General features: G+C 36.8%; 3 protein-coding genes across 3 annotated transcripts; 2 read left to right on the forward strand and 1 right to left on the reverse strand.

Moving 5' to 3' along the window:
• Positions 1-12,094: 12,094 nt before the first annotated feature.
• On the reverse strand, positions 12,095-15,268 carry LOC143549301 (uncharacterized). The gene is made up of 11 exons (XM_077040228.1): positions 15,226-15,268; positions 14,944-15,005; positions 14,160-14,204; positions 13,950-14,081; positions 13,745-13,846; positions 13,560-13,649; positions 13,393-13,467; positions 13,218-13,301; positions 13,026-13,094; positions 12,839-12,948; positions 12,095-12,738 (listed from the first exon to the last, which is right to left on the reverse strand). The coding sequence occupies exons 1-11, from the start codon at positions 15,266-15,268 to the stop codon at positions 12,705-12,707; spliced, it is 846 nt and encodes a 281-aa protein (XP_076896343.1). The 3' UTR covers positions 12,095-12,704.
• Positions 15,269-18,813: 3,545 nt separating this feature from the next.
• On the forward strand, positions 18,814-22,653 carry LOC143549302 (plastid lipid-associated protein 3, chloroplastic-like; the record flags this gene model as incomplete). The annotated part of the gene is made up of 3 exons (XM_077040229.1): positions 18,814-19,361; positions 22,076-22,271; positions 22,338-22,653. Coding segments are annotated over 3 exons (1,056 nt in total), but the record flags the coding sequence as incomplete, so codon positions are not given.
• Positions 22,654-27,006: 4,353 nt separating this feature from the next.
• Positions 27,007-28,093, forward strand: LOC143549290 (uncharacterized). Its single transcript, XM_077040221.1, has 3 exons — positions 27,007-27,486; positions 27,571-27,624; positions 27,948-28,093. Exons 1-3 carry the CDS (start codon positions 27,213-27,215, stop codon positions 28,088-28,090), a joined length of 471 nt encoding a protein of 156 aa, XP_076896336.1. The 5' UTR covers positions 27,007-27,212; the 3' UTR covers positions 28,091-28,093.
• Positions 28,094-72,089: the final 43,996 nt, after the last annotated feature.

Raw genomic sequence — 72,089 nt, forward strand, 5'->3', positions numbered from 1 at the left:
AAATTTTGGGATGTTACAAAAACGTTAAAAAATTACTATATTTCATACAATGTAAACGTTTTTTTTTATTTTTTTTACATTATTTCATACAATAATCGATTTTTTTACTTTATTTCATATAATAATTTTTTTTACTTGGTGTTGGACCAATATCATCATAATCTTGGAATTTTCATTTAAAAAATTGCTAATAAGACTTATCGTTTCATCTACCAAGTTTCCTAATTTTAGAAGAAACAAAATATATCAATTTCAATTTATATTTTTTAAATATCTAGTGAAATTGCACTAATTTTAACGTTATTTTACTAATCTCGTGAAAATAACGTTAAAAGTGACGGAAGGTTAGTTAGGCATCATACAGTGGTATTGATAGCCGAAAGACAAGGGTACACGCACCAATCGGTGGTGTCTTGATGGTTGAGTGTTATGTGCCTTATGTCCAAGGCTTGATGCAAAACTACTATCGAGCTGGGGGGTCGCACCGGAAGCAGCCTCTCTATTCCTAAAGGGTAGAGGTAAGGTTCTCTGCATCTTACCATCCTCAGACCCTACCATAGCTTTGCTATTTGTGGGATATACTGAGTACGATGATGATGATAAAATATTTAATAAAAGATAATCAATCATTCAAATATTCAATTGCCCATAAACAAATCCAAATTAACAATTTATATAAACAAATTAACAATTACATTTTTATATAAAAGTAGAAGAATACCTAACCTGAATAAGCAGAGGTCGAACCGTGGAAGAGAGACTGAGGGAACCCCGACCGTCAACAACCCGGCTGCGACATGGAGGTCCGGTGGCCGGAGGAGGGCAACAGGGGGTCGGGACAGCAGGGGGTGGACAATGGCTAAATGAAACTTTGTTTTGTTAAATGTTGATGTCTGGCCTAAACCAAGTGTCCATGCATCAAGGGACAACGAACAATAGTTTTATTTCGTTTGGGCTTTAATTTGGTTGGGCTTTAAACTTTGGTTGGACTTTAATTGATTTTAACTTTTAATTTGGTTAGGCTTTAAACAAATAGGGGTAATATTATATTTTTTTCAAGGGTAGTGAAAATGCGAAAACCAACTGAAAAAAAAATTGTACTAATGAAAAGTTGAGGGCAAGGTTACATGCTAAGTCAACCCATGCTTCTACTTGGTGTTATCACATCTATCTCAAAAAGAATTTGCCATCTCTGGTCATGGTAGACTCCATTATCTTTGGGGCATCGCTGTCAAACATCCAAATGGAGGTTTATTTCTTTTCCAAGAGACATATGCAGGGGACATCTTAGCCCGGGCGAACATGACCACTGGTAAATCATATGCCACGTCATTTGACACTTCCTCCAAACTAAGCTTAAAATCCGGCCCTCCATTTGGCGACCCTACACTATACCGATGTTTAGCCGGTGTGCTTCAATACCTCAATTTCACCCGACTAGATATATCTTGCGCGGTACAACAAATGTGTCTCTTCGTGCATGACCACAGTGAACCTCATTTTCACTTCCTCAAATGTGTGTTACGATACTTATGGGGGGGGGGGGGTTACCACATCTCACAGGTTACATATTGGTCATTGCCATTCCACGTCTCTTACAACATACTCTGATTCAGGGCCGATTGTCCCGATTCACATTAGAAGGTGGTAATGGTTGTGATGTTGTGACGATTTGGACGGCATGATGATGGTGTCAATTGTGTTTTTTGTGACTATCGACATCTTCCGATCAATATTTGTGCATACATTAAACGTGCTTACATTACATAACTTCCTAATTTATTTATTTTTCATTGTTTTAGTCATGAAAGAAAGCCATGCATATTCCAACATTATGCATCTAGTTATTTATATAAATTACCAGTCCATTTACACTATGAACTCGACTAATACAAAAACTGGTGACTAAACGGATTAAACTATCCACCAGTGGCGGAACTTCAATACTTAGAGTGGGGGGTGCCTTCCGACAATCCAATAATTAATACATGCCGATAAATACGTTGCGATAAATTAATAAAGTCGAAAATTATAATGACAAATAAGTTAACACTTTTATCCGATTCAAAAAATAATACTACTTTTTATATTTCACTATAATAAACCTCACTCTTTTGTCATGCTCTAATTAGAAAGTAAGTAGAAATTATTTGTCAATATTAAAAATGTACTTATAACCTTAAATAATTCAAAAGATAAAACACAAAACAATAATATATTTATTTTCTAACTTTTGTTACTCCCGATGCATCATCTTCTTCACTTGGCATCTACTCCCCCACACATATTAGGAAGTTGCAGTCTTGCAGCTCCAATTATCGACCGGAAAATAATTAGATAAATACCTTTTGAGCTCCTTTCTCTGACCCAACATAAGCTTATCAGCCAAAACACGGGGGGGGGGGGGGGGGGGGTCCGGAACCCCCCTCTCGCCCCTATTAAGTTCCGCCGATAGCACATTAAATCAATCCATCCAATTATGGTCTATATGTCACAACAATACATAAACAACATGAAATACATTCAACAAGAAACCGAACCTAACCATCATATAACTCGGACAAACACACACACCCGTAATGAATGTTTATATGTATCACAATACATATTACATGTGTTACAAAGAATGCAACAACTTAACTTGTAAAAAGAAATAAATTTAAACACATTAATCAAGTACTAATAAGTCAACATCTCTCTCTCTCTCTATATATATATAAATATCTTCTCTCTCTCCATTAATCCAAAAAACTCATCAAACTTGATCTTAAGCCTTCATTTAAACCTCTACAACCCTAGCCTTTGATTTACTTGTATTGGAGAGGTTTTAAGAGAAACCATGGGCTTAAACCATATCTTATAACTAACACCAAGTATTTACAAAACACACACTAGGCTCTCTCTTCTTCTCTTGTTCGGCCAAAGAACAACTCAAACTGAAAGCCATTTGGTTTTGATGCAAGCCAAAGATCAAGCACTCATCCATCATCCACACTCTAGTTGTTGGTTCAAGGTGTTACTAAATGTGAATTTTAAGGAGCTTTCTAGTGTTGGTGCAAGAAAAGGAACAAGCTTCAAGCAACCTTCCAACCCTCCTACTTGTTTGCTTCCAGTGATATTTCATACAATTCTATCATTTCATTCGTTTCAACTTCATACAAGAAGCATCTCGTATAAACTCCACTCTAAAAGATGCATAAAATCAAGACATAATAATGTTTTACACATACAAGGCTTCTCTTTAAAATATGCATATTCATATCTTATGATTATCTTATGGGTTTAGAAACAAGAAATAAACTTGAATATACATGCTTTATAAGAGACTTTTGTTAAAAAAAGACGGTTTGAAGTTGGTGATTTTCTTTCACCCATGAAAAGAAACCAAATTAAAGTATACTAAAGCAAAGGAGTTAATGAAAGAACTTTGATAAACTTGTGAAATGAACGAAAGTCCTGGATATTCTGGAAATTGTAAGTATAAATTGTTGGTGTAATCTTGCGTAAGTGTGGGGACCTAGTTGTCGTACTTACAAACCTAGGGGTTTTTGAGTTAGTTTTTCTCCTATTCTTGTCTAACAAGTAATTGTATGGTTATAAATAGGGTTATTTGTAATAAAGTAATCACAACTTATCAATCAATACAATAAAGGTTTAGACTTGAATCTTATTGTCTTCAATTGGTATCAAGAGCTACGGTTAGGGTTCTGTACCGGCGGCGAGGATTACCGATCAAGAAAGTCCGGCAAGCTTGCAACAGGTATTAATTGGTGATCGGAAATCAAGAAGTGGGCAGTGAAGAACAGATTCCGGCGACTTACCTGAATGCGTTTGTAATCTCATCGACTGCTAAGGTGTTCTTGGTCAGGTCTTGGTCGTCAAATTTGCGTGACGATTTTAGGTGCATCAAGAACCAAGAAGCAGCATAAGTGGTTTAAGAGCAAAGTTTGGGTTCTACAATCACATGCAAAGTTTTATGCAGCGGTAAGCATACCAAAACTTTAATTTATTCAATTAATCTTCAAGGTTTTGTGGGTGGCTTTGTGTGCACTGACAAACAAGGAAGAAAAGTTGAAAAGGAGTATTGGGATATTTTATTTGGCTTTGGACTTTTGGGTTAGAGAACAAAAAGAAACTCAAAAGTTTTCTTGGGTCTAGTGATTGAATCCAAGGTTCACAAAAGTCAAAAGCAATTGAATATATTTGTGGACACGAATTTTGGAAGGAAACGTCAAGAAAATTGTTAGGGTTCTTTTAATTATTTTAAGAGTTCAAGTCTTCAAGGAAAAGATGGGTGACCAACAAAATAATCAAGTCGTAGGGTCAAGTAATCAAGTCGGTTTTCCTAAAGAACTGAGGTCCCTCTCGATTCAGTTTCAGATTCTTTCGTCTACCAATTATACGATTTGGACGGTAAAAATCAAGGCCATCTTTAAGGTTCAAGGGTTGTTGGAGGCTATCAAACCAAGAACGGGAACGGTGGTTGACTCGAAGATATACGGGTCGGCGATTGTGTGTCTTTATCAAGCCATGCCGAAGGATTTGGTGATGCAAGTGGCTCACCTTTCCACCGCTAAAGAGATTTGGTATGCACTAAAGACTCGTTTTGTTGGGGTTGATAGGTTTCGGGAAACACATATTGAGTCTCTTCAACATGAGTTCGATGTACTCAAGATGAAAGAAACGGATACGATTGATGACTTCTCGACCAAGATTAGTCAAATAGCTTCCAAAGCAAGCAATCTTGGAGAACCGTTTGAAGAGAAGACCCTTTGAGAAAGTTTTTGAAGTCCGTTCCGAGAAAGAGGTATATAGCGATTGTTGCTACTATTGAACAGTTTTCCGATATAAAGACCATGAAGTTCCATGAAGCCGTTGGACGCCTAAAAGCGTTTGAGGAACGATCTGGAGATGAAGACAAACCCGTGTCCGGTAAGCAAGAAAAACTCCTATATACATATGAAGAATGGAAAGTTAAAAGCAATTAAGAAAGGCGTTATGGGAAAGGCAAGATGGGAACTGAATCAAGTCAAAAGAACAAGGGAAAGAGTAAGGTTATGGATCGGGAAAAGAAAGAACCCCGAGTGAAGAAGGATTGGTCAAAGATTAAATGTTATCAGTGTGATGAACTAGGACACTTTGTCACGTCATGTCCTAACTGAAACAAGGAGATTAACGATCAAAGTAACCTCGCTCAAGATGGAGGACCGGTTCTAAACATGATGACGGTAGCTCGGAGTAAGGATGTAACATCCGGCTAAAACGGAATACGCCTGAGTGTGACGTACAGATTGCTCAAGACACATGTGACACTATTAAGTGGCAAAAATATCATTAATTAATTTAAACATCAAGTATACAAGTTTGTAACAAGAAATACAAGAAAAATTAACAACTTGTCCATTTATTAATATAAACTAAGTTCTAGTGTCCTCGTCACGGCAGCATTCGCTAGATAAGGTACCTGTGGCATATATATAAAATAAAGGTCAACTATATGAATAGTTGGTGAGTTCAAACAAGTTTTGATATACGTACATAAAAATCATACAATTCCATGAACAAGTATAAATGAGCAAGTAAGGTCATTTCCAACTGGGACTGTGCACCAGCGAGTAAGGTCCTTTCCAGTTGGGATTGTGCACCAACGTACTCGGATAATGAGGCCATTTTTCACTAATAACAACAAATGTCTTGAGCGCAAAGGGGGGTGTAAGATCATACTATATTGAAGTAATCCATGTGCAAGTAATTTTGAGCAAGTAACAAGTAAGCACACAAGTCCATGTAGCGAGTTGTAGTTTGTAAATAATGAATAAACGAAACTGTAATTTGGATAGCATATATATGCTACCCCCAAAAGTAATAAAAAGGTAAAAGGGGGAGGGTGGGTGAGAAACTCACCTTGAAGTTGAAGACAAACTTGAAATAAAACCGAAAGTGCGTAAATGAAACCGAAGCAATTGAACTTCACGAACTAGAATTAAAAGTACAAAATCAATATTAACTAACGACATATAAAAATTAAATAACTCGGGTTGTCGGTATTTAAAAGTGTTGAATGTATATTTTATTATGGAGTTGGATATTATAATATGATGTTATACATTAATGAATTTTAACGAATTTATTAATTATTAATTTAATATTAGTTTACATTACAAGGTTAATATCAAGTTAGGACGGTACGGAATTTTTGAGTATTATTAGTATATTTTATTTTGAAAGTGAAAACTTTGACGAATTTTAATGTCTAAGGAACGGGAAAAAATGTATACATATATATAAGTTAATCTAGTTTTAAACAAACTTGACGGGTTTGAGATTTATAACGTTTATGCATTATGGATCTTCACATAATTTAGCTTTGAAAAATAATTATATTAGCGTGATATAAAGTTTAACGAAATAATATTTATTAATTTAATATTAATCGGGTTTCTAATGAAAACTCAACAAAAACGAAAGACGGTGTTATAGGTGAAAAGAGATCATAACTATTTTTATTTAGCTTAACATAATTGTTATTGATTTAATATATTTTTTTTATAAATTTTATGTGGTTTAATATATAAAAGAAAATGCTTATTAAAAAGAAAATAAAAAAGAAGAAAACGGGCTGACCTGGGTCCTTCTGTCCACACTCACATGAACTAACCATCAGGACTAGCTTGATATTTGATTAATATACGAAAATAGTTAATTATATATTATATCTCATGCTCATCACCTTCTTCAAAATAAGCCCTTAGATTGCAATCCGTTAATTGGTTCCATCTTTGGTCGAATTATGTTAGGGGTTTTGTTAATCGGCTAAAAACAATCATAATACATATAATAATTACCTGTAGATGTTAATGTTTGACGATGAACGACGGTGGTCGGAGCAAGGAAACTTGGACGAGCGGATTACGATTACAGAGAGTAAGTTAAAGTGTTTTGATGATTTTCGCATGTTTAGTCGAGGTCTAAGGTCCTATTTATACTATCAATTGGAGTGTTTAAGCGTTAATGATTGTTATTGCGATTTAAAAATATTCTGATCGTTACGGCTCTAATTAAACCCGTCTTAATCGTTAAAACACGTTATTATTTGATGATTACGGCTTGTCGTTAAAGATTTAGATGTTACAAGATTTCAAATGGGTTAATACGCGTTTTTTAACGGCTTTTAAGGTTGGCCGGAGATGGCCTGGGGTTGCCGGCGGTGTGCTGGCCGGAAAAACGGGAACAGGGTGGTTGGGTTGGGGTTAACTGATTAAAATATTATAATTTAAACATATTTACACATTGGCCCCTGAACTTTCATTTTATATTAAAACATAGTGAAACTTTAATTACCATTTGAATCTTATAAATGTGACAAAAGATACCAAATTGAATTATTCTCGTATAATGCTCGGCTAGTTCGGAACTCGTTTAAGTAAACTTTAAATGTCGGAGTCTTGTAAATTCAACTAAACAAATAAAAAAATGATTGAATTATAACTTGAATTATCGAGAATATATAGATAATAAACAAAAGATACGAATATATCGAGACATCAAAACGTGTCGGTTAACGAAACATAATAGAAATACATAAGATGAACCTTGAAATGTATATTTATAAATAAAACCTAAAAATTAAAACGGGTCGGATTTTCGGGTTTGAAAAGTGACGAATGTTACAAAGGAAGATGTCATATTTTCTAAAAGAAGACTGGGTTGATCCGAAGCAATATGCTTCAACCCCATGTGATAAAAACACGTGGATTCTTGATAACGGGGTGAGTAACCACATGACGGGAAATCCGGAATGGTTTTCCAACATCGATCGTAACAAGACCGGTAAAGTAAGTTTCGGTGATGGTTCGTGTGTTAAAATCGAAGGTCGTGGCACGATAGTAGTAGATGGTCAAAGGGAGAACAACGAGCGCTGAGTGACGTTTATTTTATTCCATCTCTCAAAAATAATATTATAAGTCTCGGGCAATTAGACGTTGGAGGATGCAAGATCGGGATCCAAGATGGTATCTTATGGATATTCGAACAGGATGGGAAGACTTCTACTCAAGGTACCACGTTTCTTTAACCGAGTTTATAAAATTAATTTAAAGGTTGTTTCTCCGGTTTGCTTACAAGTCAATTTGCATAATGTTGCATGGATATGGCATGCTCTATTGGGACATTTGAATTTCGATGCCCTTCGGGGTCTCTCAAAACTCGCTGATGGAAAATTTGTGATGCATATATGCTAGGCAAACAAACAAGATCGGATATCCCGGAAGAATCTAATTATCGTGCAAAGGTACCGCTCGAGCTCCTTTATGCCAACATTGTGGCGCAATTACTCCTGAGACACACCATGGCAACCGATACTCTTTACTTGTTGATAATTACACCCGCTATATGTGGGTTTTCACGGTAAAGAGGAAAGACCAAGTTGCGGGTTTACTCATAGATTTCGTGAAAAGGGTGGAAAACGAAACGGGCAAGAAACTCAAAACCATACGAACCGACAAGGGGGTGAGTTTACATCCCATTTGTTAGAATATTACTTATCAAGTAGAGGTGTAGCACATCAGTTTATGGCCCCGTACACCCCATATCAAAACGGAGTGGTTGAAAGAAGAAACCGAACCATACTTGGTACGACTCGAAGTTTGTTAAAGGCGATGTCACTACCACAAGACCTATGGGGAGAAGCGGTTCATCACTCGATTTATTTACTAAAGCAGTCACCAACAAAATCTTAGAAGAATTCGACTCTGTATGAGCGTTTTAAAGGAAGAAAACCGAACCTTTCACACGTTAAATTGTTCGGATGCACTGGCTATGTAAAAGTCCTTTGTACCGGTTAAAGAAATTAGACGACCGAAGCATTGTGATGATTCACTTAGGTACTCAACCTAGAACAAAAGCCTACCATATGTTTGATCTGATCAAAAGGCGAGTACACGTTACGCGGGATGTCAAGCTTGACGAGTCTAAAAGGTACGTGTGGGATGATCTTGACAAACAAGAGGGAGAAAAGGGTCCGGAATGGACCGAATTTATTGTCAAGTGCGATATTGAACCCGAACCGTAGCAGGTGACAACCGGTTTTGACACCGGGTCCGTAGACCGACATGATACCGGTGATTTGGTTCGTATCAGAAACGGAAGTGAGTCGTCAAATTCAGAAGGTGGCAGCCCACCTATAAGCCCAACTATGGCCTAAACGAAGAACCATTACAAGTAATCCAACCGCGTTGAACTACTCGAAAGACGGTTTTGCCCAAGAAATTTAGCAACTTTCTGGTTGAAGGTATACCGACACCCGTCGAGCAAGACCCGACAACCGAAGAGGTAAATCTCCTTTTATTATTCGATGATGAACCGGTAAATTTTCGAGAAGCGAATAATGAAAAACATTGGAGAAAAGCAATGGAAGCGGAGATGAGATCGAGTCGGTTGAAAGAAACAAGACATGGCGGTTAGTCAAAGCACCACCCAAAGTAAAACTGATAGGTTTAAAGTGGGTCTATAAAATCAAAAGAGATGAAGCCGGAAAAATAACCATACAATGCCCGACTTGTAGCTAAGGGGTATATTCAGAATATGGGATCGATTTCGAAGAGGTGTTCACGCAGTGGCGAGAATCAAAACCGTTCGACTTTTACTCGCTTTAGCAGCAAACCGAGGTTGGGAAGTGCATCACTTGGATGTAAAATCCGTGTTTCTTCATGGTGATCTGAAAGAAGAGGTGTACGTATTTCAACCGGATGGGTTCATTAAGAAAGGTGAAGAAAGAAAAGTGTACAAGTTGGCTAAAGAGTTATACGGCCCACGCCAAGCTCCGAGGGCGTGGAATACTAAACTACACGGGTCGTTAAAGGAACTCGGTTTCACTCGATGTAAACAAGAACAAGCGGTTTACAAACGGTGTTTTGGTCAAAGGCTACTACTCGTTGGAGTTTACGTTGATGATTTTATAGTCACGGGTACAAGTGTGCAAGAAATTGCAAATTTCAAAAGACAAATGGAGTCAAGGTTCGAGATGAGTGACCTCGGGTTGTTGCATTACTATCTCAGGATCGAAGTGAAGCAAAGCGAGCGTGGGATAACGTTAAAGCAAAGCGGTTATGCAACGAAGATACTAAAAGAAGCAAGTATTTGGGTGTGCAACTCGACTCAATTTTCTATGAAACCGGGCTTAAAGTTGTCAAAGGAAGATAAAAATCCGAAGGTAGATCCGACCGGTTATTGAAAGATAATAGGAGGCTTGCGGTATTTAACTCATACGAGACCTAATTTGAGCTACCCGGTTGGTTATGCAAGTCGGTTCATGCAATCACCAACTCAAGCTCATGCTCAAGCGGTTAAATATATTCTCTGATATCTAAGAGGTACACTAGACTTTGATGTTACTTACTCGAGAGGCGGAAACAGTATGTTGCACGGGTATAGTGATAGTAGTTATGCGGTGGATATGGATGATGGTCGGAGCACCTCGGGTCTAATTTTCTACTATGGTACATCACCGATATAATGGGTTTCTCATAAACAAGGAACGGTGGCGTTATCATCATGTGAGGTTGAATTTATGGTAGCTACATCGACTGCATGTCAAGCCTTATGGCTTCGGGGTTTGTTGTCAGATATGACCGGAGAAAATGAGGAAATCGTGACGTTGAAGGTGGATAATTTATCGGCTATTGCCTTGATGAAGAACCCGGTTTTTCACGGGAGAAGCAAGCACATCAACACACGTTTCCATTTCATTTGGGAGTGCATCGAGAGAGAACAAATCAAGTGGAGCATGTCAGTGGAGATTTACAAAGAGCAGACATCCTTACAAAAGCGTTGCCACGGTTGAGGTTTAACGAGATGAGAAGCTTCATTGGTGTCACAAGATTAGCGGGTGATTGTTAGTGTAATCTTGCGTAAGTGCGGGGACCTAGTTGTCGTACTTACAAACCTATGGGGTTTTTGAGTTAGTTTTTCTCCTATTCTTGTCTAATAAGTAATTGTATGGTTATAAATAGGGTTATTTGTAATCAAGTAATCACAACTTACCAATCAATACAATAAAGGTTTAGACTTGAATCTTTTCATAAATAACCTCGTAGTAGAGACATCGATACAACACCAAACATTATGAGAAACAAAGATCTACGAAAACCTCTACCCAAAAGGTAACCAAGAACTTGGGTTGTTACTAGGTGTGTATATATTCATCAAATCTGCCAAGAATCTGTTATAGATCATGAATAAACTCTGGATTTATACATATAAAATACCTAATATAATTCTAAATACAAGTTACTAGGTTAAGTTCAAGTCAAATACACATCAGCGTTTCATATATCATATAATTCAAGAACGAGTCACCAATGGTTCATTGGATCATATTTCGAAACATAGCTCATGCATCATCGGGACTAAATGTGGATATTATATAATTTGTAAGTTGATATTGTATCATAAGTGTCGAAGCATGAAATGAATCTGACCTGATCCATGACGATGTTCCACGGATTTCGAGATGAACGAACCACGCCTTTATCTTCTTCTCCGGTTGCTTGAGATCTGCAATGGCTTTTTGGGGGTGTGGAGGTGACTACTAAGAAATCTCAAGGATCTCTTGTTTACAGACACAAAAATATATGATGGCAGCTCTTACTGAGCATCCCCCCCCCCTAATAAGGAGGTGAAGACCTCCTTATATAGAGAGCCTCATGGCCACCATCATGGTACCCTAATGGGCCTAGCCCAGTTAGGGTTACCTCCACAAAACCCCCTCAGCCCAATAACATTGTATTAGTCCGTATGATAAAATAAGCCAAACATAATAAATTTAGAGTCGTAAAACCGGGTTTAGTACCATACCCCTACAATAAGTTCCTAAGAAACTGTAACTATCTATGAAAAGGTCAGGACAAGCATTCATACACTATGGTTTTGCTAGCACGTTTGGATTCAAGAACTCACAAGGTGAGCTCACGCCCCCTTCTCTCTTTTACTGTTTTACAAAACTAGGGGGGAACATACTCAAAAACTATTTACATGTGATATTCAGAATACATACTCGAAACTACTATCATGCGCTAAAAAGAAGATATGCTCGAAACTATTTTTAAACGATCACAAGAAAATACTTTATTTTTAAACGATGACACGGGAAAGTATTCTCGGCTTTATATGTACATGAGTTAAAAGTCATTATAACGCTAAAGTCCCCAGAACTATATCTATTATCTTTCGACAGCCATGGAAATATTGATAGCCACTATTGGGCCCGACAAGCCCCATTTACAGTTGGTCACTCCAACGATTCATAGGATTCATGTGAATGTTTATTGTCCAATATACACATGAAGAGACATACAATTCAGGGCAATCGTCTGGTTTGGTTATAGGCTCGTGAAGCAAAAATGAGTCGATGTTTAGGAGTCCAAATCAGTCGTTATGGAATGGTTCATTCAACATGATAAGCCTTCTAGGCACTAAACGTGTATCTTTTTTACCGTTATAGAATCAGATTACTTTTGGTTTAAAATAATTGTTTTTCACTCGAGCTAACGAGAATGTACACCTTATGAACAAAAGTATCAAGAACCAAATTCGTCTTGGATCAAACGACTACAAATTTTCAAAAACGTAATGCGTGTCAAAAGACAAAAGCTACCAATATAGACATGTATAAAGTATAAAAACCTGTCTCTTATTGTCAACAGCTTTCAAACATTGACATTGACCTTGACTGAAATTCTCCTGTTATACACCAACAATTATAACAATTTATGTTTTGAAAATACACTGATTGACAAAATGAAGATTTTCAGAATGTGATTATCACTTTTCAGTTAATTACCTGGTCAGCATTCTTGACTGACTTTTTGATCCATGCGTAGAAGGAACGTCGTTCGCTGACAAATTGTTAGCATCCGCTGCATCCAAAATATCAGGAATTTCCTTGACACCCTGAAAAACATAATATCATATGTAGAAACTTATGTTTTTATCTCATAAAATCAATCTTTGTAAATCAGACAGACAACCTCAAGGGCGATCGGTCCTGCATATGAGAGAGAACCACCAACGGACTTGCCAGCAAGCTTAAATCGATCCTACGTTCAATTAACACGGGACTAACATAAGTTCGGTTGCATTTATCAAGATTTAATTCAACATTAAGATACATAATTCATAATACAATTATGGTTTAAAGCTAAAAGGTCTAAAGGTACAACCTTTCCATCAAACTTATTGCATAGATACTGCACTCCGCGCCTAGCAAATTCTTGTTTTTCTTCTAAAGTCATTATCTTTCCATCCTGCAATACAATAAAATTAATAAATTAATAACATAAAATGAGTGAAATCGTAAACACACGTGTTAAAAACCAAGCAAAGTAGAAAACTAACCATGCCAGAAACCATATCTTTAAGTGCATCCAAGCTATAGTCAAGTTGAGAAATATTATCTTTAACATCATTCACCTGTTTCACAAGTTCACCAAAATTGTAATTTCATTAGACCATGTTAATGCCAAGAAATAACAAAATTATATGTTTTTGCCTAACAAGAGTACCTCGGATTTAATTGATTTTGATATCTCAACTTGTTTATCCACTTTCCCATCTAAGTTCTCTACCCTCTGACTTAAATGCTTCTTTGCTGCCTGATTAACAGAAACAACAAAAATAACAAGTTACAAAATATAAACATTGAAAACGACGATAAAAAAGAGTAATAAAAATTTGAGCGCAAGCTTACAGCGATGGCATCTGAAACTTGCTCTAAATTAGTTTTCAAGTTTGAAATCGCATTTGTGATGTTACTCTTTGTCACATACATGAGGTCTGAAAATGAATAACCCTAAAACAGCAAAATTGTGTGAGTGAAAGTCAATACATAAAAGTCCACCTGATGTGTGTAAACTGTAAACTGTAAAGTCAACAAAAGTCAAAACAACTGATACCTTCCACCACATGTATCCATAGCCTAGAGTCCCTAATGCAGCATCTGGTATCACGAAAGATGTCTGTCGAGACGATGCCAGCTGGCGAACGTCCATTGCTAACCGACGAAGCTGTTTGTTTTGTGACATGAACTTCAGTTACCATGCACTTGATAATAAAATTAAGAACAACAGCAACAATAATAATAATAACAGCAATAACAGAAGTACCTGGCCAGCAATATCACCTTCAGCTTCATTTCCTTTCACTTTAGCCTGCCAATTTCAAACTTAAATCAAAATTTAAACCAATTAATATCACACGTACCTAAAACCTGCAATAATGATCATAATCTAACTGTATCTAACGATGATTAGCTTGTTTACAAAGGACAAAGGAGATAACTGATGGTAGGGCTGTAAATGAACCAAAACATTTGATGAACTATTCTTGAACGGTTCAGCGGGAAGTTTATTTCGTTCGCTTAAGAAATGAACAAGCAAATTCATTCGATTAAATAAATGAACGAACACGAACAGAAACCATGTTCGTTCAACTGCGTTCGTGAACGATCAATAATGTATTTGTTTGCTTCCGTTTGTGTTCATTAATGTTTGTTTGTTTATTGTTTATTTTTGTTCATTAAAGGTTTTTAATAATTTTTTTAATGACTTTTATAATCTTATCACTTATCATATAGATTTAAGCTAAAATATCAACTATATTATGTGATTAATTTATATGTAATATTAGCATACGAATATGAACGTTAATAAAAACACAACAACACAAACGTTGTTTGTGTTCAATTATGTTCGTTCGTTTAAGTATGTGAACCGTTCACCAACAAATTCATTTACTTAATCAACGAACAAACACAAACAAGTAATTTCGTTCAGTTATGTCTTTGTAAACCGTTCTCTTGTCCGATAAAAGCTTAACGAATAAACTAAACTAGACCTGGTCCGGTTCAGTTATATTTAATTTACAGCCCTAAATGATAGCATATGTTACCGTAAGTTCGCCTAATAACTCGGAAAGCTTGGCATTGCTAAGCAACAGCGTACCAGTGTAACCTGCAATCAAACGTTCATATATACTTTCATTAATTCTAATATGTACACACATATATGACATGTGTCTAGAGGTAACAAACTAATAATATAATCTAGGCATGTAACGTACGTACGTGCTATGATTACGAGGATAATAAATGCTAATAAAAATATAGGTGGGTATGAAGCATGGTGTACGTGTGGTTGTGGAATAAAGAAGAAAGTTAACAAACAAACAAACCTGCGATGATCCTAGAGAAGCCCATTCCGGCTTGCATCGCCATGGTTGAGAATTATTTGGTTTGTACAACAAGAAATATTCAAACCCTTGCAAGATTAATAATAAGAGTGACGACGAATTTATTTTTTTATTTTTTTTGGGTTCAAAGCGAAAACAACGTGGTTTGGGTTACGATGTAGCATTGAGTCCGGGTTAAAATAGGTCGGTGAAAAAATGATTTTGGGTTTAAAAAGTAATAATTTAGTTTGGGTAGAAAGGTAATTATATGTTTGGGAAAAGGAGATTGACTGGATAAAATTGTAACAATCTGGTCTTGGTCGAAGAGTATTGAAAAAACGGGTTAAAGTTAGTCGTTTTAGAAAAAAAAAGGTATTAAAACAGATTCACTTGCTATATTTCTTTTTGCAGTTAATGGTAACGGTAGAGGCGGTGTCCATGGTTTCGGCAATGACGACAAGGTGGTGTCATGTGGCAATAGGGGTGGTGATGGTGGAGGAGGCAATGATGGTGGCGAAGGTGGAAGTGATGGTGGTTACGGCAATGATGCTGTGACAAGGTGGACGGTGTGATGATGATGTCAACAACTTTGATGAAGGCGATCGTTTAAATGGTGTGGCACCAATGATGGAAACAGTGTTGGTCATGGTCGTGTTGGCGGCGTCAAGTATGTGTGGAGATAAAGGGTGATCATAGGTGGCGCAAGCTCGTTTCAACTTAATTTTTTAAGTTAACAAGTTTTATAACACGATTATTTTTTACTTGTTGTTTAGATTGAGTACCCTAATTTACCCGTTGTCTAATCTAAGTTGACCCAAATGAATTCGTAAACCTTTTTTTTTCCTAATCACTTATAATAGTGTACACAAATAATAGAGGAATATTATTCTATAACTATATACAATAATTTAAAATGAAAAGTGGTGAAGACAAACCATTCGTGCATATATCTGGAGTAATTGTTATTTCACTTGTATCAAAATCAAATGACATCTTGAAGTGAATGGTTATTTCACAACGAGAATTAGTAAATCAAACTGCTATTGAATTAACCAAATAGCTATTGTCTTAACAGATTGATTACAAGATAAAGATAGAAAACCAAAAATGATACAAAACTAGAAGGAAGATGGGAGGACAGGTTCATTAAGTATGAGATGGGAAGAAGAAGCCAGACATTCTTACAATATTCATTTTTGATCTTTCACTCTCGTTTCCCGACTTATATCACACATCAAGGTTTATTGGACCATTAGTTGGGCTGCTGAAATGGGCTTTATGGTTGGGCTTAGATGGGTTCATAACACATCCACTTTACAAAACTAACATTATTAGCCTCCCTATATTAAAAAGGATTTCTCACTACGACTAAGTTCCAACATGACATTAAGTATTTATTTTGTGTGAGCTAGCATTAAGATGCACGAGTCGCCACCCATGTCTTTTGTGAGCACTAGGCCACGCTTTATACCACTTAAGGGGTCATCATGGAGCATTAAAATGAACGTGGGAGCCAATGTTAATACTACGGGGTTGTTTAGGATTCTTTATTTTTGCTCCTTATAGCTTATAACTTATGGGTTATAAGATATAAGGTATTTGGGAAAGTTGGATTTTGTGAGTGTATAAGGTATAAGTTACAACATTGTAACTTATACCTTATGCCTTAAATAAGGTATAAGGAGATAAAATAAAGAATCCAAAACACCCCCTACATCTCTTTCTTATATATCACACACACCTATCTAATGTGTTTCATTTTGGAGATGGATAGTGTTATGAACAACCCAATACCCATGAGCCCGATTAGACAGACCAACTCAAGGCCCACAAATAATAAGTATAAGAAAAAGAAATGGGATCAGATGAGAGTAACAAAGGGTAATGAAAATGATGAATGAATATGTGTAACGTCTTCTTCCCATCCTTTACTCTGTGTGTGTTCCTGATTTCCCATCTCCTTCAATGTGTTCGTATTTCTTGTAATCATCTGAGATCAATTAGTGAATTGAATAACAAATTCAACTGGTTAATTGGTTATCACTTGAGCTCTTGTTAATTGATTACAGATAGTTAATGTAATGTTTGAGTCATGGCTTCGATTTATTAATTGTAATGATGCTAGTCCCGAGTCTTGGTTCCGAAAACCATTTTGTAGGGTGTGAGCTCTATCTCGTGGTTGGTAATGGATATATGGTGATTCATATATATGGCCTACTTGGTTGTGTCTAAATGTACAACGACTCGAGTTAAATTGAGCCGGGTATTATCTCTTTATATATATTTTTTAATAAGTATAAGTTAAATGTTTGAAAATAACCGATAAAAGTTTAAGTTTGATGATATATCAAAAAGATCTTATTGGCGTTACTAACATGTATATAGTGCCTAGGTTTACGCCCAAAAATATATATTATAGGTTACTAGTTACAATACTAAAAATATAAATAATCATAAAACATTTAGTTTTGGTTTTGTGTGTTAGTTTCTAATCTGGTGTTAGTGTGTGAATATTAAAATAAAAACTTTCTTTGTGAACAGTTACTTCTTTCATTTTCAACATTTTTAAGTTATTGTATTTCTCTATCAACATGACAACATCCACATTACTCAACCATATTTATCGTAAGCCGTAACAGTTAATGAGTTAATCAAACTTGAAATGTGTTGCGTGAGAAAACCACTAGAGACGAAGATTTGCTAGTGAACTATTAAATTTTTGAAAAGTTAATAGTCTATAATATATACCAAACCGGAAAATACCAATAAAATATGTTTTTTATTTGGATTAATCGGATATCCGAACAATCCGAATTTTTAAAAACTCTATATCCGAATCCGAATTACGTATTCGGATATTCGGATTGATCCGATCGAATATTTGAATAAGAATTCGGATCGGTTTATTTGGGTTTCTGTTTCGGTTTTTTTCGGATTTCGGATTTCTTGAACACCCTATTTAGGATTGCTTTTGATGTGAGGGGAAAAATTCCATAAGTTACAATGTTATAAGTTATTAACTTAGGGGGTGTTTGGGATAGGGATGGGCAAATTCAGGACTGGTACCGGTACCGGTACCGAAATTGGTACCGATTTGGTACCGTCGGTACCGAATCGGTACCAACGTTTTGAGTTTCGGTACCGGTACCGGTACGGTACGGGACCGGTATTTCCCGAAATTTTACCTTAAATACCGGTCCCGTACCGGTACCAAGAATCCGCGATTTTCGGGACCGGGACCGGTCGGTACCGGTACGGTCCTGGTCTCATCCCTAGCTTGGGATTTCTTATTTTCATCAACTTATAACTTATAAACTTTTTTGAAAAGTTAATAAGGTGTATAAGGTGTTTGGTAAACCATAAGGCCTTATGGGTTTTAGCTTATGGGCAAGGCAAAATAAAGAGGTTTTGAAAAGTTAAGAATCTCTAACTTATTAACTTAATGAGTTTGATTTACCTATTACACCATTCTAACCCTCAAAATCATTTTTAGTCATTTTGATTTGATTTAACGTATCAGCTAATCCAAACATTTTTTTTTTACTTCTTACTCAAAACTGCTTTAAAATATAAAAACACTCCAACTGCTTAACTGCTGTTGTGAATGAACATCCTAACACACCGAACAATAATGTCTCTGGTCTTCTCCTTCCCAATTCTACCGCCACCGTCCCTTCACCAATTCGCCATCACTCCGCCACCGCACCTCCGTCATTCCCCACCGTCCGTTTATCCTCCAAACCAATAAAAAAACCCACAACCATTCGTTTATCCTCCACTCCCACCGACAATAACAACAATAACACAGACCCACAACAGGTAACCGACGAATGGGGCGAAAAATCCGACCCGGAACCCGAACCCTTGACCAAATTATCTAATTCGGATCCACCCAATGACGATGACGAATGGGGGACAGTAGATGATGGTAATGGTAATGTGGGTGTTGAGGATAATGGTGAAATTGAAGGTTTGAAGAGGTGTTTGGTGGATACTGTGTATGGGACTGGTCTAGGGTTTACTGCTTCCGCTGAGGAACGAGCTGAGGTTATTGAATTGGTGACGCAGTTGGAACGAGTTAACCCGACGCCCGCGCCCACGGATGCGGTGGAGCTTCTCGATGGAAACTGGGTTTTGCTGTAAGTTGGATTATTTATTATTTATTAGCTTTCATTTGGTATAATTGTGTTTGCTAGGGGTGTTGGGTTTCGGGTTTTTTGTGTCGGGTTGTTTGGCTGGAAAAAAAGTGACCTGATAACCGGCCATATTGACCCATTTAAGGTTCGGGTTGAGGTTATTCGAGCTTGGGTTTTTTGGGTATTTTTTAATTTGGGTGGCTTCGGGTCGGGTTTCGTATTCGGGTACGGTTAAGAAAGACACCCTTAGTGTTTGCTGCAGCTAGTTATTAATGGTTGTAAGAATTGCTTTGAATTGTACATCTAGACACTCCCTTTGTTGATATAACCTAAAAGCCATCGCTTCTTGCGTCTAGGACCGTTTTCAGGCGAGGCTCAATAAATGTGCTTCTAGTATCTAGGCGAGCGCTTTGGCATTGTCTACGATAGGGCATAGGAAGATAAAAGCTTTAGCAAAAGAAACGCAAGGAGTGCTATCGGAACTTAGATCTAGGAGAGGTCAAAGGAATTACATCGAGTATTTTATTATTCAAGTTTCGGAATTACATATGAATCTTGACTATATTAGAACTTTTGGTACTGATTAGATTATGTTAAGTGTTATATAATAGCTTTTGTTTATTAAATTTGAAGAATAGTATTATTTTTCATATACATAATATAATTTTAAGTTTTTTATTTAAATGCTCTTTTTGTCTCAGACCCTCACTTTTTTTTCTTAGGCCCTAGACAAGGCCTATGCACCTTGAGTGCGCCTTAGGGCATTTAATAACTATGGGTATAACTAGAAGACAATTAACTAGATGTGTTGTGTTTGTTATGTAGTTGTCAAAAGATATAATTGAAATTATAGGAAGTTCTCATGGAATGTTTGGAAATAAGTGTATACAGGAAAAGATTTACTATGCTCCTTCAATTCTGTAAGCATTGCAAGCATTTTAGTCTATGTAGTATAATACAAATGCCATTTGCTGCTACAAAATGAGGAACAGGATCTTCTATCTGGACTGCATAAGATAAGTACTTTTCAGTTTCAGTTGAGACTTGAGAGATTAGTAAATGCAAGTATTAAATGAGAGCATACATTTCTGGTCATTGAGGTTGTTTTGACAGTGATTCTGCAGTCCTTTTTTTGGGAACAAATGTAACCTTGTACGAGATGTCCCATCATCTTTTTCTTCTTTATGTCAACTGATCCTTTGTCTACGAGATTCTTTTTGTCATTGGTGGGATCTTGTATGTAATGTGCCTCGACATTCCTTTCTTCTGACATTACTGGTTATACGGTTATGAGCTTGTTATGTTACGGAGTTTGTATGGTCATGATTCTGGACATGTTAGTCTGAAGCTTAATGCTTTTGTCCACCAATTTCGATGTAGTGATCCAATTTAGTCCTGTTAATCTAGAGGTGGTGAATCGGAGATTTACGCTCCGGATGGTTGAAGTCCTTTCTGAGTGTTGATTGTATATCTGTCATATGGGTGAAATGATGGGCTCAAAGATTACATTCGGTCTCGGCGTTTACCATGTTGCTTTGTCGAGCTAGTTTAATCATAGGGTAGGTTTTGGATTAATCCAGAAGAAGACTCCTTTTTTATGTCTTGAATCAATTTGCTTTTGTTCTGTGATTGAGCGTTCATATGTCACCGCTTGGATATTGTGGCGTTTCTTTACGGTTTGAGGATTCAAGATTGTGGTAGGTAATGTTTGTTTTTAGGTCTAGGATGTGTGCAATACTTAATTGGACCTTCTGCTGGAAACTATGCTGTACTCCAGCTTATTGGATAGGCTGGATTAGAAGTATTAGAGAAAACTCAACCGCGGATTTCCAGAAGTATAGTCTGTCTCTGAAGACCAAGTCAGAGATCCTCAAAGCTGTCTTGTGGCACTAAGAGACAGAACACCAAGACCTTTGAGACATAAAAAGATTCCCGAGAATCAGGACTTAGGCTTCTGCAAATTACCCTCTGTTCCATCCGACTAGATCTCCACACTTCGTACAAACAAGAACGCCGACCAGAAGGACAAGTGTCAGAATAAAGCTGCTCGGGAATATGGTGCTGTGATTCCATTTGCAGCACCATTCGCCTGAGAGCCAATGGGAGTATTCCTTAGTAAAGCAACAAAGAAAGCGTTGTTGTAACATTTCACAAAGAACATATTTTCTGCACTATATATTCACAACAATGGCTGAATATCAACTCAAGCAAATAGAAAAACACGAAATAGGGAGAACAATTGCGAGCCGAGCTTCTTAGATTTCTAGGGTTTCAATTGTTGGAACATTTTTTTGCTAGTGAGGGTTGAATCAATGTATCTTCGTGTTTTTATTCGTTTAATCAATACAAGTCTATTTTTTTTCTTCTTACTGATTGTTTGACTTCTTAATCCGTACAAGATAAATCTTGTTGAATCATTAGTCGCTTTACCTTGTTCTCTGCTCACATTTCATTTAAAATATGATTTCATCAAGTGTACTCATTTGATTGCCTAGATGTAATTTAGACTGTACGCATGATAATGATATTGCTTAACTACTATACCAATATTAAAATGCTCCAAAATAAGGACAAAATAGAGGAGTATTTTGGATTAAAATCTTGAAAGGAAATGTGGCACTATTTTGAGGATAATATGAACTCTTCATTGTTGCATTTGCTTTGAAGGATGATACGTGATTACTAATGTGCTAACCATTGCTATATGAACCGATCAGGTATACCGCCTTTTCCGAGCTATTACCTCTTCTAGCAGTTGGCAACACCTCATTGTTGAAAGTGGAAAAAATTAGTCAAAATATTAATACAAGCACCTTTACAATCGATAACTCCATCACATACTCGACCCCGTTTGCCAATTTCACATCCACCGCATCTGCAAACTTTGAAATCCGAAGCCCCTCCAGAATTCAGGTACCCTTTTTCAATTTATGTAAAAACTAAACAAACGAGTGAAACCTAATATTCATGAGTTTACAGGTAGAGTTTAAGGAGGGGACTTTTCAGCCGCCAAAGATAAAGTCAAACGTAGATCTTCCAGAAAGTTTGAACGTTTTCGGACAGAATATTAATATTTCACCAGTGAAGCAGTCACTCAACCCTTTGCAAGAGGCCGTGGCCAACATTGCGGGTGTAATATCGGGTCAGGCTCCTCTTAAGGTTCCCATACCCGGGGAAAGGACAAAATCTTGGCTGCTTATCACATACCTCGATAAGGATCTGCGCATATCACGAGGAGAGGGTGGACTTTTCGTTCTTGCTAAGGAAGGAAGTCCTCTTTTGGATCCTTAAACCCGGTACTGAGTTCACATGATCCGTTTGTTTTGTTATATATTGGCGCGTGTTTACACATTATTACTTGAAATAAAGTTCGTTAGATGAAAGGAGTGGTTGCAAGCTATATTGACCCTAATATTATTATAGACTCGTGGCAGGCAAAAAAAGGTGCGATCTTATATACTTATATCACCATAGATAATTTGTATTATTTGTGAATGTTATTGTCGTGTCGATTATGGTTCGTGTTTTTCTGTTATACATTAAAGTAGGATAATTCATGATTTGTGAATTGAATGTATCTAACAGAAGGTCGGATGCAAAATTGTTGTTTCATAAAGACAATTGTGTCGGTGTTGATGAAGGTGTAGTAAATAAGCCTGTTTTCTCATCACTCATTTATGTTATTCCAACAACCCATATTGTTTTTGCAAATGTAACATTATACTCTATTTATTACCGAAAGGACTTTTTTTGGACGACAATGTTACTCTTACCTTACAACAACGTTCGGTTGATTGGTTGATTGCTCTAGGTCTATGGTGGACAAGATGTGGATTTAGGAGTAGCGGATCTTATGAGGAATTGTTTTTAAAATTAGCACTTGATTGTATAAAAACACGCCATTACATACTTTAAGATTGTATGTGCGTCATTGAAATACGAAATAGGAAATCGTGTGAAGTGATCGGGAGAAATGATATAATGATGCGTGTTCCAGTTTTTAATTGATGTGGATAGGTCTAGGCACGATTTATGGATTTTAGCATTGTTTTTATTCAAGTGATAAGTAACTGTAATCTTTTGGCACATGTTCTGTTTTTATAAAATTTATCAGGTTTGCATCAAGAGTGATTATATAACATTTTCTTTTTGAACTTTATTTTTACACTAAAACCAATTAATCTTGTACTTACAAGGATTTAAACCCAGCTCACTTTTGTTGGGTGCAAAAGTTGAATGGATTACTGATTACATTATGTTCATAGTTATTATCAGTGCCCCCATCATCATAACTATTGAAATCATCTCGAATCGAATAGACATCACTCTCATTATCAATACCGACATTTTGAAGAAACCTATTAACATTCAAACGGTAGTTTTTGTAAAATGAAAATGGAAGAGCATCTTCCTTCATCTATGATGATTATTTTCATCATTTTTCATATTAATCATGACCATATCAAAGGGATTAAAAAAGGAAAAAAGAAAAAAGACATGTAAAAAATAAGCAACATGACCTAAAAGAACACTAATACTAAGAATTAGGCGGTATACCTTAACATCTAGGGTGAGTTTGATTTGACAAATGTTAACGAGTTGGACGCCACTCCCTTCATGATTTAAGGGACGCGTTAAAGACAAGATATGTTAAAATGTTAACGCACTTTAAAATCCTCTACACATAATAATTTAAGAATTGTTTTACATTAAACTGAGAGAGGATAAACAATTTTTTTAGAGTGAGGTGAGGTGGGGTGAAGGGAGTAAAGCGGTTAATGTACTGTCTACATGAAGTTAAGGAGCATGAATGTATATCTCATAGCCTTAAATAACCGGAAAACAACTAACGAGAAACCATCCAAGAAACAGTTGCATGAAAAGATACATAAACTGATTGAAGAACCTTCTTCTTTTGACAATTTCAATCTTGTAAGATATGGTATGAATAAACATAACAAAATTACTAAGTTACTAATGCAATTGTCTTAAAAAAAACAATTTGGCATTCGTCTGTTTTACTTGACAGGCAATGGATTGAAAGATGTGAACCAACTTTCTGAACTCCTGAATTTTTTATTAATAATAATAATAGTAATAATAATAATAATAATATCTAAAAGGTGGGGAATATTTGTTTGTGAACGTGTGGTACATAACTATTGAAAAATCAAGTAAAATCATGTGGATTTTTTAAAAGTATTTAAATAGCCTTATGATTAAAAAAATGATTTTAAGAAACCATCTTCTGAGTTTTGACCGTTTCATAGTAAAAACACACTTTTGAAGAAAAATAGTACCCACCGCAAGATGACACAACACATGAAAACGAAAATCACGCATCTAGTAAAAATCGCTAAAATCACACCCTATAATTGGCCAACTTATTTTTACGCGTAAATTTAAAATACATGCAAATCGTTAAACATGTGTAGTGAAGTGAGAAGGAGTTCCGAATGTGGCATCACGTCATGAGAAAGACTATTTCATTTTAGGGTTATGGTGATGTTTCACGTCACCCTCCTCACCCCCACTCACCAACCAAACACAAAGGTTTATTATTAAGTTATTATTTTTCACCCCTAAACAATCCAAACCCGGCGACAAATTTATGCCCCCCCACCCCACCCCACACACACACACACTTACTTATCGAACCAATATCGCTTGGGGGTGGTGGTGTTATAGTCTAATATCTCCAGGGGTGGCTCGTGGGACAGCGAAAACAAGTTAGGGCTTTAGGCCCACACTTAATTAAGGCCTCCAAATAAAAAAAAAATATTATATATAGATATATTATAATGGGTAAAATAAACTCAAATTAATGTATAAGTGTTGTGATAGGTTTGGTTGTTACTAAAGTATAGATTATGTGTTCCAAACTTGTAATAAGCAATATTTTTTTCCTTAACAATTGTCATGAAAAGACCACAAAATCTTATTTTGATTTAGGCCTCCACGTTCGTTGACCCGACCATGAATATCGCCCAAAAAAAACCGCCCCAAAGTCTGCCACACACTTACTTAGAACATGTGTCGTCTTTATTGGGTTGATCCCTAAATTGTAATCACGTAATTTACGCATATGCCTATCATTATTGTGCAATTAACACAATATGTCTGTCACTATCGGTGAATTATGATTTTTTGTGTACGTGACATGTTCTTTAATGGTTTTGTTTTTCCTATGGCACGTAATATCATGCCAAAATAATTATAAAATTATCTTAGTGAAAAATCTATTTTTTATAATGAACTTTTTAGTCAAAAACGCAAAACGACTACATATGTGATTTGTCCTAATAGGTAATGCTTCTTTCAGAAACAGTTCCAAATATTTGTATGTCACCATTGCTCATTCTTTGGGTCACATGTGTTGTATTTATAGGTTGACGTGTTTGAGTTGATTTGTATAATCTATGACTCATTTAACTTGTTTATAACTTGATTATATATCATTTACAACCAATTAAAAATGAGTAATAATTTTCCTCTTCTTATTTAGACAAATGTGTAACACGGACCGTGTTTTGATTACACTTTTCAAGTGTTTACGGGTAATGGTTCTGTTTGACAAGAATGAATATATAAATCTTGTTCAGGTTTATCAATTAAATCCGTTCGTTTGAAATTTATTAATTTTGAAACCTATTAATTCGCTAACCTGACATGTTTATTATCGGCTTAGCACGTAATTATAATATTTGAATTTAGTAAAAGGTACAAGCCTACAACACTTCTCTTGTATCTATCCTTTAGCAATCATCCTTTTATTATATAAAAAAAGATATTATTTAACCACAAATCACAATTCTTTTGGCTATCAAAGGTAGTTATGATTGAATTATTGGTTTTGATAAGGTGATAACCATAAACCCAAAGGCTATGATGAAAATTCTAGATGCTAATTGATTTCATGAAAACGAAATAATTATTAATAGCTTTAGCTAGCACCAAAACATCCTAATTAGTTGATTTGGTATCCAAGAACTAAAATCAGTTTTTTAATCAAAAGTTATCGCTATTTAGATAACTTATTGTTTATATAACAATTATCTTTAAAAAAGTTTTATATAACAAATAGAGTTAACAAGTATCTTGATGAATCTGTCTCAACTCTCAAGTGTTTTTCATGATGATATATGTAACAATCATAGTTTTTCATGTTTATAGATTGGCAGTTCAAAAACATTGTTTTGGATTGTTCAAAATGCAATTTCTTTTACCATTATGTATTCGATTTGACCATAAGACGGTGAACATGCTTCGATTAGGATTCTTATTTGGCTGGATGATGATGAATCAGAGTGACGAAAACTGGTGTTTCAGGTTGAGGTTGTTAGTGGCGGCTAGTGAAGAGGTTGCAACGGTTATGGCAGTGGTGGTTGGAATGTGGTCTTCTTTATTTGCCTTTTATAAAAAAATATGAATGCATATCTACGCATTACGCTGTGAAAAGACAATAATACTCTTACATAGGCTCAGCATGACCTAATTTAGTGAAAAAAAATAATTAATTTAAGATCAAATAATAAACCGTATAATATTTAAAACACTTATAAAGTATAAATTTCATTAATTTTGTAACTGAAGAACATGTCTTAAAATTTGGAAAAAAAATAAAGGATAAAATTTGTAATTTACTCTTACAAAAATTGTCAAAAGAATTTGATATTAATATTAAGGGTAACTTAGTCATTTTTGAAACCATTGGATTCTTTTTACAAAATAGTGTACGCCAATGGACCTACGGTAGGGAAAGGGCAAAATAGGAAACAAAAAAGTCACAAGCTTTTAAAACACTCACTCCTCACTTTCTCTCACTAAAACACCATAGTAAACAAACAACTAAGCATGCACCGTCAATCACTCAGCTCACCGGCGTCAAAGCACGCCGTCATATTCTCCGGTGACGGAGTTATCACCACCGACATTGACAAAAATTTCGCCTCCGACGACCTCCGGAAAGACAAATTATCGTCGTGTTCCGCCGTCGGTGCCGCCGACGAACACCGCAAGAGACACGTGTTAGTATCTTCTTCTACACGACTCGTTCATTTAATTCCGGTTCTGACGTTCGTATGCTTCTTAATTCTCTACTTATCCTCTCACGATCCCTCCAGAACAGGTAACGTTTTGTAACAAATTGATTATTTTTGATTTTTAATTCGATAATTTTGTTTTTATTCATTCTGTTGTTTATACGCTTCAGATTTAGCTCAGTTCAGTGGATTCGCAACGATTTCGTCGAAGAAAACTGTCATAGGTAATGAAGAAGCAAAAACCAACAATGGAGTACCAGACAAATGCTTGCTCCAATAACAATGACAATGATGAAGATGAAAACAACCGCATCTCGTCTTTTTCCGTCCGACCGACTGAAAAGACGAGATGTGGTCGTTTTCATTTTCATCATCGTTGAAGCATTTGCCCTCTACTCTGGTATCGGTTTTTGCTTCTTACAAAATTATAACTGAAAATGTAGATTCATTTATAATTAAACAGATATTCCAACTAATTACTAATAATAAGTTTGACCTAATTAATCATAGTTATTTTTCAATAATACGTGTATTCATATTATTATAGATTCAATTGATATGGATGATAATATCGGAGGTGGATTTCTGAAGAACAACGCGTTGGCGATTCGAAGCACGAGGAACTTGCAACAAGAAGAAGAAGAAGCAGAACGACATCGTTTTCGTCTCCACCGGAAACTCGGTCAATAATAGTCAAACTGCCTCCGTTGCCGGAGAGGTTATGTACACACGTGCGTGATTCTCATTATATTTTTGTGCATTTTGTGTAAACCAAAAACATAAGAAATGAACACCGTGTGTCTGTGATGTGAGTGGTAAAGGAATTTATCTTTTACTGCGTGCGTAAGATAGTGAAATGCGCATGCTAGCTGTATACGTGTAGGTTAGTAAAGATGCCTGAGAGAGTAAAGTAATGGACAACAGCTGGAAATTGGAAGTATAGGACCGTTGGTGTGCATTGGGGTTAGCGGTTGGTGTTGTTGACAGCTAGCTAATGACCAAGGATAGTTTGGTCATTTTAAGAAGAATTATTAATGTCGTCACTCACAATAAAAATGCAATTAGATCTTATTTTATCTTACCAGCTGGACCCTACTTCTAGTGGAACAATTCCATTTTCTAGAATATGATATGGTTGATAACAACTATTTGATATGGTACTAAGCTCACCAATACTGTATATGTATAACGGCAATGGTCCTTTAGGATTACGTTATTACCATTGCTAGGTCTTTCGTAGTGGGTAGCATTTTGTTTATTTTCTTCCCGGTTACGTAATCACTTAATTTAGGTAAACTTTAACCAATTCATCTGTCTCATATTTTTTCCTAGACTTAAAGAGAACAATTATTTTTTGGTTTTTTACTTTTAAAATCATGTTAGTTACACTTATAGTGACTTTATTATATGCACTCAGGGCGGACGGGGCGGTGCGTGGTGGCCTCCCCGTCACGCGTGATGACCCATCCAACACCACCCCTGCCCCCTTGTCACACGCAAATAGGTTAGTTTGCGTGATGGCCATTACGTTTGGTGGGGGTGATTTCCAAGAAAAATAGCCGTTGGGGGGGTGTCAATCTAGCCGGTGGAATTGAAAAATAATAAAAAAAAACATTAAAACCAAACACAATAAAAACATTATAAATATATCTTCAAAACATACACAAATCCAACTCAAAATCTTCTATTACACACACCATTTTTAACATATCAAATGGAGGGTTCTAAGAAACGTGGGTCGGGTTTAAAGAAACCCAAACCCGACCAAAGGTTCGACAAAATCTAAGCGAACCGACGAGATTTCGCTTACAAGACGAACCCGACACAAACCAACCTTCCGAACAACAACCTTATTATCCCCAACCTTTTCAACCGTCCCAAAACCAACAACAACCTTCCCAACAACAACGTTATTATCAAAATCTAAGCGAACCGACGAGATTTCGCTTACAAGACGAACCCGACACAAACCAACCTTCCGAACAACAACCTTATTATCCCCAACCTTTTCAACCGTCCCAAAACCAACAACAACCTTCCCAACAACAACGTTATTATCAAAATCTAAGCGAACCGACGAGATTTCGCTTACAAGACGAACCCGACACAAACCAACCTTCCGAACAACAACCTTATTATCCCCAACCTTTTCAACCGTCCCAAAACCAACAACAACCTTCCCAACAACAACGTTATTATCAACCGTCCCAAAACCAATCGTATCAAAACCGACCTTTTAATCCCCCTTTTTCTACCCAAAATTACCCAAATAATACTTTTCAAACTTTTGGATCTCAACCGTCTCAACCGTCTCAAATGTTTGGCTCTCAACCGTCTCAATTGTTTGGCTCTCAACCGTCTCAAATGTCCGTCGATCCCCTAGACAATAACGATGTTATACATCAATTTGCAAGTGCTTTTCGTCACGATGTGCAAACTTTGGATGAAGATGAATCCGGTGATGAGGAGCCGCATCAAAGAGGTGCTTGGCGTTGGTTGGCCGATGAGGAGGTCGCCTTGACCAAGGCTTATTTACATTGCTTCGAATCAAAAAAACGCTCAAACCAACAAAAAAAGACGCGTTATGGAAACGTATTAAAGAACATTTCTCGCAACATCTCGGCGCAACCGAACGAAACAAGGATCAAATGATTGGCAAGTGGGGAGATTTGAATCGAAAAATGTCAAAATTTAACGCTTGTTACGTCAAAGAGGTAACTATTTTAGTTTATTTATTTTAGGAAAAATGGATTTTAATAATCCCAACTTAATGAAGTTGGCCGATAATAATCCCAACTTTGAAAGTAGCTGTCACTGATCCCAACTTTTACACTATTTGTTTTCATTGGACCTCCGTTAAAAAAAACTTAACGACGTTAAGTTTTTTTCCAAATTTCAAACTGATATTTTAGGGCTTTTGTTCGGAATGAGGATACGAGTCGATGATGTAAAACTTACCATCAAACGGTGGGTCCAAATGACTAAATGATGCTTCAATTACGATGTTTAAACTTTTAATTAACAAAAATTAAACTGTTTAAAGCGTCATTTCGAGTTAAGTTTTACATAAGTTGATTCATATTCTCATTCTGATCAAAAACCCTAAAATATCAATCTAAAATTTGAAAAAAACTTAAAGTCGTTAAATTTTTTTTAACGGAGGTCTAATGAAAACAAATAGTGTGAAAGTTAGGACCATTGACAGGTATTTTTAAAGTTGGGATTATTATCGGCCAACTGCAATAAGTTGGGATTATTAAAATCCAATTTTCCTTTATTTTATAATCTAGTACTTTATTTTTACAATTTGTTATAAATATATTTTGTAGACCCGAACTCCACAAAGCGGAGCGAGCGAGGCGACTATGATAACGAACGCTTTGCGCGAGTATGTCTCAGTTTACAAATGTAAGGATTTTCCCCACTTGGATGTGTGGCAGATTGCGAGACGTCACGCGAAGTGGGTACCGATTCCGTTGGTCGATTTGAACGGACCAACGGCTCCAAGGAAGAAAGGATCTTGTTCAAAAAGATCAAAAACTTCCGAGTCCGGGGACTAAACGACGTCTACCGGCGGCTTGTCATGCAACATGCCGAACATGAACTTGAACGAAGAACCCGAAGACAATCCCGACGAAGACATACCCACACCCACACGACCGAATCGCAAGAAAAGTGGGGAACCGTCAAGACTTGGAAAGGAAGCGGTGGCCGAAAACTTCGCCGAATACAAGTCGGCTAAGATGGAGGAAATAGCCGAGACGAAGGAGCGAAAGAAAGAGGCTCATATTTTAAAAATGAAGCGTGAGGAGACGTATATCAACCATTTGAATGAAAAACAAAAAAACGCCGATCTAACTTTCCTCCCACAATCGCACGACTATCTTGATGAACCCGTTAAATCGCTCATACTTCAACGAAAACGCGAGATATGCGACAAGTGGGGTTGGGAAGGGCCGTAGTTTTTTTTTGTCGGTTTTTTTAATTTAGTTGTCTTTGTTTAATGTAATCTTGTTTTATTTTTTAGTTAATGTAAAATATTGTTTTCTTTTTATTTAATTTAGTATTTATTAAAAAAAACCATCACACCATACCACCACCCCTAGTAAAAAACCATCACATGTAACTAAAAAAGCGGGGAATCATCACACCACACACCCACACGGCCGAATCGCAAGAAAAGTGGGGAACCGTCAAGACTTGGAAAGGAAGCGGTGGCCGAAAAACTTCGTCAAATACAAGTCGGCTAAGATGGAGGAAATGGTCGAGACGAAGGAGCGAAAGAAAGAGGCTCATATTTTAAAAATGAAGCGTGAGGAGACGTATATCAACCATTTGAATGAAAAACAAAAAAACGCCGATCTAACTTTCCTCCTACAACCACACGACCATCTTGATGAACCTGTTTAATCGCTCCTACTTCAACGAAAATGCGAGATATGCGACAAGTGGGGTTGAGAAGGGCCGTAGGAAACCCTAGTAAAAAACCATCACACCACACTTCCGAGTCCGGGGACTACACGACGTCTATCGGCGGCTTGTCATGCAACATGCCGAACATGAACTTGAACGAAGAACCCGAAGACAATCCCGACGAAGACATACCCACACCCACACGGCCGAATCGCAAGAAAAGTGGGGAACCGTCAAGACTTGGAAAGGACGCGGTGGCCGAAAACTTCGTCGAATACAAGTCGGCTAAGATGGAGGAAATGGTCGAGACGAAGGAGCGAAAGAAAGAGGCTCATATTTTAAAAATGAAGCGTGAGGAGACGTATATCAACCATTTGAATGAAAAACAAAAAAACGCCGATCTAACTTTCCTCCTACAACCGCACGACCATCTTGATGAACCTGTTAAATCGCTCATATTTCAACGAAAACGCGAGATATGCGACAAGTGGGGTTGGGAAGGGCCGTAGGAAACCCTAGTAAAACACCATCACACCACACTTCCGAGTCCGGGGACTACACGACGTCTACCGGCGGCTTGTCATGCAACATGCCGAACATGAACTTGAACGAAGAACCCGAAGACAATCCCGACGAAGACATACCAACACCCACACGGCCGAATCGCAAGAAAAGTGGGGAACCGTCAAGACTTGGAAAGGAAGCGGTGGCCGAAAACTTCGCCGAATACAAGTCGGCTAAGATGGAGGAAATGGCGCAGACGAAGGAGCAAAAGAAAGAGGCTCATATTTTAAAAATGAAGCGTGAGGAGACGTATATCAACCATTTGAATGAAAAACAAAAAAACGCCGATCTAACTTTCCTCCTACAACCGCACGACCATCTTGATGAACCTGTTAAATCGCTCCTACTTCAACGAAAACGCGAGATATGCAACAAGTGGGGTTGGGAAGGGCCGTAGGAAACCCTAGTAAAACACCATCACACCACACTTCCGAGTCCGGGGACTACACGACGTCTACCGGCGGCTTGTCATGCAACATGCCGAACATGAACTTGAACGAAGAACCCGAAGACAATCCCGACGAAGACATACCCACACCCACACGGCCGAATCGCAAGAAAATTGGGAACCGTCAAGACTTGGAAAGGAAGCGGTGGCCGAAAACTTCGCCGAATACAAGTCGGCTAAGATGGAGGAAATGGCGCAGACGAAGGAGCGAAAGAAAGAGGCTCATTTTAAAAATGAAGCGTGAGGAGACGTATATCAACCATTTGAATGAAAAACAAAAAAACGCCGATCTAACTTTCCTCCTACAACCGCACGACCATCTTGATGAACCTGTTAAATCGCTCCTACTTCAACGAAAACGCGAGATATGCGACAAGTGGGGAAGTGGGGTTGGGAAGGGCCGTAGGAAACCATACTAAAAAACCATCACACCACACTTCCGAGTCCGTGGACTACACGACGTCTACCGGCGGCTTGTCATGCAACATGCCGAACATGAACTTGAACGAAGAACCCGAAGACAATCCCGACGAAGACATACCCACACCCACACGACCGAATCGCAAGAAAAGTGGGGAACCGTCAAACTTGGAAAGGATGCGGTGGCCGAAAACTTCGCCGAATACAAGTCGGCTAAGATGGAGGAAATGGCGCAGACGAAGGAGCGAAAGAAAGAGGCTCATATTTTAAAAATGAAGCGTGAGGAGACGTATATCAACCATCACCCTTAGTAAAAAACCATCACATGTAATCTTATTTTATTTTTTAGGGTTGGTGATGTGGCACCATTTGATTGGGTGGGGTGTGTGATGAGTGATCACACCACATCCACAACCCCCCCCCCCCCCCCCCCCCCTCATGACTCATGTAACAACTCTTCAAATGAATCAACAGACTTTTTTTATTTTGTTTGTCAAATTTGCCATTCGGCTGTTATGTGTATTGTCAATATACTTACTTAGGCCATGAGGTATATTTTAACTCATTCTAACTTTACATAAGCTTCACATCACTCATTTTTCTCTTTCACTCCATGTCATCCAAATGAAATGCTTTAACTCATTTAACTCTATCTCTCTCCTATTAATATTTAATTTATAATCAAACATTTAGTTTAATTACCAAAATAAATAATAACAAAACAATTAGTAATTAATACATATTTAATGTATATTGTTCATTTTAACCCGTTAGAATCATAATCCATGGGCTATTTTAACACACTTAACACAAGTGGGGAGTGATTTAATTCATCTTTAAAATGTCATGTTATGTTAACCCATATAAGGGTTAGAGTATACCCTAGTTGAGAATGTCTAGAGGTTGTTCAACGTTGGTAATTTAGTGAAAACGTCCCAAATAATCATTTTTACAGGATTTCATACATTGTTAAAATAGTTTGGTACAAACATCTATTAAATATTTTAGTTCCTTTTTTTTCTTTCTTTTTTCACATCAACAACTCTTTTTCAAAGAAAATATGCAATACATTCAAACTCTTTGTTATTGCAGCAATGCTACATTATTTTGCTTTCTAATGGTCACAAGATTATTAAGATTGTAGCACTTATGGACATTTAGTCTAATAACTTGTTCAACGTAAAATGTTAATGTAATGTTCGGTAGTACCCAATTCCATATCTTGTAGTTCAAAATAAAAGTTTTAAGTTGGAAACATATCATTAAAATAAAATAAAAAAAGAAGACGGAAAAAAAGGGTCTACCACGCCCCACGATATGCCATGGAGGTGCTGTCCGTGGCATATAAGACCATCTGTACTCGACGCGTTATGACCGCGTTTTGCCATATAACGCCGGGGGCACCCCCCCCCCTCCGCGTTTGCGTTTTAGATTGGTTTTTTTTTGTGCGTTTTACCCAAAACTCAGGAAATGGCTCGAATTTCAATAAATATAGTCGTTGGGTGAGTTATAGATCGTAGAAGGCTTAAAAATGGAGAGATTATGGTGGTATGTATGTATGTAATTTCAATGGCGGATCTGGTTCAAGATAATAGGGATGTGGTGGTGGTTGGTGAGAAAAATGGATATTAATATAACTTCTATTTTAGATTACTAAAAATAATAATTATATTAGATTACTAAAATAGGTGAAGCAATAAAATAAAAAAACAAAATAACAAAATAAAAGTGACTGGGCGCCACGTGACGCATAACGCCTGGGGTGGAGAGTTATGACTACACCCAGTTTTTATAAAAAACCATAACTCTGACTGGGCGCCACGTGGCACATAATGCCTGGAGGTGGAAAGTTATGACTACACATGGTCTAAGAGTATTTTCTAAAAAACGTTTTTTTTTCTTTTATGTTTAATTTATTTTACATTTAATTTAAGTTTATTTATTTTAATTATTGTTTTTTATTTTGTTGTTTTATTAAAAAAAAGTTTTTTTTTTGTTGATTTTCTTTTTTAACAATTATAAAAACTATAACGAAACAATGTAAATAAATGATATATACATACACACAACCATTACAACGAGTTTGTACAAATAATAACAAAAATTTATCTTAATGGTAGTATCACGAACAATGTTTTGAAACCCGGCCTGGCCTGGCGACCCGGGACTAAGACCGGTCTGGGTCGTCGTATACAGCCCGTTTTCTAATGAACCGGCCGGGTCTCGCGGGCACCTGTTGGACCGGTGACACGACGGTTGGACCGGCAAGTTTGGTATTTTCCCTTTTTTTTGTTTAATCAGTTCTAAATAGCGCTCCTAACAAACTAAAACCTATATTCACTTCATAACCCACCACCACTGTTCCATAATCCACCATCGCCGCTCCATAACACTGCTGCTCTAAATCATCAAACACACAAACTTCAATCTCGTCTCGTCCCAAATCACATAACGTAAGTAGTGAAGAAGATGAAGAGATGAATAAGTTGAAGAGATAAAGGATATGGAAGATGAAGGAGGCGGCTGTGTTAAAACAAACTAACCCTAGATGAGGTATATTGAGATATATCGATATATAGGAAAGAAGATTAGTTTTTTTTTCCTTTTCACCTTTTCTTTCATACAAATTACATTATTCATCCTCAAAATTATAGTTTTAGCAAAATAACCCTAGACTTTTACATATTAGTGCATTAGAAATTGTACATGGCTAATTATTTTTATAAGATATATAAATATATATTATTTATGACGTCATCCGGGTCAAACACCGGTCTGCCCTCCCGGGTCTGTCCGTCCTTTGACCCGGTAAGGCATCCGGGTCGACGTCCGGGCCGAGTCTGAAAATATTGGTCACGAATGTCATTGTTGCCGTCGTCGCTATCAAACCTACATCTGAATCCCGGTCTATCGTCGTCCTTGCGGCCGCGCCTAACGCTCGGTGTGTTCGCTTCATGGTCAGAACGTTTTTTTTGTGTTTTTTATTGTCACGTAAATTCGAAGATTTAATTATTGTCTGTTAACACGATGACGCTGTCATTTATATATATTTCTACATTTTGTTATTATTTGTACAAACTCGTTGTAATAGTGGTGGTTTTTGTGTTTTTTATTGTACAACGTCGTCGTTGTCCTCGCGACCACGCCTAATGCTCGATGTGCTCGCTTCATGGTCAGAACGCGATGGTGGTTTTTTTTGTTTTTTATCGTCACTGATCCTAAGATTTAAGCATCACATGTTACCACGCTAGTGACGCTGTCATTTAGATATATGTACAAACTCGTTGTAATAGTGGTGGTTTTTGTGTTTTTTATTGTACAACGTCGTCGTTGCCCTCGCGACCACGCCTAATGCTCGATGTGCTCGCTTCATGGTCAGAACGCGATGGTGGTTTTTTTTTTGTTTTTTATCGTCACTAATCCTAAGATTTAAGCATCACATGTTACCACGCTAGTGACGCTGTCATTTAGATATATTTCTACATTTTGTTATTATTCGTACAAATTTGTTGTAATGGTTGTGTGTGTGTGTATATATATAGTTTATTTACATTGCTTCGTTATAATTTTTTGTAAATCTTGATAAAAAAATCAATAATTTTTTTAATAAAACAACAAAATAAAAAACAATAATCAAAATAATTAAAATTAAATTAAAACTAAAAAATACATTAAACATAAAATGACAAAAAAACATGTTTTTTTAAAAGACACATATGCCACATATAAAGCTATAAGTCATGGTTAGATAAAAGACAAAAAAAACACATCTTTTTAAAAACACCTATAAACCACGAGTAGAACTATAAGTGACGGTTTAAGCGGTTTCCATAAAAAAGCGCACACAAAAAAAAGAAATTTACCGACCATAAAGGTTAACATCAATCACAAAAATAAGTAGTTAATAACCACTCCAGTGATTTTCATTATTATAATCCAACACGTGGACCTGTTCAAATGTCAAAACTACTACGTCTAACCTTAAGGTACATATAAGAATATGTCATTTTTAATTTGTAACGTAAAAAGGATTAGTATTTTTTAATAAACAAGGTGTTGGACTATAATAATTGGTTGGTTATACGGATAAGATGTCGAAAGAATCCAAACCGATTTCAATGATTTAGATAGCTACAAAATAAATTATGCTCTTTAGAAAGTTTTTCCTTCGAATAAATAATAATAATGCATAGTGGAATCTAAATTTTTATTCTTTTTTAAAGAAACGCTAACAAATTCATATTAATCATTAAACATAATCTCTAATCAGTTAATGACATTTTTCTAAAATAATGTTCAAGTTTAATAAATCCACAATTTTATGGGTGTCGTGAGTGCTGATGTGTCACATCATATCTTTACAAATCTATAAAAACTTTCATTTTATATTTATTTATAAAAATATCCTTATCATTATTAGTTTTTACACTATCACCTACGTATAACATTTAAAATAACACTTTTCTTTTACTTATTTTGGGCCCTCTTCTATGCAAAAAAGCAACAAAAACAAAGGCTTTTCTAAAAAGACTTGGACATAAAGACATAATTCTTCGATAGTAAGGACATATATTACATACATCTAAGAGCATTCACATCTCATCCCCTAAATTTATGTGAGGAGAGTATGTAAATTATAGAGTGAGGTTTGAGTGGTTGTGAGTGTAAATTAAATGGTGGAGAGAAAAATGAGTGATTTTTTGTAAATTTGGGAAAACATTTGGGGAACATTGTTTGCCCCTATTTGTTTTTTAATATTTTTTAGAATGGTTGTGAGTAGAGGAGAAAAAAAACTGTAATGATAAAGGTATAAAAAATATTATTTAATTGAACATGAGAGATAAATGTAGTGTTTTTTAGTGTAATTATAGAGATAAGGATGAGAAATAAGATGAGAATGCTCTAACATCATGTTTATCTTGGTTCTTTTATTTCATGTCCTTTGTGGTAATTCGAGTTTGTGTTCTTAGTGTTCTTGAAACGTACCGAAAAACCTTTTAATCATCTTCTTGATTTATCGAACCTTTCATCTTTAATCTCTTCTTTCGAAACAACACTCCATTACATCACAAAGTCACTATCAAAATAACCAATCAATCTTTGATGATTACTCGGTCATCACAAAATCGTAGGAATTATTTGCTCCTGATCATCACATACATGACGTAAATCGTTGGCGCACTTCGGTTCTACTCATATTTACTTGCTCAGAAATCGTTGGTGTCCGTACCATCTGTTTATCACGAAGCCCTTGATGTCTAGGTAAACAATCTTCCTGGTCATAATTTTAAAGAGAGAATATGCGTGTATAATATATTGAATTGAACATAGAGTTATGCAAGTTAGCAATATGCTAATATGTTCATTTGTATAGGTTTACATGAATAGAGTTGTATAAATAAATTTATACGAACTTGCTCACATAATGAAATTTATGTAGATCGTTTTATATGAATTTCCTTCTATAAACAAGTTTATATAAAAGAATACACATGAGTTAATTGGTGTAGAATAGTTTTATGTAAATATGTTAAATTCTCGAGTCATGTTAGTGACTTTCTGATTGTGACCGATTCGAGATGGTCAATCTCCTGATAGACCCGTAGCGTATGTTAGGTACCAAGAACAAGAGAGAAGAAGGTAAACCAAACTTGAGACAATTTTTCTTATTATCTTTCTTAAACAATGATTACAATTTATAGGAAAATCAAAGACATAAAAATAGAAAACGATAAACAGTAAGGAAACTTAGTTATAGTATAAGGATAATATGTAAATTTAAATAATATATATTAAACATAATAATAATTTAGGATCTTATCAATTTCCATGGGAACGAGAATGATAAGGGTTATTTGTAACGAGGGTTAGTTTTTCTTGATATGTTTTTAAAATAAAAAAATGAACCCCTTTAAGAAATACTCCCTGATAGGGGTGTTCAAAATACCCGAACCCGATTAACCCAACCCGACCTGAACCCGAATAAGCTAATTCGGGTCGGGTTAAATAGGGTCAAAAAGTATTAATCGGGTTATTCGGGTTAACCCGAATTATTAATAGGGTCGGGTTCGGGTTTATTTTTGGAAAAAAGTCGGGTTTCGGGTTAACCCGAATAACCAAATTAGTAGTGATACTTAACTTTAAATACAATAATGAAATGGTGAAATAAGCACTATAAAGGCAATATTGTAAGCTTTATAGATGAGTTAATTATTTTGTTTGTTCATGAAACGTTAAGTGAAACGTTCATTTACGTTGTGTTAATTCAATTAAACGAATGAACATGAACACATGTTTCACTCGTTCATTTATGTTTATGAACGTTCGTTTATAATCGTTCATTTAAGTTCATTCATGTTCGTTTACATATTAATAGAAAACTATTAAATATTATTTGCATTTAGAAATTATATCACCATAATATGTTTTATATTTGTTTGTTTGTGTTTATATAAATGCGTTCATTTATGTTTGTTTAAGTATAATTGTGTTCGTTAATGTATGTACATATATATTCCTTCATGTTCATTTATCTTTGTTTAATTATGGTTGTGAACTATTCGTTTAGATTTTAAATAAACGAACATGAACACAAATATTTGTTCGATTAAGTGTTGTGTTTGCTAAAAGTAAAATGAACGAACACGGACATGCCTTTATTCATGTCGATTCGATTCGTTTACAGGTCTATATATGATTTATTAGACAATTACTTGTAAAATAATTTGAAAATCGAGTGGAATGAGAAATTTCGCAGCCTATAAGTTACAAACACAAAAAACAACTTAAAATTATAAAGTAACATGGTTAACCCGACCCGACTAACCCGAAACCCGAATAACCCGAGCCCGACTAAGCCGAACCTTAATAGGGTCGGGTTGCGGGTTAGATATTTATTTAAGGAAAACCCGACTAACCCGACCCGATTAACCCGAAACCCTATCGGGTCGACCCGATTAACACCCCTACTCCCTGATTTAATTTGGTTGATAAAGAGCGGTTAGTTTTTCTTGCTTTATTTTTAAAATATTCCAAGAGTGATAGACCCACTTCGCGATCTAACGGTGAAATGGATTGTAGGCTTGCTTTTCTTGTGGGTTTTTAAAATATGTAATGCATGCTAAGGAATGTATGCACCTAACACATTTTTCCTATTCAAAATGCGAGATGACAAAAAATATATTTTGAAATTATATTTTTATCTTAAGATATATTTTCTAAAACTATATTTTTATAATTGGTACATTTATATTAGAATAAGTTATCAAAAATACTCTTGTAAGGCAGAATATCTCTTGAAGATGGTAGGCTCACCTTAATAGAGCAATGTCGGTTAGTTTGCATCATACGTTTTCTCTATTCACAAAGCAGTGCTCTCTTATTATTTATTTATTTTGTTGAAAAGCATAAGACGTAACTTCTTTAGGAATATACCACGAACGAAAACAAAAAGGTTCGATATTTACGTATTATTTCATACATTAAAAGGTAGTGTTTACATTTCGATATTTGAAAACTGTTAAGCTTCGGGGGACATGTGTAACCCAACAATAACTCTCATACGTGAATCAAGATTAAAATTAAAGAATTTCTTTTTTTTCATTTTAGATTCGTGTAACTAAACCATTCACGATCGAAATGGAAGCTTGATTGGGTACATGATGACATACCACAAATAATTGTCATGCTAGAGTCTAGGAAATAATGACATACCAAAAGACAATTGCGTCCATATGAAGCTATTGGCAAACACCAATAATATTCTTTATATGATTTCTCGTAACGCTAGCATGTTGTCACTCTTGAGCTATTTTTAAGCTAACACACCTGGCTACATTTCCTTATTTTATCTGATTGTTTTTGAAAAACCGTCAAAAAATATGTTGTCACATACCTGGCTAACCTTCGTTATCTTATCTGATATACTAGTCCCTTAAGTATTCTTAAACCCCATTTCTTATTCGGTCCAATCTAGTCTTCCCACTCATCTATTCCAACATCCTCATCTTTGCTATATTGCTTTCGCCCAAGCCTTCTTGATAACCCAACAATCTATAGTTCTGTATCATATAACATATAACAATGCTGATTGAATTATCTAATATAAATTATATCAAAATAGATATTAGACCGTTATTAAGAGAAAACAAAAATAAAAATTTAACATTTTCGGGTATATGCGTGGGTTAACGGGTATGTGGCTTAAAGTAATCGAGTCTGATATCACCAAGTTTCATATCTGTCTCATATTCAAGAAATTTTTTAAAACTAATTTCATAACTAAATACATGCATATCCAGCTTAAGTATACCCGGCTTGATATTCTTTTTTTTTTTTGTTCCATGGTATATTATCCAATTTGTAGCATTTAATAATTTATTATGAAACCAATAATATCAATGCACTCGAATCATTCTAGCTTCCACGTTACGTTGCCTTTGGGAAAAGTTTAGATTAATCAATTTTATTCCCACTTCCACTCGTCATTTCCAATGAATTTTAACGGGATAAAATATAAAGAAGTTCAAATTAATCAAGTATTTTTTTTTTCTTTTCTTTTTTTTTTTGGTTAAAGGGGGAAAACCCGGCCAAATTTTCATAAATAAAAATAGCATAGAACAAGGGACTAGGGATCCCGGGACATACCCCAAAGCACGACCTAACCCTCAAACATCCAAAGGATAACCAAACCCTCAAAAATTTCATAAATGAAAAAGATCTCATCAAGTATTTTAACCTTTGCTTGGATAGTTTGGAGATTTGGGTTGGATCATGTAGGCTCGGCTACACCGGCCAATTAAACTGAATGTATTAAGAGTATTCTCTTTACTTAAATCCAATCAGTTAAGTAAATACAAAATAAAATTAAGTTTGTTAAAGTTATTGTGACTAATAAATTGCATTTTTTTTTTCACATCCAAACCACCTTATCACTAACCAGTAACCACCCATCAAAGGAAATAACATGCATATCATTTATTAAATGCAGTTATTGAAAGGCTATAAAACTTTTCTTTTACGATAAAAAAATTAATTTAACTAAGTTAGCGGATTTTCATTAAAACCAAAACTTAAAAATTCGTAATTGCAGTTTATTATAATTCAGTTAAGCCCAATTCTCTTTTAAAAGTATGTATTTTATTGGGCTATATAACTTTGTTTGAAACCAATGGGGTGATCCACTGGGCCATCAACCCAAATTACAAAAGAAAACAAAAGCAAAAAAGTTAGTGGGTTGGGTTAAAACTTAAAACCCCCTTCCTTACTCTAATGACAACTACAAGATGATATTAAGACACTGACAGTTTGATTGTAACGGTTTAACCGTTTTAAGTGTTTAACCTAACCAAATGACTAATACGAAGATTCGGGGTCATGAAAATACCTTACAAAACTCCTGTGGAGTTGTCAGGATTGTGGACGACTCAACCTATTTCAAACCATTGGAATAAATTTTAGTTTCAAGTCTTTCATAAAGAAAATGTTACAGTATTAGTTTCTGCTAATAAGTTTATAAATTGTCATTCATAGTTAGTGCTGTAAAAATCGCTAGTCGGGCGGTGGGGTGGGGACAAACGATTAATCGAGATTAATCAGATCGGATTTTAATGTATATTTTTCAGTTTTTATATATACACGCACACATTTAATACGTAATTTTCAGTTTTTTACATACACAAATATATTTTGGCTAGAATTTCGCTGGAAACCGTTGGTTTTTGCTGGAATCTCGCCAGAAACCGTTAATTTTGGTCGGAATTTCGCCGGAAACCACCGATTTTGGCCTGATTTAACCGTTGACTAATTAATTAGCCGACTAGCCCAAAATTAATCAATGAAGTGAGGACTAGCAGTTACTTGAGGATTAATCAATGCCTATTCGAAATTTTTACAACACTGTTCATAATGAGATAAGGGTAGAAACTTGAAAGTGATACTAAATAGTATATTTACAACTAGACTTAGAGCCCGTGTAACACACGGGATTATATAAATTAAAATTTTACAAGTAAATAATTACATAACGTATATGAAACAAATGCATTACATTTATGCGTGTATCTATACTATGTGTACATAAATTGATTTTATATATCACAAAATGATTTTTATTAAATGAACTTAATAAAAAAATGTGCGTGCAAAAACGTACCCGAGAACGCTCCTTTTATTGAAACTTTCATTGTCAGTATGATATATGTATAATTGAAATAATTCAGGAAGCAGACTTCTCGTATAATAGTGATTTTGACCACTCAGCCTAAAGACCGAAGGAGCATTACCTTTGTTGAAATATATATCAATTTATAACACATAGAAGGAAAGGAGACATAAAATCATAACGACGGATGTTTTTCAAAAACTATTTGTTTCTGAGCAACACTATGAAAAAGATTTTGATAAGTTTCACGGGGTTTCTCGACTTTGTCATAATGACAACATAAAAAATAACATGTTAACCCATTAAATTTTGTGAATATTTTGATTCATTTTAGCATAGTTTTGAATGACATGCTTCTCATACAATGTTCTGATCACCCATTAAAGAAAAATTTAATGCTGACACAAATGTTTCAAATATGATACAAGTTAGAAGCATTGACAGGCCTGGGGGTAGCACGTCGGAAGTGTTCACTATCTATTCTTAAATTTTAATAGTCGAGGGAAAAATAGTCAATTTGCTAATGAAAATTAATGATGACACAAATGTTACAAATCGGATACAAGTTAGAAGCATTGATAGGCCTGGGTGTAACATCCCAAATTTCAAATAATAATATTTTATATATTATAATGGAAAAGTTTACTTGAGTTAGTAAATAAAATAATAATAAAGAGGGGAAGATAAGTAGGTTAATTAGATGGATTAATCATGGACTAAAAAGAAAAGATGAGCCTTAGGTCCATGAGCTTAAGGGAGTATAAATACCCCCTTAAACCCCAATCCTTTCCATTTCTATCCTATTCTCTACAAATCAAACACCCACACACATCTTGCTACTTGCGCCCAAAAAAGAGAAAAGGAGAAACGAGGTTAAGCAAACATCGATTCTTGCTAAATCCTTTGTTATACAATCAAGGCACAAGACCATCGTTCGTAACCGAGCTAAACCGTGATCAAACGAACACGTAAAGGTATGCTCTCGATCTAAAGTTTATGTTTTTATGATCGGTAAGCCGTGAAACTTAAACCTAGATTAGATTGGATATGAACGAAACATAAAGTTGACAACTTGATGATTAAAATGGACGAAATGCACTCTTGGTTAGCTAAGATTCACGAAGGAAACCCTAGGTCTAACTTAAAGAACGTTTTTATGATAAAGGTTCAAGCTTTATGCTAGAAACGGGTTAATCTTGATAGTGGGATGATAGTGGGCGATTAAACGGTTAAGGAGAGTGGTCTTGATGGGTAAAAATTTATGATATGGACTGTTGAAAAGTTACCTGAGCCTAGGTGTTACGTTAAGGTAGAAAATCTGGGTTTAAGGTATCAGAACAGGATTCTCGGTGACCTAAGCCTCCGTCTGGGGTTCTCGGTCAACGCGAGAACTCAGTCAAAACGAGTTCTCGGTCAACGAGAGTTCTCGGTCAAAGAGAATTCACGGTGACCTGAGTTCTCGGTAACCATGGCTTTCGGTTACCAGGTTTTCGGTCAAAATGAGTTTTCGGGGGAGTTCTCGGCCATTAGTTTTCGACCACTGAGTTCTCGGTGACCAAGTATTCTCGGTCAAACCAAGTGTTCTCGGTCAACACGTGAGTTCTCTGCCAAGGGATCTCGGCCACTTGGGAAATGTTGTGGTCTGTGGGCCTGGCCCAACTAGGCCCAAATGCCAAAGTGAACAGTAGCCTGAACTAACTAGATAGCCCATCTGTTTAAGTTAAACAAACAAAACCAACATAGAAAATACGTTGGTTAACTAAAATACCAACTCAAATAATTATACGGTTAATTAACATATATATATATATATATATATATATATATATATATATATATATATATATATATATATATATTTAACAGTTAGCCGTGCACAATTAAAGAAGGGGATAACAATTAACGGTGAACGCAACAGGATCCAGGTGAGTTTCTAGCCCCATTTCTGTGTTATGTTTTCGGGGCTGTGTGCATACTCGATGTGTTTGTTAATACACTTATCCTAAGTGATAAGTGTATGCCTTATGTGATTATGTGAAAGTTAGAAATGATTGCGTGTCAATACGTGAACGATCTTCAGATATATCACGTGTTGACAAGTTTTAATGTATGTATAATGAAGGTATGGAATGTATGATTATATGTATGAATGTTATAAATTTAATAAAAGAAGGTTAATGTATAGTTGTATGGTACGAAGAGGGAACCGGGACCTAATAATACTCGAGGAAGGAGGGAATCGAACCCTACTAATATTCGAGAACTAGGGAACTGAACCCTACTAATATTCGAGGAAAGAGGGAGCCGGGCCCTAATAATACCCGAGGAAGGAGGGTACCGAGCCCTAATAATACTCAAGGAATGTAGGGCGTAATGCTCTTTATAACGTAAGATATGAAGGTAAGTAAGGATAAAAATATGAAAGTATGAGTGAAAGTATGTAAGTATGTATCTTTTGTATGTCATGTAATTAACTATAACTCACTCAGCGTAGCTGACTTTTAGTATGCACGCAGGTGAGTAGGATGAGGCAGCTCGCTTGGGAGGGACACGCGACATTGAAAAACAGGCTAGCATCGGAAGACTCAAGACGTTTATATTAATAGTGTATGTTTATTTTGAAAGACAAAAGGTTATTCAAGACAATTTATGGATCGTTATGTAACGTTTTCTGAAAGTTTAAATATTCTGCGTATGTTTTTATTAACTCTGATGATTAGAACGTTGTTAATGAGTAGATCAAACGTCCAAATGTCATGCACCGGTAACGGGGCCTTACTCTGGGGATAGAATGTCGGAGGTGTTCACTATCTATTCTTAAATTTTAATAGTCAAGGGAAAAATAGTCAATTTGCCAAATCCCGAACTATTTGATTATTTCCAAAAAATGTCCTTGAAAGTAAATTCGAAACCCGAATCATGTTTAAAATTCTAACTTTCATCCGTTTGACATTTTGAAGTCCACACTTTGAACCTGTAACAAATGTGATTATAAATCTATTTGTATTCTCAAACTTTTAAAAATACTTAGATTTCTCAATTTTGAGGCACCGGTAACGGGGCCTTACAAGTTGGCATCAGAGCAAAATTCGAGAGATTTAAGCATCCTACATGCTTAGACTCGAACAGAGAATGGGATTTAAGTAAGAAAATGCCAGTCCAAGAATGCCATGTGTCACCCAAGCAAGCTCAGTAAAGGTTAAGTGTATGATTAAATGACGTATGTGAAATGATAAGGAAGGATATGTGAAGGTTAGGGATAAGATTAATTGATTGCTTTGATTAACTAACTGTTTAAAGTAGAACCAGCACAAATAGACTCATAAAGGGAAGTGTGTATGACACGGAAAGTAACGTGATCAACTAATCACAGCTGGCCACTGTTATTACCTGTTAGCCTTACTATCCTTGTACTAAACAGTTCCTTGAGTGATGATTTTTGTGTTTTCCCTTTTAGAATAGGATGGCGGGTGTAAGTCCCGAATCTGGATCTCTATAATATGATATCAACCAAACGAGTATTGGTGCGGAATACCAACACTCGGTGACTCAAGAACACAAATAAGAACTAGTAAATAACACAGGATTGCTTCAAAACACACGTATATTATTGAATACGTCGGGTGCTTAAGCACTTACAATACTTGATCACAATACTAGGAATGAACAACCCCTAACCCTATACATAAGATGACTATATATAGGGATACCAACCAACTATGCCGGCCCAACCAACCAAAAGCCCACCGAGGCCCAAACATTACTATATTAAGTACAAACCACAAAACTAGACCCAACAATCTCCCCCTTGGTTTATAGCTTTATCTCTATTCGTGCTCCATGTAGTCTACATCAGCATCCTTCAATGCTCCAGCCCAGAATTTGTTATTGATGATTAACGCAACCATGCTTGTGTATTCTTTGGCAGCTGTTTCAAAAATTGGATCGGATGTAATCTGAAATTTGTTGAGAGTCTTGATGTCCTGTTCTCCAAACTTCAACAAATCCTTAGGGTCGACAAACCGGTATTGACCTTTCCCCTTTTGTAGCTTGAAAACGGCCGTGGCAGTGATAAAATCATAGAACCAGAATCTCATGTTCTCCAACGTACCATCGGGAATGGCATCTGGTACGGGAATGTAAGTAGCTTTCTTTGTGGGAGGCCACATTACATTCACCATTGTTTTTCCTATCCTCGGATCTTGAACGCCTTTAACTTTCTTCAAAAACGACTCGCAGTCTTCATATTCGGGAAGCCTCTATCGACTTGCCTTTTCAAGAATTCCAGAATCCTATGCCTCGTTTGTCATTTGATGGATTTGTAAATGGAGCATTTATTAAGTCACTCAAATCCACTTTAGTCCAGGAACCAAAGTCTTTCATCTTCTTATTGTATTCCATAGTTCCTAACTTTCTCTTAACCCACCACATACTCTTATCTGCATCAAACCCCCATGACAGAACTCCAGATCGATCACCGTACTTGTCAGAGAATCCCTTTGGAAAAGTAACGACAAATCTCTCTGGGTGATCCGATGATACAACATTCTGATCCGAGTTCTTCATCACCAGCAACTTCTTCTTTCCCTTTTCAAGTAGTTTCTTTTGAATTCTGTCAGATTTCTCTTTGGTGACAGATGGTGCATCCAGGTATTGCTTTAAAGACTTAGATTCCTCTTGTCGACTAACACCAATGTTATCGTCTGGACGGATATCTTTGTCTTGATCGGCAGTGGGAGTTTGATATACCATATCTTCATTACTTTTGAACTCATCTCCAAATTTCTGAAATAGCTTTTGTTGGAGATCAAGATACATTGCTGTTAAACCTCCCATGCCGGACTGCAGCTCTTTAATCTTGGAGTCTTTATCTGAGTTGCTAGCCTCAAGTTCCTGAATACGGACATCTTTAATCACTGAATCCTGCTCGAGTTCAAAGACTCGTCGTTGTAGAGCCTGAACATCCACATGAGTGTTCTCAAGAACCACTCCTTTTCCCTTGTTCTGAAAATAGTTCTCCTGCATAGCAAGGATTTGAGCAACTTTATCTGAAACACCTGAGCTTGATTGACCCTGAACAGACGGACCAAATGAACCAGAGGGAATATCTGAGGGGTTTGAGCATGGAATTTCTGTCTCAAAATCAATATCACTGATAAAATCACTAGTCAGCAACTCCTGGAAAGATGGTTCAGCAACGGGTTTGATAGATGATTCTGGTGCTGGTATGGGTGTTGATTCTGATTCTGGTATGGATGTTGGTGTTGGTGTTGGTGTTGGTGTTGGTGCTATGATGGTTGTTTCGACTTCACTGTCCAACTCGCTGGATCTCAAATCATCCCTTTTTCGTTTACGATGAATGAGATCAGCAGCTGGTTCTTCAACATAATCTTCCTCAATGTCTTCAGTAACTGTCTGAGGAGGCTTCAAAGCAGTTGTCTGAAATAATAGTTTAGCAGCTTCAATAGCTTTCATTCTTTCATCTTCAGTAAGAGTGACTGATTCACGGTGTTCCTCTTCATCTTCTTCATCATCTGAAATTTCAAATGTTGCAACGCGTGGTTGAGCGGGCGCCACGTGCTCGTCGGCAACCTGAGCTACGACAGGCTCAACTTCGGTCTCACCAAAACGACCGAATTTTACTAGGGGTTTTAATCCCCTATACATCACTTTGGCTCCCTTCCTTGACTGCTTCATTAACCCAAAGGAATTGGGTCCCATAGACTTCATGTCTAAAGTCTCAACAGATTTAACCAGGTCGGTGTAATGAGAATAAAAAATCATCTGCAAGAACCTTGGATACATCAAGAACATCTCCTTCTTCTTTGCCCTTAGATTACTCATCATTTCATTGAAAACGAATCTGGAATAGTTGTAATTCCAATCCATGATCAGAGCAGCAATGGCAGACATTTGGGTGTGACTGATCTCATCTGAGCCTCCCTTTCTTCCCGAGATACATGTAAAGAACGTGTGCAGTAGGTATCTCCGGTAAGGGTGAAACAACTTCTTGATTGCTGGTGGATAGGTACCTTCGTAACCCATTCTTGTAAGAACTTCAGTAACTTCAGTAGCAGAGTACTCTATTGGATAGTCGGATTGATCCCCAAACAAGAGTACCTCTCTGATAATGGCTTCAGAAACAATAACCGGCTTCGTATGTATTTTGGAGTCGATTGACATTACTCCATCTGCCCCTTGTGAATTGATCTTTGCATTGTTCCATAAATCAGTAATCATCTTCTTGAAAATGACAGGGTTCTCCCGAAGAGCGTGAGATATCCTGAAGGTGTTGAGTTCGACTATCATCAACTTGAATTCCTTGTGAGCCATTGGTGGATCATACAAGTGGCCAGCTATATTATGAGTATCAACATACTTTAACGAGTTCTGATCAGCCATATCTACACCAAACGTATCAAGTTAGATAACCAACAAATTAATATAATGGTAATTTACATTTGATCCATGATTAAAAATAAATTTGGGTTATTAAACATAGTAAGGCCAAAATAAAACTTATGTGACAGTCCAAAACATATTAAAATGGCCCAAATTCACACCACTGTGAAGGTCTGGGCCCAAACAGTGAGAATTAGGCCCAGCAGGAGGATCTTGGTCAAAATAGGTGAGTTCTCGATCAATAGAAGTCAATGAAAGTTATCGAGAACTGAGGTTCTCGGTCAGCACATTTAACCGAGAACTGAGGAGTTCTCGGTCAAGAAGTGACAGAGAACGAGGTTATCTGCCAGAATAGGGGAGTTCTCGGTCAACGAAAGTCACACCGAAAACTCCTTGCCAGCTGGGGACAGAGAACCCCTTTGGATTCCACCTAGGGATGCGTGTAATTATCTTTAACCCACCGAGATCCCCAAAAACCACCATTAAACCTACAACATCTTATACAAACTCAACCGAAGACCTTAAATCAAGACCAATACGCCCATCAAAACCCTAATTACTCATAACACCAATGGTTAATTCATCAAACCATCCATGAAGACAGTTTATGGCATCACCAAAAAGGGCCTCAGTGGCATATAAATCTCATTTGACCTTGTCAAGTACCTGCTAGTCAAAGAAGAACATTTTAAATTGTGATTAGTGAAGATGGTTTTTATCTCGGCAAAGACGATTAAGAATAATGATCTCGGCTAAAACCTTTTAGTGAGTTTGTGATTTTGTAGAGTAATAAAGGTGAAAAATAACCTTTTAGGAGTACTTATACCAAGATCAGCGGGCCGAAAACCCTTAATGGGCTCAAATCAGGCCGAGAGCAATCAACAGCCCAACTAGGTTCATGAACCAACAGCAGAGTAATCCAAATTTTCCAACCCAAAGCTAAGAAAATTTTAATTTACACGAACGTTTCGAGGAGAGTAATTTTGAGAGAGAAAAAATTGGATTAGGCAAAAAAAAATAAAATAAACTAAGATAAAATCAAATAAAACTAAAAAAAGAAAAATAAATCCACACAACAATGAAAGACAACTCCCTTTATTATTAAGTCGGGATCAAATTTCAGTTCTTAGTAAAAACTGCTGCCCTTTTATGAAAAGATCCGAACATGGAATCATATCGTTTAAGATGCTTTCACAAGGATTCATGTTCAGCGTTATTATGATATTAAAAGACAGATTGATAGCGTTTATCCCATACGTAGCATGATTTTTCATCGCATCAGTGATATGATTAAGGTTTAGTTAGGCATAAAGCTTAGATGGACATCACTCATGGACCTGTGATGCCTCCTATATCTTCTCAAAGTGTATTTGGCTTTCCCCAGATCACCCCAATTTGACTCCAACCCCTTAGTGCTTGATCAAAAGATTTTATATAAAGCAGGCTTAGTTTTTAAGGTTGAACGTTGGACTTAGTGCCAGTAAACTGACAAGCCTTTCATTTGAGACATGACATGACTTACTTGTGTGCCCCCATTTCTGTAGTTCTAGTTTGACCCTTTAAGCCTTGATTATGAAATAACTTTAATAGACATAAGTAAATGCAATATTTTTTTATTTTTTATTTTTTTGCATCATTAATAATAATAATAATAGCTTGACGGTACAATATTTTTGGTGATCAAGACACTAACGGGCTCGTGTATGACTGGTAATTGCTTTTCTGCCTATCATTCGGAGAGATGTATCTGGAGACATGCACATGTCTTCAAAATGACTCTCCACATTAAGTTTAGCAAATTTAGTTTATATCACTTTAACTTTTACGTATCATGGAAAGCTACCATACACATCAATGACTGTTCTAGAGCCTTTTAATCTTAATAACTTCACCCGTTAGGCACACACAAACAATTTATTTATCATTTTCCAAAGGTTGGATCAATTTTCATTTGAAAAATTTTAAAGCTTCTAAAAAGCCGTTAACTGAATAGTAATATCACTTCCCAGGGAGTTAAGTAAAACACACGTGTTAAGAATTCAGTCACCTCGGTCACTTTAAGCCTTCAGGTAAATGGCTATCAATTATAACCACAAGTGGTTAACCGGACCAAACATGCATGAAAACACATGTCCTTCCAACTCAGAGTTACCGACATAATTTTAAGTGAAAGAACACGAAACAAAAAAAACACATCATAATCGCCCCGGGTGCTTTCAGTCGTTAGGTAAATGGCTATCCTGTGAAACTAAAAGTAGAACACCGGACCAACCATATACAAGTATATGTCCTTCAAACTTGAGCAAACGACATAATTTTAAGCGAAAATGAATCTTGAATTTTTTATTTTTATTTTTTAAATAATAAAGACAACGCACACTATTTTTGTCTTTTTGATTCCCCCCCCCCCCTAAATTTGTGAAAAAAATAAACAAAAATGTACAAATTTATCCCCAAAAAGACTCAATCCTCGAAACGAAGCATTTTAAGAAAACTCACAAGCACATTAAATTTTGCTGTTCCAATCGGTTTTGTAAATAAGTCCGCCACGTTGTTGTCGGTGTGGACTTGTTCAAGATGAATCAATTTCCGATCGAAACAGTCACGAATAAAATGAATTTTAATATCGATGTGTTTGGTTTTAGAATGTTGGACAGGGTTTTTCACAATAGAAATGGCCGCATCATTATCACAGAAAATAGGAGTGTCAAGAAATTCCAAACCGTAATCCAGCAACTGGTTTTGCATCCAGATAACCTGAGAGCAGCAAGCGGATGCGGCAACATACTCTGCTTCGGCTGTCGAGGTGGACACTGTTTGTTGTTTCTTACACTGCATGAGATGAGCCGATCTCCGAGAAACTGGCAACTGGCTGACGTGGATTTCCTGTCAATGTCATCTCCACCATAATTGCTATCAGCAAAAGCATAAAGATCAAATTATGATTGTTTGGGATACCAAAGACCTAACTTCGGTTGTCCGTTCAGATATCTAAAAATACGTTTAACAACAATTAAATGAGAGAGTTTAGGATTAGCCTGGAAGCGAGCACATTGGCAGACTACAAACATTATGTCAGGACGGCTAGCTGTGAGATACATCAGAGACCCGATCATCGAACGATAGTATGTTTGATCTACGGTAATCCCTTCAGGATCAGATGACAATAGTGGTCTTCCTGCCATTGGAGTATTAGCACTCTTGGAATCTTGAAGCTCAAACTTAGCCAGCATATCTTCAACATACTTTCCTTGACGCAACAAAATTCCCGTCGGACTTTGGCGAAACTGTAAACCCAGAAATGTTGTCATTTCACCCAATGAGCTCATCTCAAATCTTTTCTTCATAACACCCTCAAATTCTTTGCACAAATCAACAACGGTGGAACCGAAGATGATGTCATCAACATATATCTGGACCAGAATCAATTCCTTTCTGACAGTTTTCCGGAACAAGGTTTGATCAATCGTCCCACGCTTATAGCCATGATCAAGAAGATGTGAGGTCAGCGTAGCATACCACGCCCGAGGAGCCTGATGTAGCCCATACAGTGCCTTGTCTAGTTTGTAAACATGATGTGGTTTCTTGGAATCAACGAAACCCGGTGGCTGATCAACATAAATCTCCTTTTTAACCTCCCCATACAAGAATACTATTTTAACATCCATCTGATAAAATGTGAACCCCATATACGATGCATATGCCAGAAAGATTCTAATTGCCTCAAGTCTAGCTACTGGAGCATAGACTTCTGTGTAATCTAACCCTTCAACCTGGCGAAACCCGCGAACTACCAGTCGTGCCTTATTACGAACAATAACCCCGGTGCCATCTTGCTTGTTCCTAAAAACCCATCTTGTATCAAGAGCTTTCTTTCCTTCCGGCAATTTAACCAATCTCCATACCTTCAACTTATCAAACTGATGCAGTTCTTCATGCATAGCATCAACCCAACTAGGTTCTTGAAGGGCCATTTCAACATTCTTTGGCTCAATTTGAGATATGAAACAGGAAAACATACAACTATTTATGTGTCCGGTCTGACTTCTAGTGGACACACCTGCTTCAATGGGACCTATGATGTTTTCAATCGGATGATTCTTTTGGATTCTTGAAGGAATTAAATGATCAGAAACATCACTGTTAGGTTGAAGATTTGTTACGTTCTCCCCGGAATCAGTAAGGAGATTTTTCCAGCCAGATGTTGCTGTACTGTGAGAGTACGAGGTGCCGACAACGTATTAATCTGGAATGGCGTCGGGAAACAGTGTGCTCCCGAATATTTGACGATCGGAACTCTCCCCCCTCAACATTTGCAGTATTCTCAGAAGAGATTGGTGAACAATCGGTCTCTGAAGATTGTTTAGGCTGATTATCGGTTGTGGTCGAAGCACTAGTCAGCTCAGTAACCTCGTCATCCAGTAACGGAGAAATATGAGACAGTGACTGAGAACTGCCTTGTGTAACTTCCACTGTGGGACCATCTTGAGATTCTGTGTTGATAACTGGAAATACATTGAAGGGCTTGAAAAATTCATTGTAGTTGAATAACCAATCGGGACCAACACGGGCGTCAGTCTCATTTTCTTTTAACCAACGAACTTCATAGGGCTCCAGAATCTGCTTAGTTGACTTGTTGTAGACCCTATATGCTGTATTTCCCGCATATCCAACGAAGTAACACTCATATGCTGCGGCCCCAAACTTTGGAGTGGTTTCTAGATTCAGCAACGTGCACGGACACCCGAAAGCTCTGAAATGTGCGACAGTGGGTTGATGACCATATACAATCTCACACGGAGTCTTCATCTTGGACTTGTTGATTATCACCCGGTTCTGAACATAACAGGCCGTATTAATGGCTTCTGCCCAGAAAAACATTGGCAGTTTAGAGTCACATAACATCGTTCTTGCTGCTTCGATTAAAGTTCTGTTTCTTCTTTCAGCGACACCATTTTGTTGAGGCGTCCGCCGAGCACTGTACTGACGAAGCACCCCCTTTTCTGAAAACTGATTCAGAACTGCATTCTTGAATTCCGTTCCATTATCACAACAGATTCCTTTCTGCTTTAGGTTCAGTTGATTCTCCATTAACACCACAAAATTCTTGATCAGATCTGCAGTTTCACTCTTATTTGACAAGAAAAATACCCATGTAAAACGTGAGTAATCATCAGTAATAATAAGACAGTAAGAGCTACGAGACAACTTAAGACATGAACCGGCCCAAAGAGGTCCATATGAAGTAACTGAAAAACTGAGGAGATGGTATTAATTAGTTTAGGCTTATGAGATTTTAGATGATGTTTACCCAAAGCACAAGCAACACATTTTCAACAGTCACAAAATCTTTGATTGGTAAGTCACGCACTAAATTGTTTTTAGCAAGACGATTTAGATTTTTTGTATTAGCATGACCAAGGCGACTATGCCAAAGCATCGCATTATGTTCTGACACTTTTGAAAACAAACATGTTATTTTGTCAGGAACATTTTTGTTCATGTCGATCACATAAGCATTATCTTTTCGTTGTGATCGAACAAGAATCCATTCTTCTAGTATGATTATACCAGGTTTCAGAATTAAGCACTCTTTTTTAGTAAAATGAGTTGAAAAATCTTTGTGACAAATTTGTGACACGCTCAAAAGGCTATGCTTCAATCCTGGAACAAAATTAACATTTTCAAACTTTAAAACACCGTTACTTACAGTTTTTGAGTGATCTTTCCTTTCTCTCCTCCCGCAAAGGACACATACCCACCATTAAATGTTTGAATGTCGTGTAGCTGGGTAATATCTCATGTCATGTGCCTGGAACAGCCACTATCAACATACCAAGGTCTGATGATATTCCTCCATAGCTGTCCCTGCATGAAACGCGGGATTAGTTAGATTTTGGTACCCAGTCCATACTTACACTAGGTGACCCTGATTCGTATACAGTTGTCACGGATTGCCATGACATATCCTTTTGATCATCAAAAATAGATTTTGTTGAATCTTTTGCCAAAGATTTAGTCAACCATCTATGTCTGTGAGACTTGGAGTTATATGTACGAATGGTTGTCGTAATCTCCGGTGATTTGGACGTGGGATAAGACGAATCCGCCCGTTTCTCCTGTTTGCACTTGACCTTAATTTTTATATTTGAATTTGAATTTGAAACAATTTTTCTGACCATTTAATTTGTATCTGTTCGGTTTGGTCTGATGAGGACTAAACCCGCCAGATTTGTTTCGATTCCAATCATTGTCAAATGAACTAGCTGGATAATGCCTGAATCCTTGTCTGTACGTATTACGAGGCACATAAGGCATATTCCTTTGATGAAATCCGTAGTAGGGAATGTACGGACGATGCCGACAGTTTCTGACAATATGACCAGGAGTGCCACAGTTAAAACATGTCTGACGTTTTATGAAAAATTCATTCTGGGCAACTCCTTGTCTGGACTGGTTATGTGGACCAGTTTGCTTAGATTTGTGAGGATTCATGTCATCCCTTTTAAAACTATCACCTTGCTTGTCATTGGAGCATCCCTCATTGACAAACTTTGGTGTAACATATTTTTCTGATGTTTTTGAATTTTTAGAAATTTTGTTTATATTATAAGCCACATTATTAGAGTTTAAAGTTTCAACCGAATCAATCACACAAGAATCCTTGCTCTTTAATACCAAGCCCACACAAACAGTCGGAATAACATAATTCAAATAGGAAGTTCTAAAGAAACATTAGAAACAAAATTATTATCAAAATCAAAGCTAGGGTCGTCATCCTCATCAGTCCACTCCTTCACAATTACTTTTTCTACATATGAAGTAGACACATTAGAATCATTCATACTTGAAGTAGATGGACCGGTATTTGCAGAACCGGTCCTCTCACCCTTATCTTGTTTACCATACTTCAAGTCCTTTATCTTTTCTTCCTGTTCTTTGGTGACAGGAGTGGGGACATAATTGTGGTTGTATGGTGGGGTAACTTGACTGAATCATATCCCCTCACCTTCATTTTCTTTCCACCACAGTTGATTTTCAATCATCGAGTTGACTACTTTACTGGAACCTTCAAATTTTTTAAAATTAAACTCAGCCTTTTCAAACTTGCTAGTTAGATTTAAGATTTCTAACTTAGAAGCTTCCAGTTTAGCAGTCAATTCAACGATTTCTTGTTTAGCATCAAGATGGTGACAACTCTTTATGCTAAAATCAGACTTAAGTTTTTTAATGTCTTTGTTAAGAGATTCTATTTTGTCTAGAAAACCCTTTTCATTTTTCTTGAGTTTAAAGTTCTCTGATTTTATTCTTTCCATATCTCTGCTTAGACTGTCATTGTGAAGTTTATACATTTCTATTTTCTCACCATAATTTAAAGAACATGGTTGAAAACGTACCTCAGATGAATCCGGAGAAGTGAACGCCATGTATGAAAACTGGAGCTCCTTGACCTTCTCCTCAGCAATGTTTTCCTCTTCAGAATCTTCAACTGTTGCGAAATTTGCAGTTTGATTTCCAATGTTAAGCGCAACCATCTGACCTTCCCACGAGAACGTTTGAGCAACCATACCTTTTTCACCATTTCTTGAACTGCCTCCAACTTCACCCCGAGCATTCCCAACTGGAACCAATGCCTTTTCTGTATTTCCATCCTTAGCTGGATAAGTGCATTCACGAGCAAAATGACACGGCTCGTGACAGTTGTAGCATCTGAGGGTCTCTTTATTAAAACCCACCTTTTGGTTATTAAGCATGTTCCAATTATTCCTACCCGTGCTCTTAGTAAACTTCTTGGGACGAAAAACTGCCATGTCAGTTTGCCACGAGATGTCCATTTCTTCAACATCATCGGGATGAATCTGATCTAGTTCAGCAGTAACCACCGGCTAAACCAAGTCTCCGGCCAGAAAAGCATGATAACAATTCATAAATCCCGCCATTAGAGAGATATTCTCTTGAGTTTGTTTCGGTATAGTGGGAATTTGGCTGGAGTTTATACTGGGAGTGGTTTTACCAGAATCATTTGTAGACTGACCCGATTTGGTAAAAAATACTGGAGTTGGATTAGGTGAATTAGATGATGACGATTGACTGAGGGTGGATGAAAACATCTGGAAGTTTCCCTGTAGTGGTTGTTGAGTAGGCTTGAACAGTGAAAAACTATCTTGAGACATGAGAGAATTGTTAGAAGTAACGTTATATCCCGCATAACTGTAAGAACTAGCGTGATTTATTGCCCGCTGCTTATCGTCCATATCACAAGCTTTAATGGTGGCTATCATTTCAGTCGTGCTCATTATGTTCAGAACCTTGGTCTTTTTGATAACCGCAACATACATGTCCCAATTTTTTGGTAGAGAGTTCACCAACTTGTTGTTAATTTCTGAGGTTTGTAGAAAGATTCATGCAGTTCTCATTTCAGTTACGAGAGATATGAACCTTTGAAGTTGGGATTCCAATGTCTCTCCCAAAACATGATTGAACATATTGAACTTTTGTCGCAGCAGATCTTGGCGACTTCTCTTCATATCCTCATTTCCTTCATAAACTTCTATCAGTGCGGCCTACAACTCCTTAGCTGTTTGGAGTTCTCTAAACTGAAGGGCAATCTCGGGTGAAAGTGCCATGGTTAGAGTTGAAAGAGCTTTCTCATCTTCTTCAACTTTAGCAAAATCATCATCATCATAATTAGCAACCGGCTTTACAAGAACCTCGTCTGAACCCTCCCTTTGATAGGTGATCCTTTGAGGTCCCCTCACAATGCTTTTCCAAATTTTGAATCTTTCATCTTGGCATAGTGTTCGAAACGGAATTTCCATTCACTGAACCCCTCGTGGGATAATAAAAGGGGTATGCGAGTAGCAGTGCCCATGATGGAATCAAGTTCTTGGTGAAGTGACGAGTTGACTGAGCCGCTGCCATTAGTTAACTGGGCCATTTTTAAATCAAGTCCAAATAAAATTAAGGTCCACTAAAATAAACAGTTCAGGTTAATGGTCCAGGCACAACACAGCAATCTGGGCCGAGAACGAAGACCGAAAACACAAACGTTAACTAGTTGCTGACCGAGAACTAGAGTGTTAACCAATCTTTTGACCGAGAACTCAGGTATTGACCAAGGTTAATCGAGAACTCAGTTTGTTGACCAACTCTTTGACCGAGAACACGAATTGGCCGAGAACTATAATGTTGACCGGTTCTTTGACCGAGAACACAACCAAGCCGAGAACTATGATGAGCCGTGAACTGCTATGAGCCGAGAACTAATGATTTTTAAAACTACAGAGGCCGAAAACCACAAAAACTTCAACTGAATTGTAACAACTTTCCAAATAAAGTGGGATTTGATTTAATTTCCAAGTCAAACCCAATATTTATCCAAAAATAGTCCAATCTTCTTCTCCTAACACTGCCTCGCCGGAAAAACACCTTGCAAGTGATATTCTTGAATCGTTGATATCACAATAACGAGCCTGAATTTGTCAAAGGCTCTGATACCAATTGTAAGTCCCGAATCTGGATCACTACAATATGATATCAACCAAACGAGTATTGGTGCGGAATACCAACACTCGGTGACTCAAGAACACAAATAAGAACTAGTAAATAACAAAGGATTGCTACAAAACACACGTTTATTATTGAATACGTCGGGTGCTTAAGCACTTACAATACTTGATCACAATACTAGGAATAAACAACCCCTAACCCTATACATAACATGACTATATATAGGGATAACATAATAACAACCAACTATGCCGGCCCAACCCACCAAAAGCCCACCGAGAACACATAAGTGTTCTCGGCTTACACACAAGCCCAAAACCCAAGCCTAAACATTACTATATTAAGTATAAACCACAAAGCTAGACCCAACAGCGGGAACGGGAGAAAATGTGGGAGCTGGAGGAATGGTGAGAGCTGGAGGTCGCACCGGACGTCGCCGCAGGCCTCGTTGCATCCAACAACCTTTGGTTGAAACGGCTTCCAACACCGGAGATGAAGGAAGCGCAGCTGGAAGAGACCGAAACAACAATGAAGGGGTTCAACTGGATCCCTTAATCTAAGCAGCCATTTTTCAAGCTGTAGCTACTGCTGTGAAGAATTTGACTCCTGAAGGGGCTGGTGGAGATGGTAGGAGAGATGAAGAAAGGGAGAGGGAGGCTTCGAGTGTAGTTAAGTCTGTGAAGGTTGATGATAGGAGGAGAGGCCGAGGTGGGTGCAACTATAAGTCCTTTAAATATTGTGACCCTCCGAAGCTAACTGGTTTGGGAGACGCCATCACTACTCTTCAATGGATAACTGCCATGGATAAAATTATCCAAATCAGCGAATGTCATCCTGACCAAGCTGTCGGTTACGCCACCCAATCATTTGGTGATGAGGCGATGTATTGGTGGGAATCCATTGAGCAGAGAAAGAGTCCAGAAGAAATCAAAGCGATGAAGTGGGAGGATCTGAAAGAACTAGTTATGAAGAGGTTCTGTGCTGGCGCCGAGGTTGAAAGGGCGGAGATGAAGTTCCTGAACTTGAAGGTTGGAACGATGACACATCGTGAGTATACCACCGAGTTCAACCGAATGTCTAGGTTGGTACCCAATATGGCTAACACTGAAGCTAAGAGAATCAAGTGCTATGTGAGGGGATTGCCACAGAAAGTCCGTACGCTAGTCAGGACGAGTAAACTTGCCACATTTGACTCTGCTGTCGAACTCGAAGAGATGGTTTATGAGGACCTGGCTGTGGATGATGTTGTGGTGGAAGAAGAAAAGAAAGATAAGAAGTGGGTCAATCATGTCAAACGACCCGGTACTCAGTTGTGGAACTCAAAATATAAGAAACAGAAGGTATGGGAGAACATGTCGTGCAAGACTTGTGGCAAAGCACACAATGGTGAGTGCAGGTGGGGTAAGGGTTCTGACGTTTGTTATAAGTGTCGAAAGATGCATGCGGGGGAGTGCAGAGTTGGATAGAATGTTTGCTATAAATGTTGAAAGGCCGGTCATTATGCTCATGAGTGCAGTGCTAAGCCCGCATGTTACAAGTGCTGTAAGACGGGTCACTTTGCTTAGGAATGCACTAAGGGCGAAGCTGGAGGAAGTGGAAATAAAGATGTTGAACCGACAAGGCCAAAGACCAGAGCCTACATGCTGACTCAAGAACAAGCTAAACAAATCCCTGATGTTGTGACAGGTACGTTTCTAGTAAATGGTATTTCCGCTTCAGTACTATTTGATTCAGGTGCTAATAAGAGTTTCGTAGCCACACCATTTAGCAAATTAGCCAAAATGAAATGTTGTTGAGTGTCTGAAACTTTTATAGTAGAAACCGCTAGTGACACTTCGGTTAAAATAATGAAAATGCTTAAAGACTGTAAGATAAAATTAGAGGGACATGAGTTCCCTGTCACTTTGTATGTTATGACCTTAGGAGGGTTCGATGTGGTTTTGGGTATGGATTAGTTATCTAAGTTTGAAGCTCAGATAGGGTGTAAGAGTAGGATAATAAGGTTAAAGTCCTTGTATGGTAGTGTGGTGACGGTTTATGGTGAAAAGGAAAGTTCTGGGCTTAACGTCATTTCGATGATAAAAGCTGAAGGATTGTTAAGGCGAGGGTGCGGTGCCTACCTGGCGTATGTTGTCAACGCTATGGCCGAGATGAAAGAAATGAAATATGTTCATATCGTGCGCGACTATCCAGAAGTATTTCCTGAGGATCTTCCGAGGTTGCCACCGGAGCGAGAGATAGAATTCTAGATAGATTTAGTACCAGGAGCCCAACCCGTCGCGAAAGCACCTTACCGTCTAGCACCGTCCTAAATGAAAGAATTAATGTCCCAACTGCAAGAACTCCTCGATAAGGGTTTCATCAGGCCAAGCGTTTCCCCGTGGGGCGCACCAGTGCTATTTGTTAAGAAGAAGGATGAAAGTATGAGAATGTGCATAGACTATCGTGAGTTGAATAAGCTTACGGTAAAGAATAGATATCCTTTGCCAAGGATTGATGATCTATTTGACCAATGGCTACCAAGAATAGACTTTGGAGGAAGTTAGGATGATCATCTGCATATGGCAGAGTTCTCCTATAACAACAGCTACCATTCAAGTATTGAAATGCCGCCATTCAAAATGCTTTACGGTAGACGTTGTAGAACTCCCGTGTGTTGGGGAGAAATTGGTCAGAAAGAGATGGGGAGTTTTGAAGTAGTTCAAGAAACCTCTGCAAAGTTCGATCAGATTAAGGCGAGGATGAAAGCGGCTCAAGATCGCCAAAATTTGAATGCTGGTAAGCGGCAACGGCCGATTGAGTTTAACGTTGGCGACAATGTGATGCTCAAGGTCTCACCTTGGAAAGGGATCATTCGTTTAAGAAAGAGGGGAAAGTTGAGTCCGAGATACATTGGACCATTTAAGATTATAGATCGGTTGGGTGAAGTGGCTTATAAGCTGGCTTTGTTAGAAGAGTTAGAAGGAATTCATTCAACCTTCCATGTTTCTCATCTTAGAAAATGTCTAGCCGATGACACGTCACACATGCCATTGATGGACATCGAGGTTGATGGACAACTGAACTAAATTGAGCAACCAATAGAGATTGTTGATCGCAAGGAGAAGCAACTTCGTCACAAGGTTATACCCTTAGTGAAAGTAATATGGAAGCATCGCAAGGGATCTGATGCTACGTGGGAAGTCGAAGAAGAAATACGCAAGTTTTACGCTGCTTTGTTTAGATGATAGTTAGGTTTCGGGGACGAAACCTCTGTAAGGAGGGAAGACTTGTAACATCCCAAATTTCAAATAATAATATTTTATATATTATAATGGAAAAGTTTACTTGAGTTAGTAAATAAAATAATAATAAAGAGGGTAAGATAAGTAGGCTAATTAGATGGATTAATCATGGACTAAAAAGGAAAGATGAGCCTTAGGTCCATGGGCTTAAGGGTGTATAAATACCCCCTTAAACCCTAATCCTTTTCATTTCCATCCTATTCTCTACAACTCAAACACCCACACACATCTTGCTACTTGCGGCCAAAAAAGAGAAAAGGAGAAACGAGGTTATGCAAACATCGATTCTTGCTAAATCCTTTGTTATACAATCTAGGCACAAGACCATCGTTCGTAACCGAGCTAATCCATGATCAAACGGACACGTAAAGGTACGCACTCGATCAAAAGTTTATGTTTTTATGATCGATAAGCCATGAAACTTAAACCTAGATTAGATTGGATACGAACCAAACATAAAGTTGACAACTTGATGATTAAAATGGACGAAATGGACTCTTGGTTAGCTACGATTCACGAAGGAAACCCTAGGTCTAGCTTAAAGAACGTTTTATGATAAAGGTTCAAGCTCTATGCTAGAAATGGGTTAATCTTGATAGTGGGATGATATTGGGCGATTAAACGGTTAAGGAGAGTGGTATTGATGGTTAAAAGTTTATGATATGGACTGTTGAAAAGTTACCTGAGCCTAGGTGTGACGTTAAGGTAGAAAATCTGGGCTGAAGGCATCAGACCAGGATTCTCGGTGACCTGAGCCTCCGTCTGGGGTTCTCGGTCAACGCGAGAACTCGGTCAAAATGAGTTCTCGGTCAACGAGAGTTCTCGGTCAAAGAGAATTCTCGGTGACCTGAGTTCTCGGTAACCAGGGCTTTCAGTGACCAGGTTTTTGGTCAAAATGAGTTTTTGGGGGAGTTCTCGGCCATTAGTTTTCGGCCACTGAGTTCTCGGTGACCAAGTGTTCTCGGTCAAACCAAGTTTTCTCGGTCAACACTTGGGTTCTCTGCCAAGGGATCTCGGCCACTTGGGAAATGTTGTGGTCTGTGGGCCTGACCCAACTAGGCCCAAAAGCTAAAGTGAACAGTAGCCTGAACTAACCAGATAACCCATCTGTTTAAGTTAAACAAACAAACCCAACATAGAAAATACGTTGCTTAACTAAAATTCCAACTTAAATAATTATATGGTTAATTAACACACACACACACACACATATATATATATATATATTTAACAGTTAGCCGTGTACAATTAAAGAAGGGGATAACAATTAACGGTGAACGCAATAGGATCCATGTGAGTTTCTAGCCTCATTTCTGTGTTATGTTTTCGGGGCTGTGTGCATACTCGATGTGTTTGTTAATACACTTATCCTAAGTGATAAGTGTATGCCTTATGTGATTATGTGAAAGTTAGAAATGATTGTGTGTCAATACGTGAACGATCTTCGAATATAGCACGTGTTGACAAGTTTTAATGTATGTATAATGAAGGTATGGAATGTATGATTATATGTATGAATGTTATAAAGTTAATAAAAGAAGGTTAATGTATGGTTGTATGGTACGAAGAGGGAACCGGGCCCAATACTCGAGGAAAGAGGGAATCGAACCCTACTAATATTCGAGAACTAGGGAACCGAACCCTACTAATATTCGAGGAAAGAGGGAACTGGGCCCTAATAATACTCGAGGAAGGAGGGAACCGGGCCCTAATAATACCCGAGGAAGGAGGGTACCGAGCCCTAATAATACTCGAGGAATGTAGGGCGTAATGCTCTTTATAACGTAAGATATGAAGGTAAGTAAGTAAGGATAAAAATATGCAAGTATGAGTGAAAGTATGTAAGTATGTATGTTTTGTATGTCATGTAATTAACTAGAACTCACTCAGCGTAGCTGACTTTTAGTATGCACGTAGGTGAGTAGGATGAGGCAGCTCGCTTGAGAGGGACACGTGGCATTGAATAAGAGGCTAGCATCGAAAGACTCAAGACGTTTATATTAATAGTTTATGTTTATTTTGAAAGACAAAAGGTTATTCAAGACAAGTTATGGATCGTTATGTAACGTTTTCTGAAAGTTTAAATATTCTGCGTATGTTTTTATTAATTATGATGATTAGAACGTTGTTAATGAGTAGATCAAACGTCCAAATGTCATGCACCGGTAACGGGGCCTTACTCTGGGGGTAGCATGTCGGAGGTGTTCACTATCTATTCTTAAATTTTAATTGTCAATGGAAAAATAGTCAATTTGCCAAATCCCGAACTATTTGATTATTTCCAAAAATGTCATTGAAAGTAAATTTGAAGCCCGAACCATGTTTAAAATTCTAACTTTCATCCGTTTGACATTTTCAAGTCCACACTTTGAACCTGTAACAAATGTGATTATAAATCTATTTGTATTCTCAAACTTTTAAAAATACTTAGATTTCTCAATTTTGACCCGTAACAAATTTTAACCAAAATGTAATTAACTTGTACCAAAAAATTTATTTACCAACTTTTGACTGTTAAAATCAAATTTAAGTTACACAAAACCCGAAACAATTCTTGATAAAACAAATAAACAAATTAAATATGATATTCTCTGTTATATATGAAAGTGATTGGTATATATTTACTAAATAACCGAAAAAATATAACGTTTACTAAATTAACCGAAAAAATAAATTGATAGATTTAAAGCATATATTTATAATTGATAAATTTATATAACTATTTACAATAATAATAGATAAATGGATTCAATTTAAAAAATGGATAAACTTTTACGCATAGATTTATAATTTAATGATTAAAAAAAACTGTTTTGTAAAATGGAAGCATATTCGAGTTTTGTTTTTCTTTATAATCTCAATAGTATACATAGTACAATGATAACATTTCAAATTATATTATTTTCAATCTTTAACAAACATGGTTTGTTGTTAACTTTTGGATTTCATCAAATATTTTTATGTTAATATTTATTTTGGAATAAAATGTAAATGAAAGTGAATATGACATATATTATGGTCAATTAAGATTTTGGTTTTGAAGGGAAAAAAGTTATAAGGTTTAACCACAAATTGACATGTGTCACATTTATTTTCTTTTATTAGAATAGGTAAATTACAATACAATCTCATTGTTATGAAAAGAAACTAAGGCTAAGCGTAATGGGGCTTGGTTGAGCGTTAAGTGATCCAATCAAAACCCGACATGTAGGCGCTGACGTGGCACAAGATCAAGCCTCAGAGGGTGTAGTGGTCCAGATGATCCGGGGCTTGATTGAAATTTTTTAACACAAAAATACTAAATAAAAATAAAAACATATCTTCTTCCTCCTCCCTCTCCAAAACACCACCACCGTCCACCCCTTCTTTCTCTCTCTACACCCCAAAACCACCACCATACCTTCACAACACAAAAACTCTCTCTCTCTCTCTCTCTCTCTCTCTCTCCCTCACACACACTGAAGCTCCGGCCAGAAACCACCACCTACCTTCACAACCCAAAAACCACCACCATACCTTCTCACAAGTTCCGGCCAGTAGCTCGGAACCGACGGCCACCAAACCACACCGCCATCATATACAACAGCATCCATGTTAATCTCTATCTATTTCTCATTCTCTCTCTTTCAATCGAGTCCCGCGGTCCGACTCGCCCCTCACCTTCACGCCCGGCTCGCGTGAGGGTGGTAATGGTGTTCGCGTGTAACATTCCGAAATTTCTAAATTAATATTAATTATACTATTTATTTTTGGTGAGAAGGTATACTCGGGTTAGCGGAGGAATAATAAATAGAGTAGGAGTTAGCATGGGCCGGGCAAGTTTTGGGTAATGGATATGGGTTATGGACTTGGGTTAATAAGGAAGGAAGATGGACCATGGGCTCAAGCCCATGATCCATAATATTTAAGCATTAAATCACCCTTTAATCCTTTCATTTCACACATACTCCATACACCACACAAAACACACACTTAGCTCTCTCTTATCCTACTTTCTCTCTAGCCAAAATAGAAAAAACCGAGCATCAACCCGAGGTAATGATAGTATGATATTGTAGAGATACAAACCCGTTAGATTTAGTCACGAAACAACGAGCCAACACCATTAAACCGTTGAAGTCACGAGATCCGGGTAGAATCGGGTATAAACCGAACCTAAGATGAGCTTAGGGATCACCCTAGCTCAGATCTGGATCGAACGAGATGAAAAACGGTGGCCAAACGAGTGAGATCTCGCTTTTCCGGCGAGATTCACATTTTTCCGGCAACGGCGGCGCCGGAGGTTGTGTCACATCAGATGTGACGTCTGACGTCTGACAAAACCCTAACCCTAATTCGTTATTGAATTCTAACGAATTAGGGGTGATTCGTTAACGGAAGGGTAGCCAGTTCGTTATGGCAATTCGTTAAGGTGGGAGGACGAACTAGAAGCAACTCGCTAAGTGATTCGTTAAGGAGAAATGACGAATGAGGATAACGAATCAGACCATGTTAGCTGATTCGTTACTCATCCATTCGTCATGGCAAGATAACGAATTAGCTCACTAAGTTCACTAAGTCAAGATAACGAACTAGGCGGTGTTTTGATAACGAATTAGATAGTGTTGTGATAACGAATTAGACAGTGTTGTGATAACGAATTAGGCTTAATTCGTTATAGCAAACAAGTGGGGGATTTAAATAATAATTTAAAATCGTTGTGGAAAATGTGATAAGACAGTTAATAGAAATAAAATTTTTCTAGGCTGACCTGGCAGCTCGACCCCAGCCAGGGGCTCTGCCCCTTGAACCCTGCTAGGGGCTGCCGCCCCTAGAACCCCGCTGCTAGGGGCGCTGCCCCCGGACCCCCGTCCATTGTGGGTTGTGGTTGAACTAGAAAATACGATATGGATAGAAATAGTTAATTGATATATGTAATTGTTATACAGTTAGCCGTGCACAGCTCAAGAAGTAAATAACTATTAACAGTGAACGTAACCGAGTTCAGGTGAGTTTCTAGCCCCATTTCCTTGTTATGTTTTCGGGGCTGTGTGTATACTCGATGTGAAGTGTGAATACACTTACCTTAAGTGGCAAGTGTATGCTATAGATGTTATACGAGGTAGCTATTATATAATGCTTGTCGATGCGTGAACGATCTTCGGATGTTGCACGTATCGCCAAGGATAGTGATTGCCAAGTGGTTGTTAGTGTGTACGAATGCTATGATGTGACTTGCTTATTATGTAATGATATGAAGTGTGTTGTAGACAAGTAGAGGTAGAGTGTGTTAGAAGTGGCAAGAGTCTAGTAAGAGTGTTAGTGGCATGACGATAGTACGTGGTAGGGTAAGCCTATACGTGACTTCGTTATCAAAGTGGCAAAGTGGCATAACGTTATACGTTATTAAAGTGGCAAAGTGGCATAAGTCATTCGTTATTAAGTGGCTAAGTGGTAGGGGTAAATAAGATGTTAAGTGGTAAGGTGAGCAGGTCAGATAGTGGGCTACGTGTCTTCGGATACGTATATGATATATGTAGTGGTTGTATGACAAGTTGCTTGATTAACTAGAACTCACTCAGCGTAGCTGACTTTTAGTATGGACGCAGGTGAGTAGAATGAGACAGCTGGCTTGAGCGAGGGCACATGGCAGAAGAATAAGAGTCTGGCATCTGAAGACTTAAGACGTTTATGTTTAATGTTATGATATTTTGAAAGACAAGAATGGTTATTTTAAGACAAGTTATGGATTTATATGTAATGTTTTATAAATGTTTTAATGTTCCGCGAATGTTTTAATTAACTCTGATAATTAGAACTACGTTTATGAGTAAATCCAACATCAAAGCAGGGCTACTGGAAACGGGGCCTTACATCGCGGCTGCCACCTAGATCGCGCCCCATTACCCTCGGCCTAAGAGAACTTTTAGAGTATAGCCGCATAGTAGAGATAGTGTTGCGCGTGTTTGTACCATGAAATGTATGTATAAATCTCCATGTGGATACCGTTTCAAATACTAACATCAGACCTAGTTTTAATTATTTATTAATTTTTATTTTTTTTACACCGATTTGATACTGATTATATTTGTGAAAACCGAAGGAATTTATTTTTATAAGTTAAAAATAATAAGCTATTAGAATAATTATTTCAAGTTGGTGCAAGAATAAAGTTAATCGACAACCTTTTCTATTAAATTCTTTTATGAGTAAAGTTAAAATACAAAGTACAACAAAAATAAAAAATGTGAAAATGAATCTAATCCACTAATCTTAAATTTGGACTGTGAAGATTAATTTAAGAATAAAAAGTTAATGAGAATGACATGAAGGTAATAATCCACATATGATGACTTTCCTTCTTCACATGTAAGTCACATATTAATTCCTCCATCATTTTAATATGTTTATAACTTTTTTATACATCATTTTTTTACCATAATAACAAACGTTTTTTTTATCTTTAATATGATTATCATATTGTTATATAAAAATAAAAAAAAATAGTGGGTTTTTTATATTGTGTTATTTGGTTGTCCATTATGTTTTTTAATTGAGTTTTTCTATGCATTTAGTTATAATTTTGTACATTATGTTTCTCAGTTGATACTTATATTAAAGATAAAAATTAAAACAAAGATTACATAATTGTGTCTTTTTGTTCGCCATTGTGTCTTGCTCAACATTTATCTTTCTACTTATGATTGTATTTTAGTTATTGTGTTCAACATTCACTTAAGTTGAGAAAAATAGTATTATGTTCATTGTGTATTACGTTCAAGTCATTATGTAATATGCAGATTCCATTGTGTTTAACGTTTCAAGTCATTATGTTATATGTATTTACCATTATGTCTTACGTTTCAGGCCATTGTGTTATATGTATTTATTAATGTGTTTTACGTTTCAAGTTATTGTGTAATATGTATTCATCATTGTGTTTTATGTATTAGATAATTTGTTGGTATTTGTCATTATATTTACATTTTATTACACAACGGTGTTATTAGTATTTTAAAAAAAAAACACAATGATTAGTTAAAAGACACAATGGCGAAAAAAACACACTGACAAACAGAAAAACACAATGACAAAAAAACACAATGGCAAGCAAAAAGACACAACGACGAAAAAAGACACAATGACATATATTTTTTTTAATTTTTATATAACAAAGTCATACTCATATTAAAGATAAAAAACGCTTGTTATTACGGTGATTTTTTTTTTAAATATCATATGAAAAAGTTATAAACGTTTAAAATGATGGAGGAATTAACATGTGACTTGCATGTGGAAAGAAAAAATGTGTATTATTACTTTTATACTATTTTTTTCTTTGGTCCATATTTGATACATGTCAATTAATTATGACTTTTCACACTTCTTATTTTTGTTGACGTTGTAGAGTAACTCAACCAAATATCTTAACACAAATATTACCATTCTCAATTTTTCACTTTGGTTTACTGCTATATTTTTTAGAACTATGATTTTTGATCTTATGGTTGTTTAAAATTGCTATTTCAATCCAAAAGTTTAAAAATTTTTATTTCATTGCAAAGAGTCTCATTTTCGTTGCAACTTTCGTCCCCGTGATTTGTTAAAGTTTGCTATTTCAGTCCAAAATTTGTTATTGAGATGAACAGAAATTGCAACATAAATGTAACTCTAGGGATGGAAATAGCAAATTTTAAACTTTTGGATTGAAATTACAAATTTAAACAAACCACAAATGACGATAAACGCAGAAAAAATATAGTAGTAAAAGAAATAAAGTAATTAATTAAGAATGGTAATATTTGAAAGATATAAAATAATATCTACAATAGTAATATACTATTAAAGTATGATGATTTTTCATATTGTGTCATTCTAGAGTCTTCACATAGGATGTCACTTAGATGTCATGCGAGCAGTTTCCAATTTTATCATCTTTTCTTTTAAAGAGAACATGGGACACAGACCCGTTTAATTATGCTATAACCGATGGCCCGATTTTCATGCTAGAACAATGACTCGGTTTCTCCTCAAATACATCCATTTTCATATGACAGTAAGCCTTTGTAATATTTAAAAAAATAAAATATTTTGTGATACAAGTCTCAACCCAAGACCTCATGTTTCAAACTAAAGATGTTTACCAACTCCACTTAAATGGTAATTGTTTTGGATTTCTTGATTTATATATGATATGTTGTTAATTCACTTATACGTAGTACTAGAAACTATTAACATTTAAGTCATAATTCAATGTTGTATTCAAAAAGGTTTTAGAGATTTATGAATTGTAAAATTTTTTTATCACTATTTATATCTTATGAATCTATAAAGTATGCTATCATGTAAATTATTAAATTTAACTTTTTGCTGTTTTTTAACCGCCGGTGTATCACACAGACTCTATTATAGTATATTAGTAATTGTTTGAGCACACAACCTTTTTATTAGGTCTATAAGTGACAAACAACTAGGGGCACGTTCGTTAAAAAGAATGAAATGGAATTGGAATTGGAATTGGAATTGGAATTGGAATTTGCATATGATTTGTAATTGGAAAGAATTGGATTTGGTATCTGAACATTCCAATAGGAGTTGGAATCGTAAAGAACTGAAATCCAATTTCATTCTTGATATGTTCGTTTGACAGATGAGTTTTATTCTATCACCATAAATATCATCGCATCTCCAGCCAACCCCACCACATTGAGGTAGGGGTGTCAAATTGGTTGGGTCCAACGACTCATGGGTTGGAACGGGCATGGGTCGAAACAGGTTTGGGTCGGAATGAGTTTGAATAAGAACGAGTCAATTAAAAAAAGGATTGTTTTGGTTTGGGTCGGAACGAGTTTCGAGTTTTTTTTAACAAGAATAACAACGAAAACATTATAGTTTTTATTATATATTTTTACTTTTTTTTTATATTTTGCGTTATGATTATTTTATTATTTTTTTATGAAATTTTTTGGGGTTTTCAATTAAGATCTAAAACCACTCAAAAAATATTCAGAAATAATAATAAAAAATCCATAACTCAAAATATAAATAAAAACAAAAAGAGTAAAAATACTAAAATGTTTTATTCGTTGTCCTCGTTAAAAACACACGAGAAATAAGTCGAAACCAAAAATCGACGAATATGAACCACACGCGCTTTGACACGGAGCGTTGAACCGAACTGACACGGTGTGTCGAACCGAAGTGAACTGATCTGAAGCGTTAAACCGAAGTGACCCGGAGCATCGAACTGAATGCGGACTGACCTGGAGAGCCAAACTGACCCTGGGTGACTGAACACGAACCGACCCGGAGCATCGAACTGAGCGTGAACCGAACGCGAACCGACCTGAAAGCGCTACGACCCGAAGCGCCGACCTGAAAGCGCTACGAGCTGGATCATCGACCTGAACACGAACACACCCGAAACGTCGACCTATCAAAGAATCCAATGAATTTACTTGAATTACTCCAGATTTTGGAAGGATATGAAATTCCTTTATTTAATGA

Source organism: Bidens hawaiensis, unplaced genomic scaffold (genome assembly GCF_021521415.1).
Source record: "Bidens hawaiensis isolate Kalapana, Puna unplaced genomic scaffold, B.hawaiensis_p1.1 tig00015461_1, whole genome shotgun sequence".
NCBI lineage: Eukaryota > Viridiplantae > Streptophyta > Magnoliopsida > Asterales > Asteraceae > Bidens > Bidens hawaiensis.

Coding starts and splice junctions, on each gene's coding strand:
- LOC143549290 (XM_077040221.1), top strand. CDS start 27,213: ATGCACCGTCAATCACTCAGCTCACCGGCGTCAAAGCACGCCGTCATA. Junction 27,487..27,570: donor TCACGATCCCTCCAGAACAG/GTAACGTTTTGT, acceptor TATACGCTTCAG/ATTTAGCTCAGTTCAGTGGA. Junction 27,625..27,947: donor GTCGAAGAAAACTGTCATAG/GTAATGAAGAAG, acceptor ATATTATTATAG/ATTCAATTGATATGGATGAT.
- LOC143549301 (XM_077040228.1), bottom strand. CDS start 15,268: ATGGCGATGCAAGCCGGAATGGGCTTCTCTAGGATCATCGCAG. Junction 13,650..13,744: donor AAGTTTCAGATGCCATCGCT/GTAAGCTTGCGC, acceptor TCTGTTAATCAG/GCAGCAAAGAAGCATTTAAG. Junction 13,302..13,392: donor AAGATATGGTTTCTGGCATG/GTTAGTTTTCTA, acceptor ATTGTATTGCAG/GATGGAAAGATAATGACTTT.